The sequence below is a fragment of the Diadema setosum genome, chromosome 14 (assembly GCF_964275005.1).
Source record: "Diadema setosum chromosome 14, eeDiaSeto1, whole genome shotgun sequence".
Classification (NCBI taxonomy): Eukaryota; Metazoa; Echinodermata; class Echinoidea; order Diadematoida; family Diadematidae; genus Diadema; species Diadema setosum.
Window position 1 is genome coordinate 34,271,855 of NC_092698.1, and position 67,282 is coordinate 34,339,136.

At 39.3% G+C, this 67,282-nt stretch overlaps 1 protein-coding gene across 1 annotated transcript; it reads left to right on the forward strand.

Annotated features, from left to right (window-relative positions):
* Positions 1-20,031: 20,031 nt before the first annotated feature.
* On the forward strand, positions 20,032-37,819 carry LOC140237398 (heparan sulfate glucosamine 3-O-sulfotransferase 1-like). The gene is made up of 2 exons (XM_072317319.1): positions 20,032-20,123; positions 36,490-37,819. The coding sequence occupies exons 1-2, from the start codon at positions 20,071-20,073 to the stop codon at positions 37,817-37,819; spliced, it is 1,383 nt and encodes a 460-aa protein (XP_072173420.1). The 5' UTR covers positions 20,032-20,070.
* The last annotated feature ends 29,463 nt before the right edge of the window (positions 37,820-67,282 follow it).

Below are 67,282 nucleotides of genomic sequence, written 5' to 3' on the forward strand. Positions count from 1 at the left end.
ACATTTTGAAAAGGAGAGAAAGACATCAGAGAAACAGAGAGAGAGATAGACAGGGGGAAAGAGAGGTAAAAGGGAAGCTAGGGAACATTGACCCTTGACCCACTCAACCATGAGCACTAACCCCTCCCCCCCCCAAAAAAAAAAAAAAAGGGGGAGAGAAAAAAAAGAGAGAACACGGTGCGCGGGCCCTGTTGATAGTTTTATATACTGTAACATTTTTTAAAGGCTCATGATCACTGCCGTACTGCAGTCTTTCTTTAGAATAAATTTTCTTCATCAAAAAAAGGCAATAAAGATGACCCAGCCCAAACATCCTCCAACTTGTTTCTGCTTATTTCAGCAAAGTGGGTGGTGGTCACCCTCACAATCATGGTCCTGCAAATATACATTGTATGTATTCCTTCGGGATCTAAACCAGTAAGAATTCAGATGTTTGGGATTTTTCTTTTTCATCGAAAGAAAGTGGTCACATCCGCTTGTTGAGACATGACGCCACGCGTGTTGCCAAGGTGAGAGGTCACGAACACATTCAATCGCAGACATCATGATACTCGTCTTATAAACTCGATTCAATCTAAACGTCAGGACCGGTTTCATGCACTTCACGTGATAAGTGCAGCCATGTGCCTGTTGTTTTATCGCGCCCATACGTGCAAGAGATTCAACCCACTAAGGATGGGGTCGAATAGGATGTGAAGTCCGTTACCAAGGAAACCGATCTGTAATCAGTCTCTCGGTCACAAGATTAAAGCTTAAACTCATCATCGCTTTGTGATCCGTTCCACACCTACTCGAGCATAACACTCCACTTCAATTGAAGTCATTGATCCGCAAACGCACCGTTCATTTTGAAATTAAACAAAAATAGAAAATCAGCTGAGCCTCTCGTTGGGAATTAGAAGCTTTTAGCTCTTTTGCTCTTGTAGTTCTTTTCTTGAAGTATGATTTTTAATAATTAAGGCGTTATTTCCTCCGTGTCCGGTTTGATTACTCCTGCAGATGTAACTTCAAAACTGATTGTAAAACTATGACAAAGAAATTCAACGCCGGCTAAGGTAGAGTTGCAGAGATAATGACGGGTTTAATAAGCAAAGCCCTTTGACTTTTGTTTTCGATAAGTACAGTATACATGATGTATGTTTTGCTCATTTTACCTCTCTTTTAAGGCTGTTGTATATTCAAGCTATATGCTTATTTGACGACGGTCTTCTGCATTCACACTCCCAATACATGCTCCAGAATTCAGTCACATCATTTGATTCACTATATCCCTATGGTTCCCAATTGACGTGTTTTCTTATTCTTTTCTTCTATCTGTACGTATTTCTCAATTATGTTCGGATGTACACACTGTGGCCCGAATTCACGAAGGTGGTACAAATGAAACCATGGTTTAAACCATGGACAAAAACCATGGAGCGCCAAGTGTCGCACGGAATATTTCGTTACGAAATTGGTCATTTCGTCGACAAAATGACCGTTTCATTAACTAAATTATCATTTCGTGGACAAAATGTTCATTTAGTTACAAAATGTTTTCATTTCGTTACAAAATAATCATTTCATCGACGAAATGACTGATTTCGTAACGAAATATTCCATGGGACACTTGGCGCTCCATAGTTTCTGTCCATGGTTTAAACCGTGGTTTCATTTGTACCACCTTCGTGAATTCGGGCCTGTATGTTTTATTGTCTTGAAAATAAAAAGAAATGACTGTACTTCATTTGTAATATAATCAGTGTAGAAAAATCCTAATATTTGTTTTATATGAATGGAATTGAATTGAATTGAATTTTTGTTCCCTGCATTTTGCTGCTTATTTTCTACGTATCAATGATACTTACACTAGATGTTGGCATTGTTGTGAAATCTGTTCCCGAATGCTGAAATGAATGAAAGGGCATTTTCCGTTAACCCAATTCTTCGTCCTCTCGGTGAAAGAACAGACAAAGCAATTCATCAAATTTACATATGAATTATAACCATATCGCGTTGGCCTAATTTCACAGTCATGATGACGTCATTACTTGATAATCGTATGCAGTGTTTGTTAAATTTGCCACGGCAAACTGGTATCACGAGCTCACTAATCCATGTAGAAGAGATTTATATCCCTTTGATGGAATATGTCATTATTCTCCACGGAGTTTGACAGGCTGTACTAATGTCTCATTAACTGAGCTGCTAAGCTGTTCCCTTTTATCGAACTTTCGAAGAGACCGGTGGAGACTGATGTCAGCAATTTTCACGGGGGAAGGGGTCACGTGACATTGTTGGTTAAAGGGTATAACTGTCACAGATCTTATGAAGTGTGGTTGAGCAAGTTGAGAATGTATTTTAAATCCTGGATAGCTAGTTCATGCTTTTATAGCGACCATGCAGTGTAATCACGTTTGAAATGTATTGGAGGTAAACATCACCCTGAAGTATTAAGAAATAAGGAAATAAAATGGTATAATTTTCCTCGCCATATTTCGCATATATCAGTATATACTATGATAAACATGCATAAGTTCGATACATAAGGACCATAATGATAATTACAAAGTAGAGGAAGAACGTAAAAACCCCCAAATACTTATTTTGACATTATAGTGACAATGGAATTAGTAAAGATGTAATGGCTGTGGTAATGGCAAACAAATACAGCGATAAAAGTCATACTGATGATGATAATAATAACACTATCGTCAGTTATACTATACAGGACAATAATATGTACTCAAACTATGCCATATCATGGGCAACTTTTCTCAAGCAATAAAAGAAAGAAAATCAGAATACCATAACATTATGTGGAAGGGTGTTCCCTTTAAAGGAAGCCTAGTCCTACATTAACTATGTATTCCGGCTAAATAATGGCTGCCCAGTGGACCTTATTTCTTTTTTTCGGCGCAAAGAGGCCGTGAGATAGATAAGTGCTATTAGATTTCAGCCCGAGCCGCCGTATAAGCTGAGTGATGAGCTGCTCGAATTTTTCCCAAGAGTCGATATCTAAAAGTTGCTACGCGTTTAACAACGATGAAACCGCGTGTCTACTTTTCGGCTGCATCTGCGTCCTGGGCGACAGCGAAAGGCGCGCACCAGTCTCCTTATGCTCAAGATGGATGACACGCCAGTCCGTCTGGTTGTTCCAAATCTTAAAGAAAGATTCAAATATTATAGGCGTTCAGTCTGTTGACGGAAGAACTCTTGTGGCGTGCGGCTTTTGAAGCTTTTTTACTCATTTCATTTTCTGAAGTGGAAAACAAATACGGTAAGTATTATCACCTACTTCCCGTTTTCATAGTGTACCAAGGGGTAATCAATATGGCTCTTTCTATTGTCATATAAAGAAATGACAACATGGTTTCGTATTCAGATCATATTTAAAATTCAATGTTCATGTGCGTGATTCGATTAATAGAAAGAAATATGGCTGTGGATAAGCAGAGAGGATAAGTTCACAGAAATGTTGCTAGACATAGAGAAAAGTATATCCAGTAAATACCATCGGCGTTGTCTGGGCGATTTGGTATTCTATTGGCGATTTGTGAAGCAAGTCTGTTGCGGCGATATGGCTAATTGGTATTCCATGTAGCTCTGAAGCACTTTTCATGACCAGTCTATGGATACTTTATATTTATCCGTCACATTGCAGGCCCCCACACATTGGCCGTACTGGGGAAGTCTCCAATACATAGACGTCCTTCAAAAGCCCCAATATAAACAAGTTCGTTTATGACTGTGACTTCTATGTCGGGCAGTTTGCTCTGGAAATAAGTCCTGTTGTATGAATATAAAAGCCAAAACTTTAATACATCCTCAACCATGAATTAGGGTCTTACAACTTTTCCCCGACTCTCCCATTTTCTGACACTCCAAGTTCTTGTGTCTGAAAAGGAAAATGAATAAAAACAAATTGATGTTCCAGCGTTTTCAATGCCTGGTCTTCACTTGCACTTAGTACAGACTAGTTTGGTTTGGGTACTGTTTTTATGGTAATTCTAACTGGGGGCTTCAAGTATAATGCCTAACTAAAGATAATTTATGCATTTTCATACAGCAACGTACCTGGCTCATTGTACAATCCATTAAAAGTGCTTTTGTTCTTCTTTGGAAACCCCACAGTTAAGACTGCCAAAAGAACGTTAGTCACAGCGCTCTCAAGTCGAATTCATCTTTATATGACAAAATAATTATATAAGCAAATGATCAGCATAATTGCCGACCAGAGTGGTTACTCAGTTGCTGTGCACACATTGCTTTGTTAGCGAGCAATGACAGAGTTGCAAGCCGTCTGATTGAGAGGATTCGGTTTGTTGGGAAATTCCAACGATGTTGAACAACACTGACATGCATGCTTTGCTCATCGACTGCACACGGAGACGAATGTGTGCCTTCGAAATGTCCCGCAATTAACTGCTAATGTGTCGTAATTGCGTCCGAAATTACTTGATTACCGTCTCAATTTATATATCCCGATAACTCTGCGATGTCTGCACGAGGGCCGTGTGTCTAAAGCTCATTGGCCATCGACAAATTTGAGGTGGGAAAGCAGGAATCGGGGCGAGATATAATGTCACCACTATATAGGCGAAATAAGAATAGTCAAGTGATAGTCGGCTAAAGACGGACTGTGATACTCAACGAGATTAACATGATTAATGGATTCTTTCCGTGGTTGATATGTGATCGTCAGTAGATATGAAAAACAGATATCACTATCCGCATATACATAGAGAGCACTTGCATATGAGCTTACTTTCTGTAAGTTCAAGAAAATAAAAATCGATGGGTAGAATTGTAAGGCTGTGCCAAATTTGTGATTCTTATGTGAACAATAACGGACAGCTACTAACTTTTGAAAGAATTGTGGCGAATGAAATTTAGAAAGATGATAGGTGAAATGAATTATCTTTGCCATGAGGCACAAGGACGATGATACTTGGATTGGTCGTAAGCTAGTCTTGAAGTGATCCGAGAGGAATTCTACAGCTTTACAGTTGTTGATGTTGAGGTGTTTTTTTTTTTGTATTATCTAGCCGTGGGTCAATAGATCAAAATGTCCTGGAGATATCTTATTAGAGGCATGCTGTCTTCAGCGTTAATCTGATACTTTAATTCATAGCCGGAGGAAGGTTAGATGCGCCGTGCAAAGGGCAGTATCACTTAGCGGAAAATATACCTTTATTGTGAATTATTCCTATCTCACTTATCCTTTGACGCCTTTTTCCTATTCTTAACAGGATTATTTAGAATACTGGCGACTTAAAAAAAAATGATTTTCTCGACACTTTGAATAAAATCCGTGAGGTGTAAAAACGCAAAGGCTGATAAAGCATTATTCTGGTATATAATATTACACAGAAGCGAAGTAACAGGGAGCATTTGAGAGCAATTGCGTCCATCTCAAACCTGTAATTTCTTCAACAATATTTATATATAATGTATAATATTGTGAGGTAGAGAGAAGAAGTGTGTGTGTGTGTGTGTGTGTGTGTGTGTGTGTGTGTGTGTGTGTGTGCGGAGAGAGAGATTGGGGGGGGGGTGAAGAAAGAGACTTTATTGTAAGATATCAAGGTCCTGCGTGACGCATGCTTGTTGAGCGGTGATCATTGAGATCCTCGAGTCTGATACGTGCATTTGCTCCTCAAACAGCGGAATGTGAACAACATCATTCTAAACAGGTGTTTTTAATGCAAATGAAAAGACGGGATCGCGAGAACAAATAACAGCGAAGACCCTGACGTCAAAACTTTCAGATTTATTGATTGGATTTATTGATCTATGGAGTAACTTCAGGTATTTGGAATCCTGAGATCGCGCAGTTACATTATCCTGTAGTTATCCCGCAATTCATCCTGACTCCTGTTCCACAGACAGAATATGTAAATTAACAACACTGACATTTATGACGGAGAATTCACCGTGTTGTCTGACTAGTCTTCTATGAAATTAACAGTAATGCGAGTAGCTCTTATGATATCCAGTAACGGAGAAAGAAGACAGTCTTGTTCAGGGACCGTTCAATTAGCTTTCACATAGCCTCCAGTATACGCCGCGACACAACGACACGCTGTTGCGCATACATACATACACTGGGCTTACGTCAACAGGAATGCTTACTTAAAGCAAAAGACTAGTCTAGGATAATTTGTATGGTACAGTTGGATTATCATTACGCTTCGATGAGCTTCTTACACAATGCAATTTTGCTTATAGATCACCAGCACCTCATTTCCATGAAAAGATAATGCTGATGTTAATGTTAAAGTTCATGTTAATTTAAGTTTTAATTTCACAGTCGTATAGGCTAGTACGGAGCTAGCTCATGGGCACATTGGTACGAATGGCCTTTCTGTTTTTTCTCAGTCGGTCAGGGCACTTTACTCGTATTCAGAGCAACTTTACGTAACAATTTACGGCATTCTGGTCAAACAGAGAATGAACTTGCGTAGACCAGAGATGACCAGAATGATCCGTCATAACACTTGGGAAAGCATCCGTTTCATTATTTTGCATTGAATGTATCAACAATCTCTTTCTATTGATATTGCCAAATACCATTTTTGCTGTCAGGTGGATTTGCTGGCAAGCAGCATTCATAAGGATTATATGAATAATCATTACATCACAGATGCTTATCCCAGCTGTTGACATTATTGTCTGTATCTCATACTTTGTTGTTTAGTTTATCCTTAATTTGTATAATATAAACAATAATTCTTTACTGGTAAACTGATCTAAAGGAGTTATGAGAGGGCGAGAAGGGTATAATGCACACAAAGATGTAAGAATCAGATGTTTCGACTTGCAAATGCACATTCAGGTCAGTTAATTGTGTGATATGCCAGAAATAGTAAAAGTCAATATGCTGTTATGTCAGTGGGAGAAATACGGTTTACTATGCACTCATGTCGGTTGTATACTTTCTGCCTGGTAACAGCGAAGGGGGCCTTCGCTTCCGTAATTAAGCTTACCCGATATGAAGATTGTAGCAGCGACCCCCCTCCCCCCCCCCCAACTGCTCTCCCTCTCCAACTCGCTTCCATTCACCCAGCCTGGAATATGGATCGCTGTTATTACGTTCAAGGTGATTACCGTTGCAGTTTATATCAACAAATACGTATATGCCTTCTCCCACCGACGAATTCTCTTCAACCGAAATGGAACCTGTACGGGAGTAGAAAATGCCGACCCTTTGGGTTATTTAAAGATACTTCAGAGTGAATGGACTTGCCTCTAAAAGGTCACGTTTTTTGGCAAATTTTTCATCCGTATCCAGGATACCTTCCATGCAGTCATATTGATATCAAGCTACATTCATTCATCCAGATCGTCACTGTATAATATGGACCATGCATGGATTCAATTGTCTCTCTGCGAGTCTCGCTCTATACAAATTGTGCTGTCTCAAAAAAAAAAAATGCTCAGGACAATTAACATAATTCGATGAATTGAGTAGAATTGTTTATTTATATATTATACATAATATAACCCTTTAACACCTCGATACCTTTAGCCAGTGGACCATTCCTCAATTCATCCGGAGAGTTAGCAATTTTCCTCCATATCAAATATGAATTCATCTGAATTACCCCTTTCCTTTTATCTCCCTTCCTTCCATTTACACTATAGCTTTGATGATGTTTTTTTTTTTATTATTTCTGCAAATGTATGGAATGTAAAGATAGAGTTGAATGACCTGAAACTCACACGTGTTTAATCTTTGAAACTAATTGACTATCTGTTCTTTTAGACAACTGATAAAACTGGGAATCACGTGGTAGCTCAGTTACTTCTTTTCTCTCTTCTTTTACACAGCCCATACGCAATGCATTTACTGTAATATATATTAATATATGGCATCTTCTGCCATGGCAGTATCTCATGTGTATTTGATTCTCGTCTCTTTAAGGTCAGTGCACACGCCGAACCATGATAGTTGATGGATTGCAAATATATACAATGATTGAATCAATAAATAAGAACATCTTTGTAGAGCACAATGCCGCACAATGTCGATATGAATAATTTTTCTCTCTTGTCAAAACGATAAACGAACGCTCCAAATATCAAATAATTTTCTCTTCCATTTGTATTGCCGACTTCATTCTTTTCCGCTTTCCGTTGATAACGTGCACGCAATTACTCAGATTGTATCCGACATGGCAGGCTTGTGTTTGGTTAATCCATTAAGAGAAGATGTCTATTGCGGTATATCACGAGCGACACGTATGATGTATAGCCTGGATATCTCCACAAAGAAGCAGGAGGTTGGATGAAGAGACGCAAGAGAAAGAGAGAAAGGAAGGGCGGGAGAGAAAAAAAAACACAGTAAGAGTGGTAGAGATAAGGGCAGAGAGGGAGGAAGGGCGGGCGAGCCGAACAATGTTCGGACTGATGATCGGAGGAACAAATGTGGTGATCAAGTGAATTTGCTCGCAGGTATACATATTTTTAGCGTGTATGCTTGTAATTCTATCTGTGTATGCATGTTTGCGCATTTCGCACAGTGGTAAAATTTGAGGTCATATTAAACGCATTATATGTAAAACTGATATTTTAAAAGTGCATGATGACGATAAAGAGACAGATACTCAGGTGATATCAAAATGGTAAGATGGCCATGCTGCTCGGTTTCAATCTTATTCAAAATTTACAGAAAAAATAGATTTTTTGAGTGCAGTGAAAGAAACTGTCAAACTAAGGGAGCAGTGCAGTAAAGGGTCTTGCAACAAAATGATGACAGGTAAGAATAAGCCAGTTCATGGATCCACTTTGAGCATGAGCAGAAAAGGTCATCTGCACCAGCTGAGCATATTAGTTTTTAAATTCACCGAGAGATAAGCATCTGTGATGTAATAATTATTCAAGTAATCCTTTTCTATGGTGCTTGCAAGCACATCCACCTGGCAGCAAAAGCGGTATATTTGGCAATATCACTAGAAAAAGATTGTTAATACATTCAATGCAAAATAATGAAATTGATGCTTTCCAAAGTGCTGATTGATGGATCATTCTGGTCACCTGGTCTACGCAAGTTTATCCTTTGTTTGAACATGTCTGATGAATTCCATAAATTATTGCTACGTCGGGCAAGCTAATGCACTCTGTCGCAAGCAAAATAGTGGAGTGCCTAATCAACTGAGAAAGAAGAAAGGTCATTTGTACCCATGTGCATATGAGCTAACCCCGACCTGCATGGCTTATTCTATACCACTGTGCATTTGTCCTTTAATAGACAAGAAGTTTTACATCCACCTTGTCCCATAATGGCACTTTTATATAATATAGGTCTACGCATGTGCAAATATGAATATCTGGCGACGCTGGGTTAAATAATAATTGGCAAGGCCCTTTAGAAAAGCATGCAGTGGTTACCATGAGAAGGCTTATATCCTGAACGAGTAGGGCCATTCCATTCCATTTCCTCAGCGGAAATTTGGGTGGAAATCGGATATGTTATTAAAAATTAGAGATTCAGAATGCGCCTAAAAGCACTTTACGTTTCGCTGAGTGGGCCCCACGACTTCGAGTCGTCCGGGTTACTTTACTGTGGCGTCGTTTGCAATATGCTCTTCATTTACTTTGTGTGCTTTGTCTGTATTATGTCTGGTATGTAGTCTGATTTTTTCTTTCAATGACTCCGAGGAAGGTAAATCAACAAGACTATTTAATGTGCATCTTTGAACACGAGTACTGATTTTTTCCCGTATATAGGATAAGTTAAAATGAACTAAATTAAATAAAATCTCTGTTTTGTCCATTTTGGCTACGGGTCCATGACATTTGCTCCTGCCACAAAAATTGCTCCTATGATCTGTACGCTATATAAGACAAACATAAACTTTTCCCCTCAAACATAACCCAACCAACAATCCTAATCCTCACATCAAACTAAATCCCAAACCCTATCTCAATCCTATAGCTCTAACCCTAAATCCTTGGAGAAAATAAGACCGGAGCAATCGTTTGTCGCAGGAGCAAATGTCGTGTTACCGTTTGCTGGCTACACAGCGCATTACAACATGCAAGGTTCGTTTCTAGTCCCCACAAGACGCCATAAGTCTGTGACGTTCAAAAAGCATTACTTCTTAGATCTTCATGTTTGATAATGCTCACAGTTTCGTTGATTTGTTGCTTTGCATTCTTTGATAGCCCGACAGGGGTGTTTTCCCCCTTGAGGTGAATACCTCCCGAGATAAGAATTGTCGAAAAATTAAATGTTTTCTTTAAAAGAAAATCTAGAAAGGTCTGGCATTACAAAACAGGCCAACAAAACACACAACATGTCTGTACCGATCAGTATCAGGGCAAACATGACTGTAGGTAGTGCAAGTCACATGTTGTGAAAAAAAAGCGCTTTGTAATCAACTCTCTAATGCCTTCCTTTCCAAGCGTTTAACGGTGTTATCCGTCATTTGTAAATTGGATGGAGATTGCGTTTTCCCTCCTCCGCTACATGGTGATCGATCGTCTGCCTATTGTGTCCTTTAGTGACTGTAGTGTCACTGGTGTAGGAGGAATAGGTTGTAAGGGAAGATGTGGATGTGGAGGGTATCAATAGGTCAAAAAAGTATCCCAGTAAAATGCTTTGCCGCAATAAGGAGTAACGATTATTACATATCCATCACACCATCTTGCATTAATCGCAGTACATAATAACACATTTTTACCATGCATGATGTAGCCCTTCCTCTTAAGCTTCTCAAACCACTAGTTTGTGACTTATTGTTAATATAGCTAGTAACTATTACCTCTATACTCGTAGTTTGCAAGTTACGAAGACATTGTGCAAGACGCCCCTTTTTTCACGATTTTTGTACCCTCAATGAAAGTTGTTCCAATATATCTATGCTTGAACAGTCAAAACAAAATTACTTGCCCGAGGTAAGGACTTGGAATTAAAAAAAAAGAAAAAGAATATCACGTGACTTTCTCTTCATCAGAGGCAGAGTATCCTGAGGGGCGGGGAATTAAATTGCAGGCTCTGATGACCTATGGATAGATCTTAATTACGAGACTTCGGGGGAGGGTACGAACTAGCGATTACAAGAAATTGATATGGTATAAGTTAAGAAAAAAAAAAGAGGACAAAAACCCAAAGGCGTTTACACGCTCATCATTGTACATGGGAGCCAAACTGACGTGACATTATACACTGCCACGTTACTGATGAATGCCATGTGATAATGGGGGTGGGGTGGGGGGGGGGGGGGGACTGTTTCTCTTCTCATTCAGCGACGTAGATAGATGAAGCTGAAACTCCAGCCAGTGCTCCTGACGTGATGCAGAGATGTAATGGAAAGTAGATCCAAGGATTTTTGCAATTTGGCTTCGAGCGTAGATTGAGAAAAAAACAAAACAAAAATGCACTTTCAACTTGATTACAACGACGAAATGGGGATTGGAACATAGGAGAAAGGGAAAGAGGAGAAAAGCTGGCCTAATTATGGATGGATGATATATCAAGGCCTGTGACCCTGTGAGATAAATGGATTGAGGGATTAATAATTGATAGATATATCGACAGAAAGATTGAAAGATAGAAGAAAAAAGAGAAAGAAAGATGTGATATGAAGATGATATTGTTGATGAGTAATTGTGGATATAGCCATTAAAAAGGAGGAATTTGTGAACAGACATTACTTGTTTACCTAATCATTAAATGTTGGTTGAATTGACATATTTACATGTATGCTGTCTTTGGTGTTTATCTTTGTCTTTGGGCTTATCCTTCTTTTTTGTACTTCATTTGAGTAATATTTTATGTTCAAACTATGATATCCTAGTGGAGATGACACACTTCGGCCCCTATTTTGGTTCTGCGAACTTGTAAGTTCCCTTGAAGATCATGCGTTATTTCCTAGTAATCCATTTCTTCGCTCGCCTTCGCGCAGCAAGTCAACAATTCGTATAAGAGTTGGTCGATGTAGTTTGCCCACGACATGTGCAAGGAGTGTTCCCTGTCGCATTTCGAATTTGATTATGGAAATAAACATTTACCGTGAACAGAATTATACATTGTGCGAAAAGGGAAGGGGAAGGAAGAGTGGAACTGCATACCATGTAATGATCAACCCTCCGTGGATTGTATAGTCATTTTCAATGTAGCCATTGAATGGCGGAAAATTATTAGATTAGATCGCGTTTCGATCAATACTGATCAAGTTTCGGTGAGAGCCAGCTTGGGACAAGATTAGCGAGGTGGGAAGTCGTGCCTGTGCTCTTGATTGGCTGCCTGGGGTTTGAGACTAGGCATTCTTGATTCTTAACCCGTGTGCACCCACTTCTGCAGACGAGGAATATCATTTCTAACCTGAGGATTTTATCCACTTAAAGGGACTGTACAGTTCTGGTTGAGGTGAGGATTTAGCTGAGGATTTAGCTTGCAACGTTTTGCGAGGTATTCATAAACCACTCTATGAGATGTCAAAGAACATGCAATTCTAAGGGGAATCAAAAGTTCACTTGATGAAAATCGGTTTTGAAATGGCTGAGATATCCCAAAACAAGGTGAAACAAAGAGATGCTAATAAAAAGGCGTGGCCTATCGCCTTTTATCATTATAACTTTTTTTTTTTTTGATATCTCAGCCACTTCAAAGCCAATTTTCATCAAATAAACGTTGAATCCTAAAATTACATGCTCTTTCATATTTCATAAGAGGTTTTTCATTGTCTCATTTAGGAATGTTATAAACCTGAATCCTCATCTCAACCAGTACTGTACAGTCCCTTTAAAGGACCCTCCAAACTCGGTGTTCATATTGAGACTATAAAAAGAAAAACAATTAAACATACTTTCACTTTGAAACTATCATCCGGGTATGTGGAGTAGATAATTGGATGCGCACATCTGTGAAAGACAGACAAGGTCGAGAGAGTTGAAGAGAAGCTTTATGTGACATAAAGCTAAAGCTGACTTTTTATGTACTTTCAGCTGATATTTTGTGTTTTGATATCTGTCTGTTTGTTCTTTTTTGTGATACTTTTCCTTCTCGGTTGTATGTTACATCACATGCCTTTGTTGCGTGTTAGAGTGTTTTTACATCTGAATGAGCGGCAATGTAGTAGATTTCAATATTGAATATTGCAGTATACCGAAAGGCTTTTAATCTTGTCCACCCCCTAGAGCTGGTCTTTCCCCCCACCCGAGTCCTCTTCCATCGCATGTCTTTTTTCTTTCTCTCTTAATGGATAAGTTGGTAGAATACAACATTCTAAAGCGCACCTATTGCTATATACGTGCCGAACCCTTTTTTTTTATTTTAGCCTCCTGCACGTTGTTGGGGTTTTTTTCTCTTCCTCGCCGGCCGGAGTCCTGTCGGGGTCGCGCGGAAGAGCCGCTAGGTACGCACCCTGCTGTATCGATTTTCGACCGCTCCATTAAGACATCTGGTTGATGAAAGCAAAACAGTAAAAATAACGACAGGGGACTTACGTCTTTACTACGCACAGGGGCCCCATCTCGCCACCATCATGTCATTACCTTACTGTCCGCGACATGAATAACAGATATCCTGCACGGAAATTCTGATTCGTGGTGAAAGCGAAGATTTCCTGAGTTATGATGCATTCCTTGTTGTTTGTGTCATGTTAAATAAAGATCTGGAAAGGAGGTTTCAAAAGAATATGAAAAACCAAATCAGAAGAGACTTACTTGCATCATGGACCTAATTCGAGTCTGGCATAAATTTCCCATGCAGTACAAAATTCGATCATATATACATAATACAAAACCCATAACATTTTGATCACGGAACATGTAAATTGTCAACAAATATGCATTCTCTTCTATGCATGTATGACGAAGTTTGAGAAATATTACATTTTTCCCTGATATTCAAATTGGACAACAACAAAAAATGTGGACAAATTATTGCCCAAATCTACAACGTAATGACGTCTTTTTGTGCCAAGTTGTAACTAAAATTGCTATTCATTTTATCTCAATTTTTTAAAGTGACTTACAGTCAAATAGGTTAAAGGGTTATTTAAATGTAAAAGTCTGAAAGTCATTCGGAGGTCTCCTTTAATGTGCCGTCAAATTTCAGTAAAATTATGTATAGCAAAGAATAAATGGTACCGAAATTCGTGCGGTATTCTTATTGCTACAGAAGGTGATCTCATGTTGGAAAAAAAAATCCATTAGCAGATTAAAATCCGACTGGATATTTCTGATTCCCAATTTTCTCGATTTCTATAGTTTTTTTTTTATTATTATATTACAAGCAATGAATATCAGTTGTATAATGATAAAGTGTTCCTATATAAGCAAGGATATGGTATTTTCTATATCAGTTTCAATGGCAATTTCAATTTCAATTTTCATATTTCTCGAGAAAATGTCATTCAAAAATACAGGTGAAACCATCACCTGAATATACAACTGTCTCTACGTAAAAATAAACGTAACGGTCTGTTTACTGTAGTATTGGTGACTATAATTTTACGAAGCATTAGAAATGAATATGATGGGGTCTACATGTAAAAGCAATTTACAGTCGTTTAATATACTCATATACTGCAATAAAGTCAGGCACGTGTATATAGGTAAAAGTGGAACACGAGTATCTGTATAGACGATATAAAGTAAGTTGAAGAAAATAAATGCCAAAAAAATATGCCAAAAACATAACAAACAAAAGCACAAACAAATCAATGTTGCTAGATAAGACTCAGAGAAGCCACACAAAATTAGAGTATGCAGTAATGCAGCAGTGAAAGTATCAGCAATCAGTACATGAGTGAAAGGGCCGTGAAATAGGTTAGTACTACATGTGTATACATTTCACACAGACAACCCCCCCCCCCCCCCCCATAGTAGGCGTAAGACATATAGTATAGTATTACGCCTATAAATAATGTCTCCACCACGTGGAAGTTTAAAAGCTGGCACAACATCTCTTGCATCTTAATTATGTATATATATATATATATATATATATATATATATATATATATATATATATATATATATACATATATATCGAAAGAGTGAGTGAGAGAGAGTGAGAGGGAGGGAGAGAGAGAAAGGGATATGAGGGAGTGAAGATAAGCATGGTATAAGGGAGGCTGTAACATATCATGACAGAATGATGCATAAGGTTGGCCTCCATTGATATACAGATGACAACTGTGAAAACGAATTCAATCAAATACATCGTACGAGAAGAACCAATAATGAACAACGTATTAGTGGCACACTCTTACATTATGATAATTATAATAGTACAATGGGCACTCCAACACACGACCTCCTGATTGCTAGACAGGCGTCATACTTTATACATCCACAGGACTACCGACCTTCCGCCAAACACTGTCCGTCCTATAGCCAGTAATGGTTCTCATCCCTAATAGCAGTGGGTACACAATTTATTCATGCAATAATAATTTATTGCGTATACGTTACAGTCCCCAGCACCCGACTGTGAGCCAATGTTATTGTCAGACACTGAATTTTTTTTTTTTTTTTTTTTTTTTTTTTTTAGTTACGTCTATGGCAGATCCATTTGGCAATCACAATTGTTATTATGTTGATTCCTATTGTTGTTTCAACGATATGTCTTTTGAGTTCTTCGTTACATGAGCGTAATACATGATTTTTTTTTTCAACATTCTTGCAGCTAAGTAAGAAAAAAAGAAATTGCGACTTTACAAGCTCCAATCCTTCTTCGACCCTGAGAAGGTAAACCTAGCAAACAAGGTCGGGAGCCTCTCTGAAAGCAAAATGGACTGACCTTGTTTCTGGGCAGACGGTTTGTTGCCGGGTCATAACGATACTCTTCAATATCATAGCATTAGTGAATTCAGATTGAACACACTTGAATCCGGTATATTCATCCTTGCAACTTCTTTTTTTTTTTTTAATGTTTGGCTTGATGTCTACACGTGATTTAAATGTCGCAGATGTAGACAATATCTACATAAATGTTTTACCATGCATTAATTATGTAAGGATGCGCCCATCTCAATTTGATCAGCATTTTCTTTAAATGATACACACCTTGTAATGACAAAGCGGCGGCCTTTGTGGAGGGAAGAAAAAAAAGAAAGATCCCCACAAAAGTCATAGCAGTGACGCGAAACAAATGAAGCACGCCGTGGGAGAGAGAGAGAAAGAGAGGGAGGGAGAAGTGGGATCCAGAGAGAAACATCGTCTAATTTGATTACATTACTTATCAAAATTGGTTTATGAAAATGCCCATCATGCCATACAAACTAATGGGAAGCGAGCAAAATTGCGAAATGGCGATGAACCGACTCAAGTGTAGGTCGGCGCTCTATATAGGTATAGATTGCTTGACGCAACGTGATCAACATGCTCTCAACACGGAATCCCTCAGCTCGCTCGTACACTTTTAACCTTAAAGGAACTATGCAATGCAGATGTAAATCATAATACCTTGATTAACACTTATGTGACCAAAATCTGTATGTGCCATATATTTTATAATATGATTTTCTACTATTTTTCTTCAGATTAGTTGGATACGCCCCCCAAAAAAATCTTCAAAACTAAGATTTTGACATCACCTGTCAAACTCTGGTAAAGTACTACTACGACTAACAAAAGACAATGGAATACACCTTCCCCTAGACTTACCACAACTTACATGTTACCCTTTAATGTCTTTAGATAATCATTATTAGTAGCATGGAAACATCCAAGTTATTCTCAGTCTAGTGAAAGGTGCATTCTGATTTCTTTTGTTTATCATTGTAGTACTTCCTTAAGGATTGACAGCTGATATTATGAACAGAATCTTGGTTTTGAAGGTGTTTTTTTTTTTCTATTGGCGTATCGAAGAAATCTGAAGAAAAATAGCAGAAAAATTATTCTAAAATATATGGCATGTATCTAGATTCATTTGGCCACATAGCATGTTTAACGGTGTCATGAATCAACATTTGTATTTGCATTGCCTGATTCCTTTTAAGGAGTAACTCCACTGCACTTTGATGAACAGTGACAATCAAGGTAACAGAGCAGTTTGAATTTAACTGAAGTCGAACAAAGTCAAATGAATTATTCTATGTATGTCAAAGCCTCACACATTTTTCATAAAATAGTGATATCAGTCATAGTAATATATGCAAATTCGATAAAGCATGAAGGACACGGTCTTGCTGGATTGCCACTACTTCAAGCACAAATCTTCGATAAAATGTGAAAAGTTTAAAAGGAGAATCTATGTAATTCGCGTCGAATGATTCTAGAATTGTTGTACGCCAGCAAATAAAAAGTATTTGATTAACACGTAACTGTTTAAAATGAACGTTTTACTTTTCTTGTTTGATTGTTTTCACATAATCATCAAAACGGACTTTAATTCTAAGTCAGGGTTTTCCTTTCACAGAGATACTTTTGTCCGTTAAAGACTTTTAGACAGCATCGCCTAACCTTCTAGTGTAATGGTAGCCCAGACTTAAAGGAGACCTCCGGATGATTTTCAGATTTTTACATTTGAACAACTATAAATTAGTTATACGGGGTACAGAGTTTCAGAATTTATAGTGATTGGGACGAAGGATAAGAATGTTTTCAAAATGTATAACAAATTGCAATGAACAAGGATGATGACATGGCAGCCTCACCATAAGAATGCATGAGTTGGGGCTCAAGGAAACAGAACAAAAGAAGAAGGCATGCATAGATTATACACAGGTGAACTTGCAAGCAAGTGGTGTTGTAATGGAATTACGCTGCCACATTTCTGAAATATGTGAGGCTCCTATGTCATCGACACTGTTCAGTGTAATTTGTTTAAGGTTTTTCAAAGTATTGTTTCTCTGCTCAAGAACCTTAATAAATTCCACAAATCTATCCATGGAACTATCGATTTATGTATCACATGATATGAAATTATGATAATCGTCTGGAATGCCCCTTTAATGCCCCTTGTTGACCTATCGCATCGAAGTATCTCGAGAGAGTTTTGTCTTATAGATTCATATATTTCTGGAAATGTTTAACCTCGGTTGTCCGGCATGCGTTGTGAATTTTCATGCTGTTATTTGTGGATTGTTAATAAGTACGTGCCGCATTTAGAATGGAAGATGTTGGAGGTCAGGGACAAGCCTAGCTATTCAGTAATCAATATCGTATTCTGGTACAGCGTAAACACACACACACTCTCTCTCCCATTGGTTATCATGTCGTTAGACTCTACACAAACTCACACACACACACACACACACACACATACACACACACACACACACACACATCGACAGTTACACACAAAGCTCTATATTATGATATACGCACTCTCACGAAACGTACACACACACAAACACACCACACATAAACGCACAGACAGACACGCATACACACAGTTACCAAGCTCACACAAATGCAGTAAAATTTGGACATTGCATGCAAAACGCATCCACCCAAATGTCCATTCCGAATGTCCTACTAGTGTTTTGTCGTCAGAACCGACTACTATATGCCTTGCCAGGAATATTCTGCAAACCCTGTGTAGCCCTTAGAGGTCTGGTCACGTGAGCTGTGTAAGATAATGAATTAATTCCTCATAACGATGGAGAAGAAACAAGTCATTACGATTCTCCAGGGATGAAGAGGCAATCATCCGCAGTGAAATGTGGCTATTATCTTGATCCAAATTGACTGCCACTTGACACATGCTGATTTGTGATGGAGAGAAGAGGTATAATCATGAGACTATCTTTACCATGGAAGTAAGATTTAGGGATAACATCTCTCCACAAAGATTTCTTTTTTTTTTTATAATCATTTTGTATCAGAGCAAAACAAAACAAAATCATAGGAAGTGTGTAGGTATAAAGAGCTGTTGCTGTTTTCCAAATCCTCAACATTTTCCACGACTTGTCACATGAAAATCAATAAAATTATCGTATGTAATGTATGTATAAAGAGTCATATATCGACCTGAACTTTTTTTTTTAATATGTCAAATTGCTTTAGAAAGAATGATGAGCAAAGAACCTAGAGACGTTATAGTATAATCAATATTAATAATGATCATGACAATTTTTAGAAGCAGCAGATAACAAATTGCTACATGACCATGTGTTCTGGTGCCTGGAGGGGGATAAAAAAAAAAAGAGGAAGAGGAAAAAAAAAAGAGAAAGGGAATGGGGAGAATATTGATCCGAAATGTCCGATAGCATTCAGTGTGTTTGGACATCTGCGTGTCTTCACAGTCAATCGAGACACGTTCTGGCTACCGGGTGGCTTTATTAGTTGCATGTATCCGCCTGTCACGTGGGGCCCCAGAAGTGGTTCGGGCAGCTGCTCCAGCGCTATACATGGCTATTGGATGAGCGCGAGAGATTCGATACGCTTACGTACACACACTTTTTCTTTGGTAATAATGGAAGATGATCTTAAGTAATACGGAAAAACCCTTTGACTGTGTTTGTGTGTGTGTATATGTGTCATCAGATTCCATAATATTGGCGATGTCGTCAATAAGTGTCATAAAATGGTGTCTTCGAGATCTCCCTTTTCCACATCGTATAAAATAAAGTGCGTTACGGTGTGTACTAACTGATGTTTCGCCTCTTCTTTCTTTTTTGACCATGAAACATAAATTGGTATGGCTGCACTTATATCTAGATTCAGTCTCTAATGGCTAGACTTTCCTCTGTCACTTTACCTCTGACATTTTTACCTGTGACATTGTTATCCCTCTGACGGGTTTACATTTGACATTATTACCCCTGACATTTATTACCTCTGACGTTTTTACCTTTGCCATTTTATTTACTTCCTATACACTGAGTTTGCCTCTAACATTCTTACCTGTGTTGTTTTTATAGCACCGCCCCAATGACAGTTCTACAATATTTCATGGGATTGTAGTGACTGCTATCCCATTAAAGGAAACGGGACAAAATTGCAATCATCAAGAATTCCGTCGGGTATAACAAGACAGTGATTTCTTACATTGAAACATGTTGGGCTCATGCGTAGAATATGTATCTAGGATTGATTCCACATATACTGTCACTGTTTCTCTCCCGTCCTATTTATTGACACAGCTACCTCTTGAACGCTCGGCGTGCGGACTCCCCGTCAAAACGCTGGATGGATACCCGGATGTGTAGGAGCTTCGTTCCTTTACTCGTGCACCAAAGGAGGTAAAAACGTGCGGGCACCACTGAGGGGTGAAAAGAGAATACTTAAATGTTCAATGAAAGCAGTAAAGCAGTGGGAACAAAATTGTGATTAGGTCCTAAATTCTTCGTTAAGACAAAGTAGAACTAATCACAAACCAGTTCCATAATATTTTTGGCTTTCAGAGAAATTATCTTGTCTCCCGTATACTTCCCGTTTATGTATGTATTCATGTACATATTGACATCACATACAATGTGAATGTATTTAGAAACGTCCACAGACAGAATATAGGGTGATGCTGTAAAGGTATTCTTCTTAAGGGTATGTTTGTGTCGAAGGAAATTCTTATTTAGAAATTTAAGCGATTCGTTTGCAATATGAACCACTAAATCACGGTTGAAACTTTGTCGCAAAGCACCAAGCTATCTTTGCGCCAGTTTAGTTTTCTCAGAAACGGTATTTGTGTTAATATCATCCCCCTCATAAGGAAAAAGAAAATTCGTGAAAACCTATAGCAGAAATGCATTATAAATCCTTATGTATCGCATTACGTGTGTAATATGGAGGCTATTTTGTAAAGTCTCAAATGGTCATTTCTATGCGTATAAACGTTGCGCATCTTTACGGGACTGACTTTTTGTGTTGTTAATGGACTCCCGAAGAACGTCCCATAATCCCTAAAGTGTCTGACAGGATGCTCTGGTCATCCCTTATTCTGGAGCAAGACAGACTTCTACGACTGTAAACCCTGGTTTATGATTCCTCATCACGTCCTATCTCAAGGCGAAGTGCCGTATTCATGAGTTCCATGTGAGTGATAGTTCGCCTGATGTTGTATGACAACTGCTGTCAAGTCCATGCGTTCCATTACTGATTGATAGATGATAAAAAGGGAGCGCTCAGTATTACCTTGGGCAGCGGAATGACGTGTAATATTTCAAACAGCATGTCGAGTACAAATTGAGATTCTCTGCATCCCAAAAAGATGCAACAGAACAAGCACTTGGATTGGAACCATGGCCATACGCAGGAATGTTTTTACTAGGGGTGGAATGGGCAAGAATATGTTCAATGTGGGGGGGGGGGGGTGGCAGGAAAGCGAGGGAGCGCAGCGACCGAGCGGTGGAGGGTGTGGAAGGGGGAATACCTGTCCCGTATGAGGAAGCTTTGTAGAATAAAACTTCAACGATCTGGGGCACACTTTTGGTAGAATATTTAAAACAATTTCTATCATAAATTAAGGAAAATAAATATTGAATGACAATATCAAATGGCTAAAAATTGGTATCTGTCACATTTTTCTGTATATGTCTTAACTGAATACTAAGTCTATTGAGGTGGATATAGCGATCATATAAAGGGATCAAATAATGATGATGATGATAATAATGATAATAATAGTAATAAAATAATAATGATAATAATAATAATAATAATAAATTAATTGACATTCTGTAGAGTGAAGTGAGAAAAATACTGATGATATCGAGAAGTTAATGGAGTGGTGACAAATACCATAATGATAATGCCATTCTCACAGTAGAATAATGAGAAACAAAATTTACAAACACAAGAAACAAGCAAGAAGCAAACTAAATTCTTTAATCGTTACTTCACTTTCTCGTTTACTGAGTTCATTACGTCGAAATCTGATATCCGATCAGTCTAAAGGAAAAATGGGGTTTTGAAAATTTCTAGGGGGAAGGAGCAGCCCCTCGCTCCCTGCTGTGTAAGGCCGTGCGTGGAACAGATTTATAAGAAAATCATTATGTTAACACACACGTCACCATCACATGGACAGTCACTTAAGCAGTCAGTTACCCGAAGCAATTTTTACTTCAGTGACTATACATTGATTCGCGAGATATCCACCAATACAAAAAAGAGTGCCAGTGGAATCCATTTAGCGTCCATAATCTGTTCATACCTTGTCTAAGTTTCCATCAGACCTGTCGAAGTTTATTAATGTGCCCAATACGTTAAGCTTCGCAAGCTTCGCTTCTTATACAAAGTCTTACACTTTGTCTTTTGATCACAGAGGAAGAGTGCTTTTGTGTAGCCTTAATAAAAAAAAAAGAAAAAAAAGGAAAACATACGATTTACTCAATTTATTTTCGGCGCACACGTTTAGGGGGGGGGGTTCTTCAGCGTTGCAAAACGCAGCTCCTGTATACACACTGTTAACTATTAGACAAGCATGTCCTCGAGATAAGAGAAGCAATCCTGAAAATGTTATTCCTTCCATTAGTGCATCCTGGAACTTCGAAATCTCTGTAGACTCATTACTAACAACAACAACAAAAAAAAAACACAAAACAAAACAACGAGCACGGTAAGATCGGACGATGCACTGCACTAAATGGCATACCCATCCGAGAAGCACTTTGCGTAATTACCTACAGTCATTAAAACAAACAGCGCAACGTGTATCAAGCTTTATCTCGCTTCACGATATAATGCATTCAGTCGACACGTGGTTATTGCTATACATCTCCATCGGAATGTAAGTGCCTCCTTTCTATTCTTGTCGTTGTTGTTGGGTTTTTTTTTCAGTCTGTATCTATTTTAGTATTTATCTTCATCCTATTGACAGCGGAATTTGGTTTTTGCTCTTTCCTTCTATAGTCTAACATTTCTCATTTAAGACATGCACAACCAGTGACTCTGAGAGATTTTCTTTTTCAAGCCAATACTACAACATATCCATTTAATAAGCAAATTCCCTTATAATGCATGTAAAATAAAAAAAAGAATATGATTTTATTTGAGCATACTTGATATCTGACTTTGCATATGTGTAAATTATTTACCATCTATACTCATCACTTTTCTTCCTCTCCTTCTTCGTCGTCTGTAGTGTCCTTTTCTCCAAAGTCTGTGGTCTGTGGTCGTATATATATATATATACAATATATATACATAAACATATATATATATATATATATATATATATATATATATATATATATATATATATATATACATATATATATATATATATATATATATATATATATATATATATATATATGGGTCCATGGGTATATATATCCGTCGGAATAGTTTGTGAAGGATTGAGGATTGATAAAAAGTGCTCGATGCCGTAAAGCGGAGCATTTTAGCATAAGATAATAAAAAATAATTTTAGTTGAGTATATTTTTGTACATGTAATTTTGCATAGATATACACGTAACATAATGTCGTTTATCACTGATATTCCTATTACTTTCCTTCTTCTCCTTCTTCACCTGCTATCCAATCATTAGCATCATGGTAGTCTTTTCCCACACAACCATTTTTTTGTTCTCTTCTCAGTCTTTCTTTTTTCAACGCAGTCTATAGTCTCGCTGTTTTGCGCCGCTTCTTGCTCCCGTAGGGCTGCAAAAATTGGGTGATGTTCGTTATTCCGAAGGTTCCTTATTCCGAAAATGAAATAAGGTTTGTCAAACCGAAATTGTAAAGACGGTGCCTATAAATGAACCTTCGGAATTACAAACCTTATTTCGTTTCTTAGATGAACGAACCATTTGAATAAAGAACCTTATGTCATATTCGCATTAAAGAACCGTCGGAATATAGAAACTTCGGAATAACGAACCTTCAGAATAACGACCTGTAACCGATAATTCTAGTTCAGTATTTTTTGTGTCTCATGTAGCACATAATATGTAGGCCCTACATATCATTTTACCATATTTACCTCTCCTCCTTCGTCTTCTATCTTTTCTTCCTATTCGTCTTCTATCCAGTCTCATAAGTATCATGGTTGTCTTTTCTCACGCCTTCATTTTCTTGTCTTTCACAGTCTTTCTTTTTCTTCGCGGTCTAAGGTCTTGCTGCTTTTGCGTCACTCTTTTGGTCCCGTAGGGCTGCTGAGATAGTCATTAATCTTGTTCATCCAAGGAGACGGCGCGCCAAACTCCGTCTTCGGTGTCATGTATCTGGCAAGGGGGCTCAAATTTTATGATAAATGTCAGGTATATGGGGGGTTTTAGTCGCAGAGAGCTAGCCGGCTTCTGCCCCGGCAGGGCTGGAAGCGGTCGTATAAGATCGATGGCTCATCGTCAGCCGCAAGTAATGGATAGAGCAGGTAAGACAGAAACGGGAGAGGGAGAGGGAGGGCGAGTTGCGGAAGATGGTAATTATGATGACTCTGAAGAATGCAATGATGAAGTTGTTGAGTCACTTGGGGAAGGAATGAGAGAAAAGAAGGGAAGGCAGCCGTGATCCTTTAATCAATGAATGATTTTTGGCCCGTGGCGCCATGATCTGTCTCCGGCAGGTTCGGGTGGTTTAGCTGCGCCGCATTTCAAATGGAGAGATGACACGTACAGGCTGGAAAAGGTCAAAGGTCAGAGGAATTCTGAATAAATTCATTGCGTAATACTAAGTAGCATGCAGTAGCGCTTAGTTTTTGTCTGCTGTGCGGCTAAATTAACGCCACCTATCAAATTCACAGGCGTATTGAAGATTGTTCCTCATAGCATCTTGATTTTTGTTTGAAATTAATCACAATGACTCTATCTATGAAGACAAATTTAGTGTGAACATATGTTAACACAAAGCGAATATACACACGCACTTTCTCTGTCTTTCCATTGTTTCTCTCTCTCTCTGTTTCACTCTAGCGTATTCTTCCTATTCATCCCCTTGTCAATAATGTGATTCACTCCATTCCATAACTTGTGACACTGTCCAGCATTCAAATAATGACACTATTACTTAGCCCAGAAGGATTATCTTATCTCCCTTTCTGAAACATACTTTTTTTATCTTTTTCTGTTTTCTCGTCTTCATTAAGGCCTTGCTGCCAAAAAAATATATTTTTCTCGTGAGGGAGGGTTTACAAAGCCGTTTGCAGGCCAAATAGAGGTAAATGTAGACATTTTGCAATTCAACTTAGATATCGCTTTGCAACAGAACAGCAGGGAAAACACAAACCTGTGGCTGCATGATTTTGTTTGGTCAATACAGTATGGAGAACGTAAATCATATTTCGCTCAATTTTTCAGTCTGACAAAAGTCTCTTGTCATTCTTGAAAAAAAAAATCGATGGCCCCTCTGCGACATGTTAGACTTTTAGTGCAGAGAAGACAAAAATAGCATGTTTCTCAGGAGAGTCATTAACTGTGTTTTCGTCTCTCCGAAAGCTGTGATACGACGCCCACTCTAGCTTTCGTGTGTCGAAGAGTTCATAATGACAAAATGATTGCCCATCTTTGGATAACACGTTGTGATAACACAGAGTGTCAGAGTGAAAGGCCTCCCGTGAGAGCGGTGATAAGATTCTTCCTTAATATCGCAGCTAGAGCAGCAACATACAGAGAGGAGAGAAAGGGGGGGGGGAGGGGTAGAAACAAACATACCCGTACATCATCACACATACACACACACACACACACACATACACAACTCTTCAGGGCCTGCTGTACTTTTCCTCTCGAAATATATCAAGCCAAGGAAACATTGCTGTCCGTTAGATGTAGGGCGCCCCGCTTCGGTGGAAAGGGAAAACATTTCTGGGAGGATATTTTGTTCGGTCATTGCGACCTCCGTGTCGATTTCAATTTCCTGTGACACGCGCTGTTGTCATCTTAGCTGTCTTCTTTTAGGTCAGTCGAACCCATTTGTCTTTTTTCCAGCTTCTCCTCATCACCTTGTTAGTGTGTACAAGCCACAATAAGTGTCGGAAATGGCTTTAAAAGCGAACTAAGAAAGGAAATTAAACTGCTAACAGGAAAAAAAAATCGAATAAAGACAGCATATAGGCAAAGTGATACGAGGAAAAAAAGATACTCAGATATCTGAACACACATCGAATGAGTGATAGGCAAATAAAGAGAGAGAGAGAGAGAGAGAGAGAGAGAGAGAGAGATAGCCAAAGAGAGGTGAGAGGCGGGGGGGGGGGGTGAAGGGAGAGCGGGAGGTGACAGTGAACAAATGGATGTTCGATAATCTTTGTCAGCATTACCATCAATGGGAACGACATTGACTATTGGAAGAAAACGTGACTATGCAGAAGCTACCAGATGCAAGTACGTAAGGAAATAAACGTCCATGTATTTAGGAAAGGGCTAATCAATATTTTGAAATGATATTCAGGGAGTGCTAAAAAATAGCAAAGAAGATGACAAAAATAGATAGTTTGTGTTGAAGGAGTGGAAGTGTCGTACTCTATCTGTCAAGTTGCTTTTAGTATAAGGTTCGTGGTTGGAAAGTCTGTAAGGAGACTGACATGCATAAGACTTCTTTCAGCATTTTGTCTATCTCTTTGTAGCATATTATTGTGTAAGTCATAATGAGAGATTCATTGAATTATGACGATTTTTTTTGAAGAAATAAAGAACAGCAATACATTTTCATGAATATGATTCACATTACTGCATGGCTTTGGAATTTAGTGCATAGTCAGTGGCTGAGGAGGTAAAGGAAGTAAATGTTATGGTATATGCTGATGAGCACATACAGTCGCAATAACCTTCTTCTAGCCCCTTCTTCCTCCACCTGAATAAAATGTAAATTAGAAAGATAGATAAGAAGAGAGATATTGATAGATAGATAGATAGATAGATAGATAGATAAATAGATAGATAGATAGATAGATAGATAGATAGATAGATAAATAGATAGATAGATAGATAGATAGATAGATAGAGAGAGAGAGCGATAGAGAGAGAGAGAGAATGTTTCGTGACAGTGAGATTTACAAGAGACTATGCCTTTCGTTTTTACAGCTGCCTTTGTCTAAACAACATGAAGTCAATGCAAAAGACATTGAAAGGTCGTAATGAGTGTCCTGGGGCTGCACTCAAGACCCGTTTCTCTAGTTATCCCCGTCCAATGGAACGACTTGCAGCTAGCGAGAGAAAAGGGAGTGAAGAGATAGGATATACCGACGCGTTGCATACTTAAAATGAATACACCTAAAATACACGCATGCACGAACACTTTATTACTAATAGATATCGTGAGTGGAATAGATCTTGTGTGACTGATGAAGGTATGAAAATGAAAGAAGATTGGAAGAAGAGACGAGAGAAGCAACAGGTGAGAAAAATGAGACGTGTCGGGGAAGTTGATGACGTAGACTGACGAAATGAAAGTCCAAGTGCGCCAGCATTGCCGCGATGTGGGAAATGAACGAACTTTTCTAGATTTCGCTGCTATGATTAATTCCGGTAACTGATAGCGGGGCCTCAGAACGGGGGTTTCTGCCCATTCCCGGGACATTGTAACTGCCTCTTTCACTCGATAGGATCGCGGTTAAAGTTCCCACCAGACAGCGCCAGACAATATTCGGCGCATTGCTGTAGTTATTGTTTCGTCCCTCGATCTTATCTTTAAGTGTAATTTGCGTTGCGTATTGTGTGATGTGATGTTTGAAATGTTGAACTAGCATGCAAGTAAAATGATAACGTGTTAAACTCCTGAATGCGTACTTGAATAAATGGAATGATGTAATCAACATAAAACGTATATGCATATCAGTCATTGGACACTCTTTAAACCATCTAATGTGCGTACAAATTTCATTTCCTTGGGGAAATGAAAAGTTTAGGGGATGCCGGTCAGCGCGCGGTCGCAATCTGTCTCGGGGAATCCGGCTTGCTTCATTGCAGCTGACACCGCACCCTCGGCTCATTGAGATGCGAAGGATATTAAAAGAAGAACTGCACAGAGTGGGAAGTGGGACGGTTCGTGGTTTGAGGCGGGGGTCGAAGTGGGGGGGGGGGGATGGGGTAAGGCTGAAGGAGATGAGAAGGATGAGGAGAATAAGATGGACTCCTTCGAGAAGCGCTAGAGATCAGTAGAGATCATCTTGTCCTATTCTTCCTGGAGAACATTTATTACGAATGTCTCTACGAATCTTTTAATGGGATTGTTTATGGACCTTTATATGGTTTAATGTACATGGGAATTTATGTCGAAGTTTATATCGTAAATAAGTATTATGGATTGTCATAAAGGATAGCGGCGGTTAATAATGACACTCACTGCGGACCTGGGTAATATGGGAGAACAGATGGGACTTTTATACGGGATTATGCGAGCGTGCATACATGGGAGTATAAGGAATATAGGTATACAGATTTATTTCAGTAATGTCATTTGTATTCGACATTGACAGAAAATTCCGTGTTTGAAATAAAAGAATGAGAGAACGGCAAAATAAGAACAGATTTATGGGGGCAGATAAAAGCAAAACCCTACACTGCTTTCAAAAAGTATGAAAGGTGTATTCAGAGATCAGGGAGAAGATATATATATATATATATATATATATATATATATATATTTATATATATACATAGAGAGAGGGAGAGAGGGAGGGAGAGAGAGAGAAAGAAAGATGAAGAGAAAGATGGGCAGAATAGATAGAACAACAAATGTGTCCTTGGCAAAATGTACGGCAGGCTTTACTTCAGAAACAGAATAAAAACAAATGATTGTAGAAAACGAGAAAGCTGTCATGTTAGAGTATGTACGGGGAAAAAGGGAAGCTTATTAAATCTGAAGAGGAGTAATATGGCATTCAACTCAGAATACTGAACGATATCTTAAAAGAAGGGAATCAGGCTGATATCATGCGAATAATGAAAACATTACAGTTATTCATATCAAGAGAGTTTCGCACAAACATCCAGGATTGTGGTGACATGCTGGAATGGGATAATGAAAAAATGAGGGGATGAAAGTTGGGTCGATTACAAGAATAAGTGATGAAGCGGTATAGGGCGAGTTGGTAAGAGAGAGAGGGAGAGAGGGAGCACAAAATATGGAGCAAAACCTTTTATAAGAACATGAATTACATTGTATCTCTTCTTTTTAATAATATGAGAAATGACAGCAGGAGACTGACTTTATGAAAAGAATAAAAGAAAAGAGAAAATAATCAATTCCGTTTTCGTTTTCCATACTCCTGCATTCTCACTTACTTGTGGTTTTGGTTATCAGAGAAAGAGAGAGAAGGGGGGGGGGGGAAGGGGAGGGACTAAAAGCATGATTAATGCTTGTTTTCGTACCCATCTGGTATTCTGCATGCTATCACCTGCAGTTCGTTGAACCTTGATTTTTAGCTGTATTGTGCAAACAACTTTGGCTCCTGGTACTCGTCAGTCGCCAGTTTTTATTTCCGTCTGATCGATATCATTGAACACAACGAGCACTATAAGAAGGAACCCCTTAACAACTGCACTATCATGCAATGTAGGATTCTGCTCTTTTTTTTTTCTCTGTAAATGTATTTCATGATTATAATATCTGTCTCCCTAGCGTAAGATCTGTATGCATTTTTCGCTAGGCATGGAATACACATGGCTCAGTTATAGAATAGAATATGTTAAATTTAAGCTATAAGCTTTGAATGTCTATGGGCGTGTACGTATGCGTGGCTATACTCGCCCTACCTCATGAAACAAAGACAACAATACGGCACAAGGCATGGCTTTATTCAGGCAAATTTAAAGGGGCACAGAAACCAAATCTAGGGGCGGAACAAAGTGTACCCCTATCATTGAGCTTGTGTAGGATATTAATGCCATGCTGTTAATATCACTGTGAAAATTCATACCCACTTTCATCCGTGACGAAGGGGGAGACCCCCGAAAATTTGGATTTCGAATAAAAACCTATTGGCATTTTTAATGTATTCTTCTTTCGTGACATTACTTCTATATATATATATACATATACATTTAATATGTGTGTTTGTGTGTGTGTGTGTGTGTGTGATAAATATCTGCATTTCCTATCATTTTTCTGTGAGTACGTGAGAAGGCGTTGATAAACGACTTGACTCGACAGGATAGTCCGTCCGACCTTTTGATTCAAACTCTTCGGCCCAAAAAAATACCCCAAGTGACAAGACAGGCTCAGTTAGAACTGAAGAAATCTAACCTTCAGGAGTATGCGTTGGTCGAGCCTTGGATAGAAACTAGGGCAGTGAGATCAGAATGACGAATCAGCCGCTGAATCCAAACTGAGGTATGAGGAACCGGCGATCGAGTAACCAGACTACGGTGATTCCGCAGCAGCGCGGGAAAGGATACTGCCTCGCCGAAACTAGAGACACTGTACACAACATCGACATAAATTCATAACAGATTTATTTGTTCAGCATCGAGAGTGATACCGACAACGACCCCGCTCTCTTTCCTGCTGTCCTGTAGATTTGACACATGAGGAGGCGACATCCTCGATTTCAGGCATTATGCGAGTTGAGAGAAGAAGGAAACGGGGTGAAAAAAAATAAAGTTTACCTGTTCGAAAATGGGCTTAACCTCTTTCTGACAAACTTTAACCGCAGTCCGAAGCTCAGCAGCATCAATAAATCACGCCCAGCCCCCGCTGCCTTCAGCGAGCGCGGGACAACAAGCTCGACAGCAAATTAACACGCGTGATCACGAAGACGATCTCTTATGGCGCGCTGCCCATCGGCTCTGAAGTACTGGAGGCTAAAAGGGGGGAGATACAATAAGAAATACAAAGAGAGAGAAAGAGAAGAGATATATGACACGAGAGGGAGAGAGTTGGGAGAAATGCAGTTTAATCAAAAACATTGCTCACAGAGGAGAACGAAAACAAATTTAAAGTCTGTGTACTATAATGCCCCAAGGTATAGCAGTTTTCAATAATGTTATCTTTATAATGGCCGGGGATTTGTTTGTGACTAAAACGTCGCGGTTCAAAGCAAAAGGTCAACATAGTTTTTGCTCAATAGCTGCACGTTTGAAAGATCAGCAAAGAATAACATTTCAAAATCGCGAAGAACAAGGTAGTTTATAGCCTTTACTTCCTATACTCTGCGCATTCGATAAATGGAACTAAACATAAAATGTGCGATTATCAGTTGTGAATTATACATTATGATATAATAGTAATGATGATAATACATACATGCCTAATCAGCATAAATCAGTCAAATTAAGATTATTGAGTCTTTATTTCATTAGCATACGATATTTGCAGTAACTTTCAACGACTTGAAGAGAGCTGAGGCCATTACAAGGGGGAGGCAAGTCAGGAGCACGTAGACATGTTCACATCTACTGAAGATAAACATTGCGTTTGATGAAAGGGGAAGGTGGACCTCCCTCTTTTTGTCAATACAATACATTTTGAATTCATACAGATTAATATACGAATAACTTACTTTCCCTGGAAGTCTTCTTAGTGTACTACAAAATTACAGTTAAAAAAATGAAGAAAAAGTATAATTACTGTTGCATGTGAGTGATGAATATTTTCCATGTAGCAGGGCAAAAATAATGCACGATTATAGTAGTACAGGGCAAAAATAATGCACGATTATAATAGTGCAGTAATATATCAGGGAGTTTCGATTGGTGTTAATGTCGATTATAGAGGGGCAAACGAGATATGCAGAGGTGCAGGACAGTATAATTACTTGACTGAGGTAACCGCGAATGCATGTTTGAGTGTTGCGTACAATGCACGCCTGTTTGGGCTAACAGTGTTTCATGACCCAATGAATCAAGGTGAGCCCGCGGGGCACTCAAGTGAGGGAAGAGACTCCGGCCATGAACGTAGACAAGCAAGGCGTGATACTGCCTGACAACCGGAGCAGACACGATCTTTTTTTTTTTTTAATCCATACATTTCTCCCCTCCATCACTGAAAGAGCGAAAGAAAGAAGAAAAACGAACAAAACAGACGTGATACTATCTTTGCCACACGTCGTTTGTGCCGTGAATCGTGAAATCGGCGAGTAAATCGAGAGACGAGGGAGTGGGCGCCAGTCTCGCGCATCACACCTGTCAATCTTGCGGTTATGTTTGTGGCAAAAAAGAAAAGAAAAGAAAATCTTTAACCTGGCATTACTTTATACGTTTACTCTGCATTTTTTTCCCTCCTACAACAGAATGAGCAATGGAACGGGGGCGCTTGTTTTTTTTCCTTTCTCATATGGAGATGATGTAAGATATTTGCCACAGAAAAGTGGGCAAACAATGACAAAATTGTGCCATGACAGATTTTTTTTTTTTTTTAATAATGTCATCCTCTGTACAAATGTATTTGTGAGATCGTAACTGCTGATCTACCTTTTAATTGATGTGTCGGGAAGCAGAATAATAAAAAAAAAGAACCGGTAGGACTGAAATGTGTCATCAGATTACACCGCTTTCAGGATAGCCACACTACAACCAGGCTATCCCTGGTAGCCGGCAGTGACATGATGAACTTGGAGCAAATACCCAGGCTCTAAACTTCCGACAGTGTTATGTTTAAATAGTCCAAGGAGGACAAGGCTTACTGCATGAAAGCAAGATATTATTGATTGAGAGGGGTGAAAATGTGCTGTGACAGATCTGTTTTTAATCAAATCACAAAATTATAGCAACAAACAACGCCTTGACCTGCTTGCCAGTTTAAGAATTATTAAGCAGTTCGCTGATGCAATTACAGCAAACCATTCAAATCATCACACACAATATGATTTCTTTGACTTGTCGCAATACATATCATTTTGTTCAACACATAATATAATTTACTGAGGGTACCAGTTAAAGGACAGTTTGAAAAAGGAAGTATTTGGCTAAAGGAAACATTTTATTTGAAAAGAAGAATGAAATGGAATTTCTTCACACTGCAGATAATCATCTATGACTATTCAGAGTAGCTGCATCAGTTACACTCTATTGTAGACCCTCTCCGGGGTCCATGATACCAGGGGGTTTTACCGGAAAGTGCGCAAGGTCTCGCTATTTGCCTTCTTGGAGCCTGTTCATGCCCTCGAGCACCCCGGGGGCTGAGTTTAATGAGCGCCAGACCACCCCCGGGGCAAACTACTTAGTCGAAGTGAATGGAAGAAAAACACGGGGACTCAAGGGGCTTCGGATGAGCCTGGTCAAAGACAGAAGGAAAATCACGCAGGAAGGATGGAGCGGGGGAGGAAGGTGGGATGGATAGGAGGAGAGAGATGGATTGATAGGGAGAACACTCCAGAAAGTGTGACTACGTAAAATGATGTTGATAGAAAGAGAAGGGAGAGGTAGGGAGGCAGAAAATGGAAGTTGTCAGAGATATTGTGTGCCTCCTCGAGACATTACCTCAATTTGGACACGACATCAACAATTTATACAAGGTGAACTACATTAAACATTTACAAGAGGTAAGTTAGATTTACCCTCTTGAATTTGGCCTTGGGTATTTATATTCGATGCATCTCAAATTGAGGGAAAATTGAAGGAGAGACGGAGTGGCGACAAAACAACTTTACTGCAAGTGTCACATCAAGCCAAAATAATGCGAGTTCTTGTCTAAGTTGTCTTCTCAATAGTATCTACAATGTATGATTTGGAATTGTGTGAATATGTTACCTCCATAGTGTCTGGTTTTGGAAAAAATAAAAAGAGAGAAGTACACACAAAAAGTTTAAATTTGTGATTAGGAACAATGAACTGGTTAGCTAAACATAATGAAGCATGAAGGTAAATGAACTGTTAAAATGCTCACCAGGGTACACAGCATCCTCGCTTCCTGAACCCCATTTATACCTATTACGGAAAAGTCGCGGACAATATTATGTATATTATAGCATTCTGTGATTACTATGATACGATATGATATGACATATCTGATGACACGATATGATATGATATGATATATGATATGATATGATATGATATGATATGATATGATATGATATGATATGATATGATATGATATGATATGATATGATATGATATGGTATGATATATGATACAGTATAGTATGGTATGATATGATAATAGATATTACCTTTTGTGTAAGATGTGTAACACTCGACATCCAGCAATGTCCAGTCGGGAGTTACGATTCTTGTCCCCAAGAAATTATATTCCTGAAGCGAGCAGTGTTGTGAGAAAACGTCACCTCAAGTGGAAAATATTCCTCCAAAGGGACTGTCAAGTGTTATAATCTTTATTTCAACAATAGACAAAACAGTTATCCTATATTATATGCTTTACAAAGACACTTTCATCCTTGCGTTGGATTATAATACCTGACGTGATGCCACTGCTCACAATATAACGACTTCAATCATAATTGCATAAGTGGCGTAATTGTGATATGACCAATTACCAACCAGTATTTGTATAAACCATTTTTATATTATGTAATGTAAAATTTGATGATACGATATAAACTTTACGAAAGTGACGATATATATGTTTAGAGATGTAAAACGGAATATTATGAGTAAGAGACTAAGAGGACCAGAAAAAAAAAAAAAAGCAATGATGGTATGGAGGTTGAAAGTAAGAATAAGTTAACAGTGAGGATCCAAAGAAATTGTGTATGTTGAAACGTAGAGAACATTAGGATTTATTGCAAGGGACGGGAAATTGCCGAAATGAACGAAAGAAGAAAAAAAATAGGCCCCTTGAAAAAGAAGGAGATATATTGCTAGGGGAGATTAAGATAGAGAGGGGAAACGAGAGAGGGGGAGGGAGGAGAAGGAGGAGAGGTAAAAGGAGTATGAAGATGAGAGATATGGGAGCGGGAGTTACGAGAGCGTACTTATATGTGAAGGGGGATGACAGAACATTCATTTGAAGATTGTGGAAGACAGACGCTCGTGGTGAGCCAAAAGGGGTACGAACGGACTGACGGCGTTACGCACATACATGGTTCAGACGGGAGAAGGGCACCGAGCGAATATCATGAATGATGATTGTACCGCTTGGAGCTCGACAAATCCAATTTGGCGAGAAATGGCGCTGTTTACTTTAAGGCTGGTCAGGATGTTGTCCTGTTGTCATGACATTTATACTGAGCATGAGAGCAAGCACTTACACGGCGACGGATGGGCATGGCCCTTCAAGCAAGGATTCTACCCAGGACTGCGAATGGACAAAGCTGCCTTGTTTGTAGCTTGTCTAGTATTCAATGCACATTAATCCACAAAGCTCACGGAATTCATTTTCGAGATCCGTGTAAGGCACACAGGCATAAATCCACAAGGAATACCAGGGAAACATTAAACGAAAGTGTTAGTGTCTCAGAATAGAGATCAAGGTTCACATGTTTGCAGTTGATATATTAATGTTTGCTAGCTTACATTGTAGTTGGCTTGTATTATCGCACACTAATTATTTTATCATACATTGGTTTTCTTTAGATTTGATTCAATATATCTCTGATTTTTGTCCTTTGTTTTATTTCCCTCATCAAGTTGATCAACATACGCCTGTACTACTTAAATCCCTCGTGAAATGCTGTAAACAGTTGAGACGCAAAACTTGGAATCGGTGTGCCTATTTCAGAATGAAGGATTGGAAAAGGGTTTAAAAAAGACTTCAAAGCCGAAAAGATGACATGACTTTCACTAGACGGTAAATGGATGACGATAAAGATAGACTATGCAGAGAAAAGAGGGGAATAGGGAAATAATGATTGGTAGGAGAGGGAGAGAGAGGGGGGGGGGGGAGACAGACACACTGACTGACTGACAGACAGAGGCAGAAAGAGGAATGGAGCAGTCTGGTCCGCTGTTGTTTTGAAATGATTTCATTTATTAATGTTTTCTGAAATCTTTATTACACATGCATCGTGATAATAAATACAAACTTCCAAGGAACAAAAAATGGTTTATATAAAGGTAATGTGTAATAAACGGGCTACGTCAGGATAGGCAAGGCTCGCTATGATATAGCAGTCCTGTGAACATGATTTATTATGAATTAATTCAATAACATCGTGATCATGTGAGTCACGTACTCTAGAGAAGAGGAGGAGGAAAGAAAAAATAGGGGACAACGTGCGTAACAACATGTGATGACATTCATATTAATCCATTATCTCCCCTTTCGGTCATGTCAGTGAGTGAAAATTAGATTGTAAGCTATCTTCTTTCTTGTGAAAGCAAGTCATTACCTAGCTGAAGATCACCTCAGCTTTGTCTGCGGGGGAGGGGGTGTAGTTGAAAATGCCAATCTAAGCTGGATTACAATTTAAACTCAAGTTGATTTCTGATATTGCAAGACAAATTTAAGGACTTTCTGTTTTTGTAAAGTTGATATCGTTATAACTTTGGCTATGTTTCATATTGGTCGTCTGAATTTCATGGGGCTGGCAAAAACTGCTGAGCTTAGAGTTGGTATCATGATCATTCCTAGCCTTTAAACTGTCTTTCAAAGACTAGTCAGGTTTTCATGCAAGTGTGGGTGGCAATTCGGTGAGGCACTGCAGTGCACTGAGTCACAAGTGGCAATTGAGTATGCAGGTGGTATACGCACACATTTGTCATGCAATGCAGTGTTTCAATGCATCTCTCATTCACTAACACTCAGTCTTTGCTCTTTCCATCTTTTCTCTTTTTCCTCCCCTCTTCTGCTGTCTTTCCTCATCGTCTCCCGTTTCAATCGCTGTCTTGGTTGCAGACCCGGGTATACCATACCATCCGTCGACGAGGGATGCATGCCGAGGGAATCCGGGCTGACTTTTCTCTCCGAACGCAGAGGGCCTCGATTTAGACTACCGAGGTGGTCGAGACCGAGAACCCGCACCGCCATGAATATCAGATGCTGTGGAAAGATGACGAAGATGAAGGCAGGATGGACGCCGGTGCTGGCGGCAATCATTCTCATCGCGATGTGGCTGGTGCTGACTCGAGTGGCTTGGATCCACTTCGGCGAATCGGAGAAAGCGAAGGACATGGAAAGCAGATACGACGTGGACCGACTACAGGATTCGATGACGGAATGGAAGAGGAAGCACAAAGCCCCCATTACGCCATCAGAAGCGTGGGACATGTACAAAGTAGGTTGCTATACATACAAAGCGAGTGGGGAAGTGGACATTCTCTCCAATCATAAGACGCTCCGTATGCTGGAATGCAAACGCCGCCTCCCCGGTGCGTTGATTGTAGGGGTCAGGGGATGCGATACGTTTATACTCACCAAAATTTTGGGGCTTCATCCGTCCGTGGTGTCACATTCCGGCTCGCATTTTGAGTGGCCGAGTGACGACCTGGAGCGCGTGACCAGGAAATGGAAACGTGAACAGCCATATTCCACCAGATTCCAGATAACAATAGAACATTCTCCAGCATATGCAGACGATAATGACATTCTAGAGGGCGCTATTCGCCGGGTAATTCCCGGCGCGAAGCTTATAATCATGCTCCGCGACCCTGTCCAAAGAGCGATAATGGAGTTTGCTCGACATCACAAGGAGGTTCACAACATTACTCTAAGGAGCCCTCCTCTTCCTGCAGTCTTCCACGACCCCAACGGAACAAGCACCACACACGACTCTCTCGTGTCCTACAATCACCATGGAGACTCTCATACTGCCGAGAACACCTTGATTGATCGCTACAATAGAGTGGTTGCTGGGTCACCACTAATTAGAGCCGGAGTTTATGTGGATACTCTAAGGCGACTGCGTTCTTTTACCATTAATGAGAGCATTCTTGTCGTTGACAAATATGACTTTGTACATTATCCACTTCAGACCATGCAAAGTCTCGAAGCATTCCTCGGGTTAAAGCGATTCTTCCGCGAAGATCATTTCGAATTTCACGATGAGGAGGGGCGATACTGCGTGAATGTGGAGCGGCGACCTGATACGCATTGTGTGCACGAGATTACACAGCGTCCTCTGCCGTCGGTGGACGAAGAGGTGCTCCTCAGATTGAAGCATTATTATGCAGAATATGATCTCGAGTTGGTGAATTTACTCCAAAGAAATTTTTCATGGATGCAATAAAACCGATGGTATATCGGTGTGAACATGACTAGCGTATTCGTAACACTTATGGTAGAATATAATTTTATGACCATTTTTGTTCATAAAAGTGATTGCAAATTTCAAGAAAAATTACATTTATAATACTTGAAGCAATCGACCAGATCTTCGGAAGGACAGTGAAATACAGCAGGAGATCATATGATTTTTTTTTTGGGGGGGGGGGGGAGAACACATTCCATGTTTTAAGCAGACGCCTATTTTGGAATCATGATTCAACCGTCGACATTTATTCTGCAGTAAAGTCATACAACCGAAAAAAAAAAAAGTCTCTACGGAAACAAAGATCGATTGACCTCTTTTGCCTGTTTGCGAAATTTTCTTTAAAACGATAAAATAGAATGAGCAAAACTTGAATTTTTTAAGCATTTGTAAATCAGTGTTGAATTAATACAGTATTATATACGGTTTTTTCAGAGATAAGCAAAATTTTCCAGTCGTTTTGTCTAAACTCTGTATGTGTTCCTCAAACGTGATTTAAAACATACAGAAGTGTTGTATTATGATATAATCAGATATGGATGTTAATATTCACGATTTCGTCAAATGATGGTTCATCATCTGAATATTTTTAGGGAAGGTACTTTAGAAACTTGATCATGCTGTTACATATTTTTTGTTGTTGTTCTGGATTTCCTTTAAAGAACAAATCTACTCCATAATTTTATCAATTTCATAAAAAAAAAAAAAATCCCTACATAACAATGCAAAAAAAAAAGAAAGAAAGAAAGAATATGATCAAATTCGGATTAGAAATAAGAAGGTTATGACATTTTGATTTTTTTTCTCAGTCTTTTAGAGTTATTTCATTTTTGGGTGGATTTCCTCTTTCATTGAAAGCCATCCAAGTATACGCTTGAAATCCTGACATGAACAAGATATATGTTCATAGTACCTCCTTTTTCGACAGTACTGTTTTCTTTGTTAGTGGTAGCTCAGTCAGAAAATGAAACTACACCAACGACTTTAAAATTGAAACTTCTATGATTGCGAAAAACTCTATGGCATGAAATATACAAATGAAATTATATACTAGGAAAATGCAATTCTGAGAGTCATTTCTGTAGATTGCTTATGACGATATTCTATAAACTTCATTATCCAAAAGATATGTAAATTTCTTTATATCTATAGATAGAACAATATCATGATTTAGAAATTTGGGCAAATCAGTAAAATATTACCGAATCATCTAGTTTCCATGTCTAGTTCATTCATGCTGCTTTCTTTAACTGTTTCTTTCGTAGAAAATTCAGTCGGCCTTTGCTCTCTGTCGTACATGACGAATAATCGTGATGGCCGATGGCCTATACTAGTTATTATACATTGATTTTTTTTTTTACTTTTATGTATCTAATAAAACGAGAAGTCGTCTATTGTATTTATTTGTCATTAACCTTTCTTGATAATTCACCGTGAACGTGGGATAGCTGGTTCTCATGGATAACCAATGTACTGCGAGGACGTTGGGGATATGCATTATAATTTGACATTATCATTATCACACTGTCACATAAGGTGCTCGAACCAGTGAAGTGAAAAATCTGTTTTTACTCCATTTTCTCCTCGTTGTACCACGCGTACTATAGCTTCTCTTAATTGGTGAGTTTATACATGAACTTTACTAAAATCACTGAGCAGAAGACGGCTGTTAAATGAAACTAGTGAGATGGGGTATATGGATTTTATTTCTTTAAAGAACAGAGTAATGTGGGAAATATCAATGCATTTTAGTGGATACGCAAGTGACAGAACGGATGTAAAAAACAAACAAAAATCCATAATTTGTGTGAGTCAGGACGTTACATAACGGAGACAGACTACGGCAATACAATTTCATTAAAGCTTATTCAGTATTGGTTTCGACCTTATCAGGATATACGAACTTTGAGATGTTTTAAACGCAAATAAATTTCTTCGTCTTTCTTTGTGCAATGTGGCAAAAACAGCCATCATTTCAATTGGATGTGTTTTACGTTATTTATATATTCAGTTTGTCTCAGTACTGGCAGAAAGCTACCGAACATTCCTTTGGACTAGGCAGTAAAATCATCCAATAAATTCCATCTAAAGAGGATTTTTCATCTCAAATAAAGTTGTCTATTGTTGTGCTTGTTACTATTTTGTGCTTGTTCTCTCTCTCTCTCTCTCTCTCTCTCCCTCTCTTGCATTTATTACTGCTGACAGAAAGATGATACAAAGTAAGCTTTAATGTCTTTCCTCTTTTTATTATCCTCCATTTCTCTCTCTCTCACTCTCTTTATCTGTCTTCACGTAGTGGTGAATGGGCTCGGGTATATGCATTGAAAATGAACACATAATATTGTCATTATTATCATTATTATTATCACCATCATCATTTCGACGTAAGAAACAAAGAGAAAGTCATATTACATGATATAAACCTTGTGATGATTCTACGTGCATACCGCTGGTTGTATGTTTGTATATATATATATATATATATATATATATATATATATATATACGAGGGACGACTGAAAAGTTTTGAGCCTTCAAGAGATGGAAGAGGCAGAAGTACTTTATTGCTCTATTTTTCTACATAGTCCCCTTGTGAGTCCACACACTTCCTCTAGCGGTGACGTAGTGAATCTATGCCGCTGCAGCAGAAGTTCTTTGGTTGGTCCTCCAGGTAGGAGTCAACAGCATCAATGACCTCCTCATCAGTGGTGAAGCGTTGTCCAGCCAAATCTTTTTTTGAGGTTCGGAAAGAGGTGGAAGTCCGATGGGGCTAGATCTGGTGAATACGGTGGGTGCGGAACTAGTTGGAACCCACAGTCATGAATGGTTACCATTGCAACCGCTGATGAATGCGCTGGAGTATTGTCCTGGTGAAACAAGACACCTTTTGTGATCATTTTGTCCATTTTTTACGAATCACCTGATACAGAAAGTTCAAGAACCTGTAAAATAAGGATACAAATTGTTATGACCAAGAAATTTGGTTGGTAGGATTAAGATATAATGAAGACTTCATGGACCAAATTTGGCCTTCATATCTTAATCCTTTCCATGTTAGGCTCAAAACTTTTCAGTCGCCCCTCGTATATATATATATATATATATATATATATATATATATATATATAGTGTGTGTGCGAAAAGAAGAGCAATCGTGGACGTAGCTAGGGTCAACGTGCCTGTTTGCTCTTCTTTTCGCACTGAATATAAATAATGAAGGAGCTACACTGGTGCTGTAAATGGTCGAGACCCCTTCTCGCAGTCTATATGTATATATATATATATATATAAAGAAATGTTCTGCGTCAAGTTACAATTTTGTACAAAATTTCAATATGGAAAACATAGTCGCGGAGAAATGCTCATGAAATTGCAAACATGAATGTAATTCTACTGCTGAAAGGACAGTTGTTTAAGTGAATAGTCACGAAACTATATATGAATTCATATCCTCAGATATTTTCAAGGTAAAAACCCGTGAAACATTATTCATTGAAAAACCATACAAACTATTGAATTCTTCACTCTCTTTCTCTCTCTCTAGAACAAAGAAGGAATGTATTATTAGAGAGTGACATATGGACAGAAAGTCATCGCACTCAAAATCCACATGAGAGGTTGATGCACATGATGACCACTCCTATAAATTTGCTGGATAAGATTAATTATTAACTGAAATGACAGCAGAAATGAGAAGGAACAGTGACAGTTCTTGTCACTCTTCCTTCTTCACTCTTACAGTGATAATCTCATCACAATCAATTTCACGACACTATTTTAAAACATAACCGCAGTCACGCAAGCCTTTGTAAACTATCAAATTCCTTTCATGCCCTGTGGAATAAGAACATCAGATTGCCTCTTAAGATTTTCAACAACATTCAATCATCCTGTTTTCAGTGCACTTCACAATTTTTTGATATGTTCATGACAGAGAACGATACCATAAATTGGCGAGCCATTGTAATGTCAATCCACACCTTGCTGAAAGTAATGATCTAGCATACATACAAACACTGATGTGACATTGCAAATAAACTATTAAAAAGAAGCTCGATAGCATAGATACAATCAGTTCTCATACTTTATGGATAACACTTGTGAGTCTCCGGGCAAATCTCGTAAATCATTAGTCAGGTTAGTCAGAAGCTCTTTAAAGGGTTAAAGAAAAAGAATCTGCAATATTGTAGGCGGCCACCTTTAAATCTAACGCCCTGCTGCATCAAATAGGTGTCCACCAAAGTACCGAAATGGATCAACTCTGTGCGGCAAAGCTGACTTTATCTTTAAGTTTGTCTTTAATAGCCGCCTTGGGCTCAGTAGGCCTATATCATACGGATGAATCTGCGAATGTCTCCCTAAAATATGGCGTCGTGATGACAGATGATGGGCACGCTTTCTCCTCCTCCCAGACTATTCCCGCTCTCAACATCGCTCTGCAAGCAATCCACAACAACACTCATGAATGTGCTACGTGCCTCGACGTGCACTTCGAGTACGAGACCTTGATCACGGGCGATTCCTGCGACATCAAGGACGTGATGGTGGCTCCAGCCGAGGCCGCCGAGCTGTACATCCTCCATGGCGTCAGCGCCTTCTTTGGACCATCATGCTCGGACGAGACAATTGAAATCGCCAACCTGGGCTCCTACTGGCGCTTACCCGTCATTTCGGCGGTTTCCATCCATACTGACCTCGATGATAAGGCGAAGTATCCGACTGTAGTCAGACTGTCCTACACTGCTACGCAGCTTGCACAGTTCTTCGTTGAAGTGATGAATTGTTTTGGTTGGAGGCGAGCTTCACTGATCTCAGACGATTGTTGCATATACAGGGATACTGCCGTGGGTCTCGTGAGGGTATTGACGGCTAACTTCATTCACCTAGATCGTGTCCGTGGTGACGAAAACGGAAATAGAGCTGAGAGCTTACTAGACGCAGCTACCCAGTTATCAAGTGGTAAGACTTTAATGATTTAAAGGAACTACAGCAACTACATCGAAAAATACCCTCTTTTCATAAGCTCAGACAAATTCATGATACATCAATTCAATTGCGACTAGGAGAAAACTTATCGTAAATCCATGTCTCTGCAGAGGTAATTACTCATTCTTGAAGTACCTGCAGCTTGCATTTATATTTCACTGTGTACGAAGTTTATAATCATCATCAAAATTATAATTCTTAGAAAAGGCAAAAGAGATCTGATTGAGATCAGTTTTGGATCATTCTGCCATTGAAAAGATAAAATGTATTGCTAACATTTTAATACTGCAAAGAAGCTTGTTTATGTGGGTTTTTTTTCTCTCTTTTTGAAAGCAGCTTCCCAGATGACATACATAACAGTGCGCTTCCAGATACTACCTGACAGATTGAATTGATAATTAGGTTACCAAATGATACAAAATACCGAATCTTCTTTGGCTACAGATGAGATTGGGTGTACATCCTCGTGGTGTATTGTAGGTGCCTACCATATATGCGTTGACAGCTGACTTCCAAAGTGTAAACAGAACAGTATATAGTACAATTCCATTTGATGACGGGGAATATACACATTAACATGGCTTGGGTGCTCATGCGTGCTACACACACATAGAACACGTATACCCACTTCCGATGACGCAATAGGGGTGTCTCAGCCTTATGTGAGTGGTCATTAGTAATGATAATGATGATGATGATAATAATAATAATAATAATAATAATAATAATAATAATGATAATAATAGCAATAATGATAATAATAGCAATAATGATAATAACAATAATAGCAATAATAATGATAATAATCATAACAACAACTGACAATTTTAAGAGCGCCTTCTCCACTGGACACAAAGTGCTATGACGGTGTATGAAATGTCATCGTTGGTCACCATAGGAGATACACAGGCAGTGACAGTACGAATCCAGTGCATCTATATAAGCAGGGATTTTAGAATAAGTAGGTCTCTAAATTTGGTTTGTAGTGATCCAGTGTTGGTGATGATTTCAGAAGAGGAGGGAGCTTACTCCACAGCCTGGGAGCAGTAGAGGAGAAAGCTGCATCGACAGCTATTTTTTTCGTGTGTGGTTGAGTGAAGGTAACGGATGATGAAAGACGAGTGCGCCTAGAGTGAGAGTGTCGTACCAGACACTCCCCAATGTACTCTGGAGCTCTACTGTTGACTACTTTGTAGACCGGTAGGTGAAGCTCGAAGGATATTCTTGCGTTGACTGGCAGCCAGTGGAGTTGACGTATGAGAGGAGTGGCATGAAAACGTGAACGAACATGGTACACAAGTCTAGAGGCAGCATTCTGTACTCTCTGCAAGCGATCCACAAACAATACAAGTACAGGGGGTAAGGGTTATGTTCACCTTTCCATCCATCGCTGATCTACGATTTCGTGTGCCAATGATTTTTTGCAGGTGAGATATGGCTTTGTTGGATATCTTTGATCAGACCTATCTATGAATGCAATATTCCCAAAAGGCCGTCCTCGACGCAAGTAAAAGCCAAGCACATCAGGCACCATCAGTCTACCTATAGTCTCAGTCGAAGGCTTTTTTATATTATTATTATAGACACAGTCTCTTTCTCTCTCTGATAAATCATGCACAAATCAAAGAGAACAAGGATGTCTTTTATAGAACTCTCTTGTGTGCACCGTGTGATTTCCAGTGACATAAGATCTCAAGAAAATCGAACCTGAGTGTAAGACCTGAGTGATACCTCATAACGACGTCCCATTAAATTTTCAGTCAAAGATACATTGTGTAAGGTTAGACCCAGAAAGTTAAGTGGAAATATTTTACTGCTCCCCCTTTTTATCGCACATCATAAAATGTACGAAGCCGAAATCAGTCGAGTGAGATTATTTGTAATTGTCACGTCACTTTTCGAACAGCTAATATCAGCCTCGCTCAATGATTACTTTTACTCTTCAGAGTAGGGATCACTTGCATGAAGGTTCTGGCTAAATCACGTGACGTGTTTCATGTGTTTTATGCGTCACATATAAGCCTTAATTTTCGTCGCTTCGCCAAAGTTATGTTCAATCAATCATTGTCCAGCAACACCAGAAATTTGGGAATGCGTGCTTTCTTACGCCTATCATTTTTTTTTTTTTGTTATGTGAACCCATGTTTGACGAGTATATTAATTCATAACGCAGTGTGTGGAAAAGATGGTCCAGATATCGAGATCTTTTACGTACACTTTGTATTTTAGCGTTTTACTCGCTGTGTTGGGAGGATGCGTCGTCGAGGGAAGGTCGCTGTCCCTCGGTATCATCCTCACCAAGGAGCCACACTCTATCGCTGCGATCCATATGATTCCAAGTTTCGAGATTGCCATCGAACGCATCAGGACCAATAGTCGGGATCTCTCCTCGGCCCAGATTGAATTCTCCTACATTGTCAGGGAGACTTTCAACACGTGTCGAGCAGAGAATGGGGTCATTGCTCCTGGTATAGGGGCTGGTCTCTACTATGACCATGATATCGGCGTCTTTTTCCTGCCTTCTTGCTTTGAGAGCGTGCAAGGACTGTCCGACCTGGTTTCCTATTGGAACGTGCCCATCGTTTCCCTCGCCGTTGCGGAAGACCTGGACGACAAGAATCGTTACAAGACCCTAACCAGGACCAACTTCATTGCCTCTCAATTCGCAGAGGCGGTCGCCATGTTCTGCTCATTCTACGGCTGGAATCGAATCGGCGTCCTACAACACGAGATGCCAGAGGTGACCCATCAGCTGTCTGAAGCTCTTATCCCGGAGTTGAACCGGAAGAACTTCACGGTCCTGGAGGCATTGTGGCAGCACCGAACAACCATACTAAAGGAGTGTAGAGGCAAGTGGCGTTATAGCTGGTTCACTGTGTGCTACCAAATTACGTCATTTATTCTTTGGATTCTTTGGAGAAGAGAATCAACAACTGGGCTGCGTAGAGTATGCTGAATCTCATATTTATTTCCTTTCATCGTTAGCATTGGCTAGATGGATGTGGCTAAAGTTCACCTGCGTATCCCATATGGGAGAAAGATTTGATAGAATTAGTAAAATACATGAAATTTTCACAAAGTCAGAAAGATGTGTAGGCGGTTTAAGTATCAGCTACAAACTTAGGGATTGATAAGCTTTTAAAAATTCTACAACTGACACAAAGTATTCCATATGAACATTAAAGGGATGTTAGAGTTTTGGTTGAGATGGGGATTCAGATTTTAAGTTCTTTGGAGAAATAATTAGAAACCACTTATAAGAAATATCGAAGACCATACAATTCTAAGAAGACTTGAATGTGGTTTTTTTTTGTTTTTTTTTGATGAAAATCGAGTCTACAATGGCTGAGATATCAAAAAACATAGTAAAAAAGTAGTCCTAGTAAAAGGTTGGTACCACCTCTTCATATGTGGAATTCTAATTATCTCCTAGAAAGTTAAAACTTGATCCCCATCTCAGCCAAAAACCACACAATCCCTTTAAAGGTTTCAAGCGAAGGATTCTTTTACTCTCTGCGAAACAGTGAAAAACTTATATCAAGTATTACAACGAAAAGAAATATCACCAATCAAACCACAGAAATGGGGTTTCTTTTCCGCATTGTATTGGACATTTTGTTTTCTCTGCCTTTGTGCTGTCTTTATTTCTGTTGAAAGCAAAAACATCACGAGAAACAAAAGACACTATTCTAGCTGTATCGTTTGGCTACTATCTGTGTTGGTGTTAAATATCATGATGTGCTAACGGCAAAACATCTCTTTTTGTTCGTATTTCCTTTCTATTTCTTTTATCGTTTTATTCAGCGTGTGATGGGAGTATACGTGCGTTAGTCATTGAGAAGTTGCGTTCTTTGAAAATCTTAACACCATGGATTTATTACTTCAATGTCGATACGTACCATTCAGTTTGATAAGTACTTTTTCTTTGTTGTTTATTTTTTCTTTTCGCAATCGTGTAATGTTTGCCATTTACTTTGATAGTGACCGAAATATTTTATCATATGAATCAGAAAATACCAGCAGTACTCATTTCCATTATCATTATATCACCCACGATATTTGAAGAAAATGCAAAAAATTGAATTGAAAATTGTAAAAGTTTCCTGAATTTAACTTGCAAAGCCTTTTCCATTTCACATTGTTATGTCTTTGCGGTTTCAAAGATTTCAGGTGCAGACATTTACACCTTTCGCAAAGTCGACTTGCATCAGCGTAATTCTCATGAAACAAGGGGAAAGTCGAAGGACAAATTGTGCTCCCTTTCAAGACCTCAAACCCTAGTGATAATCTATGTTAATATGATTATACAGAATGCAAGCGTAAGGTGATACATCTTTCGTACTCCAAGGTTTATATATAGATATACATACATATATACAATATATATATATATATTTGTATATATATGTATTGAATAAGTTGTCCACGTCTTAGTGTAATAACATCATCAAAAATAAAATTGAAACCAAATTCATGCTGTAATCACCAGCAGTTTATTTCGGCACACAAACATTCGAGCACAATAATGTGTGAAAAACAAAACAAAAAAGCCCATAATATTTTTTTTCATGCCAAAGAATTAAAATGTTATTGTGTTTTTCAACTCTCTAAAATCTACTAATGCCTGTTTCCGTACTTCCTATAAAGTATTGTAGCTTGAATCAGGCACAGTTTTCATCTAATAGAGGTATCAATCATTATTAACATCAAACCTAAGCGTGGCTCACATTGCTTTTACACGCGACACGAAGATATCGTATATCAGAAAATGGAGCTTTAATCAAAGAATTAACCATTCAACAACTTCACAATCAAATACAGGAAGAAATTTGAAACTGCAAATTTGACAACTTCCGCTGGAAGCGCGTCTCGCATCAAACAGAAAAAACAGAAAAGGCAAACTAAGATTGTTATTGATGTGATCTGTATCGTTTCAATAATTCTATACCAATGTGAAAGTACTGTCCGACGTTCGCGAGCTAGCGTCTTGAGCACTAGATAAATAAGATCTCTATATCCCTGCAGAGTTGATATTTCAGAAGCAGTCGACAACAATGTGGTGTAAGGACATAAAACGGACTCTTTTCAGCTGCTGATAGCGAGTAAGAACGAGAGCTGATCAAGAAAACACTCTCGTGATCATTAGTAATCAAATTACAAATGGCATCATCAATGGCTTCTGGCAAAGGGCGAGGCAATTACCACGAGAAATATCTGACTTGTATATGATACCTGTTTCTCAAAGGGTTGAAAATGTGACTGTGGCATGGGAGCGTTTGAGATAACGTTTACTTTGAAGATGACGAACCGATTAGCTGCTAAATGCCTCTCTGTACGAAGTGCTGTTCCGACAAAAATGAGTTGATAATCTTGGGATTCTTGCTCTCACATTCTTACAGTGGTAACGCTTGAAGGGTTTTGATAAGTCGCTTTTCTATTGAGTGTCGTTATCTTGAATGATACGCTTACCATTTCATTTTTCCAAGGGGGGTTTGTGGTTATCGACTGCTTTTTTGGAGGTGGATGAAACACTCTCCTGGGTTCTACTTTGATCTTCTCGAGGAGTAAGGTGGACTCTTCAGATGACATCCTCTCCAGAGGTTTTACCTGTTTAATAATAGAGGGGACGTTATGATAACAAAAATACGTAGTTCAGTTGGAATCTATGTGCCTGAATCAGCCTTGTTTCTATACGGCAAACACTACTACCGCTGCATCTCCTCGCCAACAGATGTTGAGGACTACTTGACACTGAAAGATTCTGGTTTGTGACGGCAGGTTATAAACCACTGCTCCTATGCAGTGACTTAAGACAAAGAGACGTTAACTTGCCTGTTTGGAGGGACATCTATATGACGTAATGTGAAACGAACAACATAGAAATACATGTCATGTTTAATGTAGATCATGGCTGGTGTGATTTCGCTCTTACTTTTTATCACATCGTCTTTGATGAGTTCATCGCTGACTGTGACGAATATTTCATGTGGGGTCATCATCACTTCTGAACCCCACTATTTTAGCGAGATCAGACTGAAGCCTTCTTTTGACATTGCTTTCGAGAAATTAAAAATCACGGACAGGGATGGTGGATTCGTCACGAATATATCCTTCTCGTACACGATCTCCTCCACTCTTCGCCACTGCGATGAAGTCGTGACTATGGACGCACCAGCCATTGCAGCCGCAATGTATTACGGCCAAAAGATCGATGTCATCTTCGGACCTGTGTGTTCAGTGGAGTCTGAGACCGTGTCCGACCTCGCATCCTTCTGGAATATCCCGATTCTTACGGCCGTCTCAGTGTCCAACATCCTGGACGACAAGATTCGCTACTCCACATTGGTGCGGAGTGTAAGCCCAGCATCACAGATGGCCATCGTCGTCGGGAAGGTCTCGGCTCAGTGGGGATGGAAGCGGCTGGTATTAGTACACTCACAGAGAGGCATGTTCCTTCGCATTGCAGAAGCCCTCCTGTCCAACGACAGGTCGGATGATATGACATTTATTCCAGTCCCGTTGGGACGGGCCTCCGAGCAAACTCTCCGTGAAAGATTCAGCACTGTAAGGTCCTCTGGTAGAGGCAAGTAAACGTTATCTACATTCGTTTTTCTTTTCCTTCGTCATCCTAGACTGTAAAATCTTTAACCAAATTATTTTGTAGTTTGTTAGTTCATTTCCATCTGAGAAGATGGCTGGATAGCCCATATTCAGCTACGTTAAGCTGGTCTTCCATGGGGTCCAGTTGGATGTGGGGTGGGACCACTTTACCGGGTTAAATACCCTGCTCTTTGCGATTATTGAATGAAGCGGGATCTTGTACGTGCATGAGTTGTTACTCTCATACACGGGACCTCCATTTTATGTCCTATCCGAGGGACAGAGTGTTTTGCCTCTTGCTAAAGGGGACGGTATGCTTACACACAACATTGCTCAGTCTAGACTCGGGTTCGAACCCAGGTCCTTAGGATCGTGAGGCAGACGCGCTACCGACTGAGCCAACTCACCACCCTTAGATGAATCATGCCCAGAACATCTCTGCTCTGTTAAGTTGAAAATTATTCCTCCGTTGTGGTAGAGAATGTAATTCTAAGCATTTAAGGACTTCAGCCCTCTCTGACAGGAAATACATGCTACAAAATTTAACTAGGCTAGCAAACCTGCGTTTATCTAAAGAAATTTTAAGACAGTGGACCTCGTAAGACAATGAGGTATAGTTAAGCACAACTGATCAACCCCTAAAAACTAACAGGGAATTACAGCCATTGAAGCCTATATTCTTATATAGTAGTATATGTGATGTTATTTACATTAATGGAATTCTTACGTCGAGTTACTTTTTTGCAACTTATTGATAATTTGTCCCCATCGACGTAAGTAAGCACCGAACTGATAAGTTTGTTTATAGAAGCCATGACAATAGAAACCATGGGCATACAAACTCACGGGCGGGCAGGATTCGAACCTACGACCTCCTGATCACCGGACAGGGGTCTCAACCACAAGACCACCGAGTTCCGCCCAACACCAAGTGCTGGTTCTAATCCTTTATGCATGACATGTAGTGGGTACATCATGTCGATTTACGTCGATGTGTGGCAATTTGTCAATCAGTTGCAGTAAATACAACTCGACGCAAGAATGTCATTCATTTGAATGATTATGCAGATCATCAACGAGCCTCCCTTTTCATGTCCTGTGTTTGGCTTGTCTTTAGTGACATAGGTAAAGCTATACTGTACAAGTACATGTAATATTGGACAGCATTATCACCCTTCTGATAACTATGCCAGTGGTTTCCTTTCACCCTTTAATAACTAGAGTTCGTCTTGCAGTCTGACGATATTTCACACAAAGTGTATGTGGTCATGCAACAAACTGATTGTGTGTGTAGATATAATTGCAGAGAAGGGTGAAAGTACAAATAAAAAGCAAGTAAAACGCTCAATTTGACACCTATACGCACACTGGGCACGAGGGTTAAACTACCGAATCAAGAATTTTGTTTTCTATATTTCAATGTACCTTCCTTGCTTGATGACAATTCAATCTACCACGTCTTCGGAAGTTCCTTCGGTAGCTGGCTATTTACTTCAGAACACTGCGTTAACCATGTTAACCACGCACGCAGGATTGTTTATTCTTCCTTCAGCTCATGATTAATTAGGCTACTTAAACCAGATTCATTATATAGTTAATCTTAAGCATAGCTCTTAACAAATATATTTCTGGGAATAGGACATCCCATTTCATGCTTCATGAATAAAATCAATGAAGCAAATGAAATCATGAATAAAACGGTGCATTGAATGGCTCGCAAATAAGCAATCATGTAAAAAAAAAAAATCGGAAACTGAAAAGCAATAAATAGCGAATTAGCCTATTTGAAATATTAGTCCCATCAATTTGTCGACAAATTAAATGTTTCTTTATAGTTATAATGTACACAATGAATCATTCCAAATGCCATTTTGCACTTTGAGAGACTAGAGAACGAATTTAATCCTTACCGGACTGTAAGGCCTAGATCCATTTCTGAACCCATTCCAACTCTCGATCTCTCCCCAGCTTGTTCAGGGGTTTACTATACTTTCAAGGAACAACATTCAACAAGCAATGCTTGGCACTGTCTATAGGACAATGAATTCTGACGCAATCTACGGAACAGAGAAAAATACAAATAAGATTGGAAAGAAATGAAATTTTAAACATTTAATTTATTTGTCTTTCAAAGCTTTTTGTTGTTTTCTTAACAATAATGCAACGATTCCTCACTATCTTTCTTGTTTGTTTTGCAATACCTACTATCTACTCAAACTATTGATTAGTGTGTATGTATCAAAAGACGTAAGTATGGAATATGATATTGCAAAATCAAACAGATAGCTGATCTGAAGACTCCCTGAGAAGTCACACAGTGGTAAAGTGACAACATGGAACGAGTCGAATTCAACATGGGGTGGAAATATCATCCCCTGAACACGGACATTTGATCCTGCAGATTCTTCCTGCTGTTTGGATTGGCTTTAATCGTGACCATACAATCTCTTCCAGGAATATTTGTGATTGACATATCCCGTTTTCCCAGGAAATGAGGACTAGTAGAATGAAATCGAGAGACAAGCGAAATTGCATGACCGGTCAATGTACAAGAGATTACTTGCAGAATCGTGATCAGCGCTACAGGTCACAAGTTATCGTAACACTTCATACGGCTGTCCATGGCAGATTTGGGTTGACCATCCACCACGACATACACCTCCTCATCGCTAGACGATGTTTCCAATAAAGGCATCATGACTTTTTGGGGACAAGATTTTTACAAAGTTCTTTCAGTGAATCTGAAGTGGAAGAAAAGGAAATGAGGTAAAAATATCCAAAAACAGAAAAGAACAAATGTATTGTGGTGAATGCTGAAGAAAGAATAAAATGCTCGGGAAAATGCAGGTGAGTGGACACGGCATCCTCTGCAGCTACCTGTTTCTAGTGACCTTACCAGTTCATGGAGTCTCAGTTGATCTTGGTGTCATTCTAACATTGGAGCCGCATGGTTCTAGTGCTACTCATTTGATCCCTGGATTTGATATAGCTCTGGAAAAAGTCAAAGCCAGTAACCAGCTAGGACTCTTTGTCGATCACCTTGAGTTTTCCTACCTCCTAAAGCGGACTTTTAACACCTGCGACGAACAGAATGGCGTCATCGCTCCGGGCATTGGCGCAGATCTCTTTTACTACCACAACATCAGTGCATTCTTCATGCCCTCATGCTCATCAAATGTTGAGGGACTCTCCGACTTGGTGTCCTACTGGAATCTCCCAATACTTTCCTTGGCCGTAGGGGAAGATCTCGATGATAAGACACGGTACAGTACATTGACCAGAACAGATTTTACCTCGTCTGATTTGGGCGAGGTTGTCACTACCGTCTGTACATTTTTCGGTTGGGAGAGAGCTGCCGTGTTGAGAAACAAAGAAGGTTCGGGGTTCTACGAAGGCATTTTTACAGAGCTAAGAAGGTATCACTTTCAGGTCGCAGAGACAAAATTGAGTGACCTCGAGAAGACAAAAGACCAATATCGAGGCAAGTACATTCAGCCCTCTATGTACTTCACAAATATTATACATACCTAGAGAGAATCCCACTTTGAGAAGAAATGGGGATTGAATAATAGATAAGAAAAAGACCAGAACTGAATAAGGGTAATAAAGAAGACAGTGCGGTTACACTGCCCAGAATCATACTCCAAAAGGAAAGTACACTCCAGCAGTTCTTTTGTGTATGCTGTAACAGGAAGGGGAAGATATAATTGCGTCCGTCATATCTATATATTTTCATTGAATTGATAGTTTGTTTTACATTTTGCCAAGTTTCAAAGTTCAGCGGCAACGTTATTGAAATGCGTATCAGTTTACCAACCTGTTTCTTCTATTCACGAGGAATTGTATCAATCAATTTTTGATAGAGATATTGCTACAAAATAGAATGATGCGAACAAATCGACGCTCGTCAGGTATTGCATCATCACATCTTGATGAATTAAGCGCAGCGCAACGTTTCATGAAAGTTGTCGGTCACTGACAACTGCTTTCAGCTATTGAAATTCTTGCATCTGATTGGCTGAGAGCAAATTTAAAACACTTGATGAAATTCCCTGTATGCTGCCAAGAAACCTGCCAGTCCAGTGCTCAAGCTGACTAACTGCTGATTAACCCTGTGTGCGCAGTGAGCGCCAACTGGCACCAAAAAACCTCAGTGTTGTATATGCTGTCACCTGTCACAGAAAGGGTTTAATCTCCCTTTTATGGATTTTAACTTTCAGTTGTCTGAGAGGATCAAGTGTAGCCATACATTTTGAATAAAATAGAAGTGCAAGTTAACCCCATCTAGTCATAGAGCTCAAGAGCTAGACGCCAAGTGAAAAAGGTCCATGAACTAGACACTAGGCAAGTAAGGCCCGTGAGATATAGAAATTAGGCAAATACGAGCTTGACTCAAGGTGAAAAAAAAAAAAGGTCCACGAGCGTGACACGACGTCAAATTAATCATTGGTTATTTGATGACAATGTTCATCCTGCCCAGTCAGTTGGCTAAATATAGTGTCGAGCTAGTGGGCTATGCTCGCTTAGTGCCTTTCCCTTGGTCTGTATAACTCGTGAACTATTTTAATTGTGGACTGCATGACTCGTATACAGTATGACTCTTGTCACAATTAACAATTACAAAAGTTAGGCAATTTTATAGACTGAATTCTTCCTAAGACATTAATGCTTACTGGATTGTAATGCTTAGATCAATAATCTGAGCTCGTATCAACCAAGTCTTCCTCGGCCTGTTTAGGGGTTCAGGAAACTTGCAAAGCAAAATATTCAACAGATCATGCGTCCGATGCGTGGTACGGTCTAGGACTATGGGGGTCTGATGCAATCTTCGTAACGCAAACGTGAAAGAGGCCTGACATAACGGGAGAAAGAAATTTTAAAATTAATTCAGAAGAGAGAAGAATATATGCACAATTGGAAAGAAAATAGATCTATTCATTATATTAGTATGGCTGTCAAAACGTTTTGCCGTTTTTGTAAAGATGATGCAACTATTCCTCAGTATTTTTCTCATTCGTTTTCCAATAATAGTTACTATCTACTCAAAACTATTGATTAGTGTGTGTGTGTATTAAAAGACGTAAGTATGGAATGTGATATTGCAAAATCAAACAGATAGCTGATCTCGAGACTCCCTGAGAAGTCACACAGTGGTACAGTGACAACATGGAACGAGTCGAATTCAACATGGGGTGGAAATATCTACTGAACATTGACATTTGATGCTATATTTTTCCTCTTTGTTTGACTTTGATTGTGACCATACAATCTTTTCCCAGGAATATTTGTGATTGACATATCATATTTTTTTTCCAGGAAATGAGGACCATTAGAATGAAATCCAGAGACAAGCGAAATTGTATGACAGGTTAATGAAGAAGCGATTACTTGCAGAAACGTGATCACTTACAGGTCTTAACTAATTTTAGCACTTAATGGGGCTGTCAGGTAGATTTGGTTCGTACCACCCACCGCCACATACTAACTCCTCATCGCTATGTTTCCGATAAAGGCGTTGTGACTTTTTTGGGGACAAGATTTTCTCAGAGTTTTTCCAAAATGGTTACATCTTATTGACTCTGAAGGTAGAGACAAGAAAATAAGGCAAGAATATAAACACGAAACCCCAAAGGAACCAATGTGCTGTGGTGACTTCTGAAGAAAAAATAAAATGATTAGGAAAATGCAGGTGACTGGTTTCGGCACCCTCTGCAGCTACCTGTTCCTGGTGACCCTAACAGTTGATGGATTCTCATTTGATCTTGGTGTCATCCTAACATTGGAGCCGCACGCTTTTAGTGCTACTCACATGATTCCAGGATTTGATATAGCTCTGGAAAAAGTCAAGGCCAGCAACCAGCTAGGACTCTTTGTCAATCACCTAGAGTTTTCCTACCTCGTAAAGCGGACTTTTAACACCTGCGACGAACAAAATGGTGTCATCGCTCCGGGCATTGGGGCAGATCTCTTTTACTACCACAACATCAGTGCATTCTTCATACCCTCATGCTCATCAAGTGTTGAGGGACTCTCCGACTTAGTATCCTACTGGAATCTCCCAATACTTTCCTTGGCACTAGGAGAAGATCTCGATGATAAGACACGGTACAGGACCTTGACCAGAACAGATTTTACTTCGTCTGATTTAGGCCAGGTTGTCGCCAGTGTCTGCATGTTTTTCGGTTGGGAGAGAATGAGTGTCTTAAGAGATGAAGAGAGCACATGGCTTAATGAAGGCATTTTTACAGAGCTAAGAAGGCATCACTTTCAGGTCGCAGAGAGGGAACTGAGAGACCTCAAAGGGACAAAAGACCAGTATCGAGGCAAGTATATTCAGCCTATTATATTATACATACCTAGAGAGAATCCCACTTTGACAAGTGATGTGGATTTTAGAGAAGAAAGAGAACAAAACTAAAGTCTAAACCTCATTCGTTCATTCGGTATTTTCACAATCGTGAATTTTATTTCGAATCCTCTTTTTTTGTGTGTCTGTTTTGCTTCTTCTCGAGATGTCAGAGTGCAAGGGAACTGAAATAGTAGTGATATGAACCATTCAAAGAATTACATTATCGTTATGATTATTGTTTGTGTCAGAACCATTATACAGCTATTATAGCATGGATAGAATTGCAAAGATGCAGACACAACACGTGTGTTCAATACACTCACACATAGGAAGATATATTTGGGGCCAATTAAGTCATAATATTTTCTCCTTCTTCTATTTATCAACAAAGTTACAAAAACGATATATGTAATGTACCAAAAAAGTGCCAGAATAAACGGTGTTAGCCCACGAAAATCCATGAATTATATACCAACGAGTCATACAGCTCAAGAGCTAGACCTGAAATAAAACAGGCCCATGAGCTAGACACTAGGCAAATAAGGCCCACGAGTTCCACACTAGGCCAAAAACGTCAACGACTTCGACACTACATTCGTTTATAGATGGCGCTGTTCATCTTGTCGAAATCGTGGACTGAATGTTATTCATGCAGTGTCGAGCTCGTGGGCCTTGTTCACTTAGTGTCTTGTTCGTGGGCTGTGTGACTCGTGAGCTGTAAAACTCGTGGGCTGTCTGACTCGTGACCTAAATAAGTAGTATCGCATAGCTCTTTCCCAGTCAAAGCTTCCATTCAATCGAGTAAAGGTACTAGTAATATAATAACTACTGCTTTTGGAATATTCAGCTCTCTAGCAAAACGAATATTATTGTCCCAATATTTTTTTTTAATACTCATTTTTCTTGCCTAAACTGCCTTTAAAGTTCCTGCTTAAATATGTATGATTGTGGCAGAGTGCTAAAAATATGTGGCAAATTATTCTCGATGCATGCGGTTCGCGTAATGTAGCTCCATGGTTCGATACAACGCGTGCTTGTTGATGCATGCTGATGAGAAACCGATGAGATTATCATGGCGCTCCTTTAGCGCAGATGCCTCTCAACATTTGCCTGGGTAGGGTGCATTTAGAAGTAGTGGTGTTTGCTCAATTCGCGCCAAGATCAATGTGCTCAATACACGAAGACAAACTAAGGATGCAAATATTGAATGTGGCCGGCTTTACATTTATCAGAATTCGACATGAAGCGCCCTCTTTATTTGCCCCGGTTGTTTCTAGGGCAACAGGTTCTGTCTTTAGCAATCAATATGAGGTTGAAGTGTCAAATTCTAACTCATGGAACTTCCCGGTGAAGACTTGATATATTAAGCCTTCTTTTCGAATTCAAAATTAATTCCTGTGAAAACATAACACGTCTTCCCGTCTTCATGTTGAAAGCTGTAAAGATCTAAACTTCTCTACAACATCCTTCAAGTGATGAACTCATGAGATTTTGTTCTACTTAATTTGATTTTGATGCTTAGATAATATGAATTAAAGCACAATACTAGTTCATATCAAATTGATTTAAGAAATTAAGAGACGAAGCATAACATGGTACAAAAAAAGTACATGTATTTGCAAATGTTATAGTGCCATCAGGAAACTTTGCCTTCGTTGGCGGTGCATGAACTATGCCAATGACCAGTTTTCTGATTTTCACTAAATTTCCTCATTTGAGATCAAACTATAAAAATAACAATAACTTGCACCTTTCACACCAAATTATTGTCGTAAAGTGATTACGTACAAATTATAACCATTAGAAGGGAAAGGTTTTAAGTTGCTTATAAACTGACTAACCAGTCACTTGATTTTATAAAGCGTTATGTCTAAGCCATAGGAGAGTTGTAAGGTGATGACATTATCGTGTCTTCTTGGCCTAATTTGGGTTTATTGGCTGTGACTAATGTCACTGTTATATTGGAAAACTCCAAAGAAATAAAAATTTAATTCCCCTTCTGTTCCTTTTTGTACGTCCATTTTCTTCATGAAAATGAAACTGTTATTATTGACTTTGGTTTGGGCTTATTTTTTCTCTTAAATCTCTCCACTGCTTTTGATTTGAAAACAGTTGCATTATGGGAAGACTTACACTGCACGATATTTTAACACGGTTTGGATTTGCTGCAGACTAAATGAGCGATCGGGTGGATTTGGTTTGCACTTGCCAAGTCTATTCATTGCTCTCGTCTCCTTTGCATCTTCATTCAAATTGACATCTTATATATCATTGCATTCGTGACATTGCCGTGGACATTTTTTTTATTCAATACTCCTTCTTTAGTCGTTGATTTTTATTGCTTTCTCTACTGCCTCCAGCATTTGATCAGCTATCGTAAAATGAGTAATGTATGAATAAAATCAGTATTCTAAATTGTCATTTCAAAACCAAAAATCATATATTCCAGTATCACAATATTAAACAAAATTACAATTTGTACTATGTATATGTATATATATGTATATATATATATATATATATAGGCGTACCTGTGTTTTGGTGCCTTGTCTGCTACCGGTCCTCAACAAACCATATATTCCCGACGGATATATACCCAACGGATATATATATATATATATATATATATATATATATATATATATATATATATATATACATGTATATTAACATATCTATTGGCATGCATGTCACGTATATGTATTTGTTTTCGGGAAGCATATCTCGATCTTGTGACTTTTTTTAAGCTATCTTATCAATCTCAATCTGAATTGCATTTGGCATGAGTGGAGAAGCAAATACACTGCACAAAATTTGTCCTCGTTCATCTTCGTGTTTTCCTGCTTGACATTTCAGGAAAAAGATGTCATATTGACAGATGGATAAGAGAATGAATGGAGGAGAGATAGAGGAAAGAGGAAAGAAAGAGGGAGAGAGATTTCAAAGCCATGAAGTTTCACCCATAGAAATATCTTGACAGTCTGCAAAAGCAAATGAAGAGAATTCATATTGGAGGAAAATTTCCAAATACTGTATTGCTTTTTTCCCCTCACAATCAACTCTTTTGGGGCACACATTATGTGACATTTTACGACATACGCACGCATCCATTTCCACATATCCTTCGACAGGAGAAAAAAAAATGAATCGTGAAAAATGAAGTTACCCGCAACAATACCTTTGCGTCGTCCACACTGTTCAAGTGATTCACAGCGATAGAGAGGATGCATTTAAATTGCTTGAATCTTTTAAAGAGCTAAGTACGGCTTTATCAAATTTTTAGTTTCTTTCTCAATGGGTTTTGTTATCGATTTTATTTTTCTTTCCCGCATAGCGCTGCTCTGACTGTTAAAGGCGTAGTCATCATCGAACTAATAGCAACAGCAATAAAGTTGTCAGTGCACTCAGTTATCTTGGACAGCAATACACAACCAACTCATTCATTGACCTCAAGTCAGACAAAGTCACTTAAAATGAACAAATTGCATTACCTGGACTTATTTTGTTCCAGTCACTAAGCCTTCAAAAGGTCGCAATCCTGATGAATTAATCGCCAATCCTCTATGATAATACCCCTTCTGTCGGCGGAGTTTAGAGTACATTATTCTTTCTCGTGCAAAAAAAAAAAAAAAAAAAAAGTGGCGTCAAACTGGACTACAAGTCTGAAATTGACTAAGCTGAATATAAGATTAAGAATTCTCATTTTTATCATGGGGTAAATGTTGTCTGTTTGCAGCGAGATGTCTCCTAGTTTTGTGTGGAAATCGCTGCTGAGACTCTCATTTATCTGGTTTGCTGAGCAAACACAGATTAGGATTGGACTTATTCTCACTGCCAAGCCCCACCGACTGAGTGAAATTCATCTGAAACCAGCCGTTGACATCGCCGTGGCAACAATCAACAGTCGGAGCAGGCTTGGCCTGTACGGAGGAAACCTGTCAGTGTCGTCAGTGCTGCTCGAGACCATAACTTCCTGCGATGACTTCGTGTCCATGGTCGCCCCCGCGGTGGCCGCAGAGTTGCTCTACCTGCAATCCGTGGTCGCGTTCTTCGGTCCCTCGTGCTCGGAGGAGACAGTGGGCGTGGCCGATCTGGCATCGTACTGGAATCTGCCCGTAATCTCCTCAGTTTCTATCTCGAGGGAACTCGACGACAAGACTCGCTTCAGCAACCTTGTCAGGATGTCGTACACGGCGTCGGAAGTATCTCTGGTCGTCGCCCGAGTCTTTGACAACTACAATTGGGCTCGTGGAGCGGTGATCTACCAGGACTGTTGCGTGTTCCAGCGGACGTCACTCGCTGTTGGAAGCTACATGCAGTCTAGACTAGGCGCCTCCAATTTCCACATGGTATCCATCGGCAAAGGAGAAAAGTTGGATGCTCCGACGGGCTTCCGCAAAGCTTTGGCAGAAGCAAGGAGTAAGATCACCGTATAACTACATGATGTATGATCCCTATTTAGCTGCGTAGTCTATCTCATTGTAAGGCTTCTATCACAATGTCTGGCCCTAGGGAGGATTTAAAAAGAAAGAACACATTGCATAGTTAAAAAGTGAAAACACCGCAATCGTTCATAACTACCATTCAGTGCCTTGGTAGCATGGGATAACAAGACATTATTTCCCACAAAGAGACATAAACAATAATAACATTGAAAAAATCATCCGTTATTCTTCTCCGAGTATTGAGACCATGATTATATGTTACGGTCAGCATAAAAGCTTGCCCCTTATACTCACAGGCACCACATATACTGACTTGTGCATTTTTTTTCTAGTTTCCAGTGCAACATGATAGCACCACATGATATGACATTAGATTTCATTGTTATGATCTTGCTGTACGTACAATGTATGTGCGTGAATAATTTGAATATTTCTATGACTCATATTTGATGTTAAAGAACTTGTATATTTAACTTTTCATGTATGTCACAGCAATTCAGTCTTAGACTGCGAGAGTGGATCTGTGTAAATAGATGTAAATGTGCCCCCGCGATACACGACCTTCTACAAAATAACGGACGTAACTTCAGGTTCACACAGCCAATGTAGCGCAGTCCGCCTCTTATAGCTGCATGTCTCAATACATGTATCATGACCTCTGTTGTGGCATGGCACTTTTGTGTGTGTAGTATAAGTCTGGCCGATGCCAGAAACCAACACACCTGGGGGGCATTTCATGAAGCTTTTTGTCCGACAAAGTTGTCTGACAAATTTGCTCTCAGCCAGTCAGATGCAAGGATTTCAGAAGCTTGTAACAGTTTGTCAGAAAAATATCCGACCAAACTGCTTCATGAAATGCCCCCCTGATGGTATACTTTCAGTAGACCAAGACGTCATCAGTGAACTTCCTAGAAAGCTGAAAGGGTGAAACAGGGTGTTGTAATTTAAAGATGTTCAATATATTAAATATTCGGATGCAAGCGAGTCATACAAGTCATACACAAAACGCTTTGAGTGTATGTGAATGTATCCAAAGGCCTTTTGTTATATATTGTACAACGTGTTCAACACTAGATGCCCCGGACTTGATCGTTATAGCTTCTGCAGTTAAACTTCAACTTCAACTTATTGTTTTTGTTAAAATGTCTGTATGATTAAGAAAATGTATTGCATTTCTTACCAGAATGAAATGATCAAACTATCCCTTTTCGTATTTTTAACAAATGAAGAGAATGGGACGAGAAGATTTTCGTTATCGTTAACATAATCTGAGAAGCTCAATTGTCCGACAATTTGTTGGAATCTGATTAAACCGTTCATGTCTGTCACTGTCTGTAGGAGACGGTGAAATCAGCTGCTGTCAACTTCTTGTAAATTTAATGGAATAACAAAATGTAACATGATGACGCTGATCAACAAGTTATAAATGTTATGAACGGAGGGAAGTACCAGTAGTAACATGTTGTTTTGCATTCTTTGACTAAAGGTCAATTCAAAATACATCTGTCCTCGCTCAAACTTCAAATTGTTTATCGACTTGCACATTTGATGATAATTCCGAGGTTCGTCTGTCAAATGCGGTGATTAAACTAATTTGACGGGGCGTTCAGTTACGTAAATTATTAACACAAGCTCCACGCCGTTCCCTGGCAACGTAATTGTAGAAAGGCTTAATTACGACTGGAATTGACACAATCAGGTAGAAGATGGTATGATTTATTAGTCCTAATAGATCCATGGGAGTGATCACTCCGGTCTGTCGTCCAGAGTCTTCATTTTCACCCCGTGAATCGTTGAATTTGGGGTACTTTTGCTCCGATCGTCATCACGGTCACTATGAAGCGGACGGTGAAGAAACTTTCTGTCCTTTTCACTTGTTGCATTTTCGACATCGTTTACGGTTTGGTAGAAGGCAAGATCAACGTGACTTTAGGACTCCTGTCTCCGTTGGAACCGGCATTCATAACGACCGCGCAGATCAAACCCGCCATCGACATCGCTGTTGAGGCTATCTACGACCGAAGTCGGTCGGAGATTGGGCCTAACTTCACTCTCTCCGTTGTCACGAACAACAGGGATTTTGGCTGCGAGGACGAGCAGATCAAAGTCATCGCTCTGGCCGCTTACCTGTATCACGTCAAGTACGTGTCCGCCTACATCGGGCCCCCGTGTGGTCAGGAGACGACATCGGCTGCCGACCTCGCCGAAGTCTACAACCTTCCACTCATCACGCCTACCATCCCTTCCCTGAACTTCATCAATAGGAGGACACGCTACCCGTATCTCACAAGAACCGCCTACGAGGTCCGCAGCCTCACCGCGGCAATAAAGGCTTTACGCAAGCATTTCAATTGGAACAACTTCGCCGTGATTTACCAACAAGGTTCGGACAATTCGTCGATATATCTGTTTGATTTTCTCTTACCGATATCTGAGGATGACGACGCCACTCAGTCAATGGAGCTTATACCGATCGATCCACCGCTGACCCTGGACGTCGTCTTGCAACATGCTATCAGAACGAATACGAGTAAGTACGTTCAGTGATGCAACAAAGTGTGTGATGCTGGGTACGGCAGTGGCATACGACTTTCTTGTCTTAACATGAAAGCCTGATCGCTTTAGACATATTACATGGACCTATCATTTGCGGAAATAACTTGATTGTTGTCTCTCTCTCTCTCTCTCTCTCCTTTTTTTCTACTCACGTCTGCAGCAAGAGACGATCTGCCAAAGCGTTAGAAATGTAGCCGTATTACTATTCAGCCAAAATTATTTCTTTAGTTTGAAACAATATGATGTTGATATGTACCCACAAATTCTTCAATCACTCTAGGTTCATTCCATGATCCGTGTTTTCAAAACCTACAATTTCTCTGCACGGTCCTAAGTTGAACAAGTTCATGAATCTCCTTTTTTCTTTAGGCTATCGTTCGGATACTAGTTTCTCTTTGTTCATATGAGCGGTCTTGTCGGAGATATTGTCTGGTTAAAGAATACAAATATAACATACTATTTAAGCAAGTTCTCTTTTAGGTATCCGATTTACTATAACAACACAGTCATAGGACCTACATATTACATGCGCTTATGAAATTAGCATAACTATTGGTGTAAATGAGTTGTAGTGGCAGTTGAATAAATTATCGCAAAACGCTGATGATTCAACTCTACTAATCATAATCAGTATATTCAAGTTATTGTCGTGTTTCGTACGAGTGGAGTGGACACCAGTCTTTAATTGTTTTGGTTATAGTTTAGCACATGTGTGAAAATTTATTAATGAAGAGACAGGAAAACTATGAGTTTAGCACTTGTGCGTTGCCAAGCAAGACGATGTCGCGTTCTGTGACCCAAGAATTAAAGAGGCGCTGTCATGATAAACAGTATTTCATTGAGAAGTCATCATATTCTAAGCAATTTGACAAAATAATACCTGTTGGACAATGAAGCTATAAAAAGAATCGGAATTTGGTGATGATATAGGTAGACAAAAATATTAGTATTAGAGAGAGGGATATGTTCTTTCGCCATTAGTTTGTGTTTTGTTTTGTTGTGTTTTTGTTTTAGTGTTGCCAGAACTCTTACACACTACATTGATTTTCGATTATAAAGACGTAATTGGCATTGAAAATCGAGAAAGACAATTACACCTAATACACCTTTAACCTTATGAAATGGCATAAGTGTATATTGCATGTAAAGAATATAATTCTCGCTTTGAAAAGAGGAAGTATACATAATATGCAAAAACTGTCAAACAATCGATTTGTGTCACGAATTCCTTTCTGAGGGTCACAACATTGACTTTGTATTACTTAATGATATACGCCGTGTCAGAATGTAGCATTTTTGCCATACACATTGGTAAACTATAATAACATGATACTCATGAAAGTATACATTAGTATACAGTCATTCGTCATTGTTCGTGGTCTCCCTTCGGATTAGACATTGATTATACATATCGCTAATAACTTCTCTGAGCTAGACATTAAATCCTTGATAAATAATTCTTGTGTTGCTACATGTTGCTAGAAGCAACCTTCGCAACAGTTTTTTTTTCTCGAAATTGGACTCTTTATTTGTTGCTTGCTGGCTTGAGGGGAAAAACACCATCAACACATACACGAAATGCAATTCGCTTTGCTGTTTCATGTTGAGATTATGAAGCTGCATGTGTTGAAGATTCATGTTGAGATTGAGGCGGAATACACTACCGAGTACATTCTTTCAACAACCACAGTTACCACTAATTAAGAGTAGCCCCTATCACTACCTTCTTTTTTTTCCCACATAAATGTTTATACGTTCTGGTAGAGCAGGTGTAGGTTATTATCAAAAGCTTTTTTCTTTTTCTTTTTTTTTTTTGCGAATAGCTAAAGACAGAAGGGGTCAGAGGAAGTGAACATCGTACATCCTTGAGAGGGATGCAAGTATTGGATCAGTGATGAATGAGGAATACTCGACAAGTCCTGAGTGTTCTGTGGTCATAAGCACACTCTTGTTGATGACTTTACACTGTACTTATGGTGTTCGGGGAGAGGTATTTGCTCTCTTCCACTCGTAATCTAAATGTCGAAGTGATACACGAATAAAAAAAGAGCACTTCCCGCAATTATACAGGAGCTCGTAATGACGAGGATGTTGGCATCGTGTGTCAAGGGTTTGGCAAATACAATGATGTATCTCTTCTTTGGGGACATCGAGTATGGCGTCCTTGGTGCAGGGGACGATTCCATGTCTGGAAACCACTGTCTGACCGAAGTTAGAAGATTCCAGTGGTATTTAGACGCCATATCTGTAAAATAGAACACATTCTTTCATATTGGCGACACCATCTATCACTATGATTACGGTCATCCTGGCATTGCTCTTGCCTTCTACGCCAAACTTTCTCAGCCCCGTACATCTCCTACCCGCCATCGACATCGCCTTTGAAAGAGTGAACGATGACGCACATGATGGAAGCTATCTTAACTTCACGATGTCGTATGTCCTCCGGGAAACCGGTCCCAACTGCGGTAGTCAGGTGATGGAAGCACCAGGCGTGGCGGCAGAGCTCTACAAGTGTTACGACTTGGCTGGATTCCTCGGCTCGCCTTGTAGTTACGAGACCGTGAGTGTGAGTGATCTAGCCAGCTACTGGAATCTTCCCGTCTTGTCGGGCGTGTCGATCTCGGCAGACCTCAAGGATAAGATTCGCTTCAGCACCCTTACTCGTACGTCATTCAGAGGGCATGTTCTGGCAGACGGGATCGTATCGTGCTTGAAGGCATTTCACTGGCGTCGGTGTGCGATCATGACCGAAAATCTAGGCTTCTACGAGATCACATCGCACGCGATCAAGCAGCAGAGCCGCGCTGTCGGCATTAAAATGAAATATACGCCCCTAAAAAAATACAGCACGTTGTATGAAGCGCTGCGAATTGCTGTCAATTCGTCAAGAGGTGAGTTAAAGTCGAAAATCCAGATTGTGAAAAATGGTACAGAAAATGGTTGATTTCGTACAGAGGGAACTTACGAAGTTCTCTAACAGTGTTAACACTGGTATACGACGCTGCAGACAAGCGATTATTAATAGTCTTCTTAATCAAGCATGTGGACTGTTTTATCAATATCGAGATCTCCTAATGCTCAAAGAAGGACATTACTAACGAAAGCAAGATATTATTCAGAGGGGTGAAGCTGTAGGTATGAGTTTCTTCTTAACATAACAACGTCCGAACTTCGGAGCTTGGGCATTTGTTCCAAGTACATCGTTAATTTATAAACTGAAACATTAATCTATAGTCAAAGTTAATTTATAGATCAGCAGTTGCGATTTCAGGAAATTTAATTTATAGAGGGAGACAAATTGAAGAAACTCATACCTAAAAGGCATTACTGTTATCGTTATAATTATGATCAATGCAGTAAACCTGATCTGCAGTCGTAACATAACTGGAGTAAACCAAATTTTGCCGATCTTGCAGTCATTGTGAGATGTTAATCCTATTCTCAGTTTTGAGGAATTAAAAGAAAAGAAAACTGTAAGATGCCTTCTCGACTCAGTTGCGCTAAAATCCTATTAAATACATCAAACTGCTTGAAGCGACACACTTCAAGCAGAACATTAATTAGAGATTGGTGCCTATAGCTCTTCTATAAACGAAAGTCCTACTTTTTTAGGTGAGGGTATGTAAAACGTCGAACAAAGCTTTGCACTACAGGTTATTAGTAGACAAACTGTCGACTTTGACAAGTCAATGGTTTTAGTGTCTTGAATGTCTTTAGTTTTGTTTATTTGTTTTCATTGTTTCACGCTGATACCAGGTGTTTGTCTATTGGGAAATATGAAAGTCGTGATGGTGATTTCAACCTTTGATTAACCGAAATCAAAGGCATTTGTATAAGCATGATATATTTTGTTATTTTCATATGGCATGTGTCTTAGTGTTTGCTGACCATTGATGGTCATTGATAATCATCAACCACGAGGGGTAAGCACCATTCGCCAGTTTTCTGGTGTGGATGTTTGTGTGTGTGTGTGGGGGGGGGGGGGTAGAATTATTAACATCCTGCTCTCTGCGAGAAAATTAAGTGGGATCCTTTTAGTGTGTGAGTTGTGACTCCCTAACGCATGGGACCTCTATTTCTTGTTCAATCAGAAGGAATGTGATTTTGTTTCTTACAAGAGGGGATGGCATTGTCACACACAACATTGCTCGCCTTGACTCAGCAGGACTTGACTCCGAACCATTTGATTGCCATGGTGACCCGCTACCGACTGGGGCACCTCGCCGCCTTATAAATAACTTACTTTCCGCACACCTTAAATGTACGACTATCCTGAGTATTGTCTTTGCTATACTTGTAGAATACACTTGAGACATGCCCCCTGCAAAATATTAGAAACTTTTGTCACTCTGATTTTTATCTTTTTGGGTTTAGATGTAGATTATGTAATGACAGCATTTGTATATTCATCATCTGAATTAAATATGGTCACTGATCAGTGTGCGTGTCTGTCAGACGTGATACTGAAGTTTTCGAACCGTTTAATAGATTGCAACACTTACA

Bases quoted from the DNA above. Each gene is read 5' to 3' on its own strand.
- LOC140237398 (XM_072317319.1), top strand. From the start codon at position 20,071: ATGGATACCCGGATGTGTAGGAGCTTCGTTCCTTTACTCGTGCACCAA. The intron at 20,124-36,489 runs GTAAAAACGTGC...TCTTGGTTGCAG, and splicing joins TTACTCGTGCACCAAAGGAG to ACCCGGGTATACCATACCAT.